This window comes from Cnephaeus nilssonii (genome assembly GCF_951640355.1).
Source record: "Cnephaeus nilssonii genome assembly, chromosome: 9".
NCBI lineage: Eukaryota > Metazoa > Chordata > Mammalia > Chiroptera > Vespertilionidae > Cnephaeus > Cnephaeus nilssonii.
Window position 1 is genome coordinate 107,425 of NC_137080.1, and position 65,594 is coordinate 173,018.

The 65,594-nt window shown below is 54.8% G+C and overlaps 1 protein-coding gene across 10 annotated transcripts; it reads right to left on the reverse strand.

Annotated features, from left to right (window-relative positions):
- Positions 1–21,115: 21,115 nt before the first annotated feature.
- FAM120B (family with sequence similarity 120 member B) lies at positions 21,116–53,450 on the reverse strand. Of its 10 annotated transcripts, XR_013813977.1 has the most exons (13): positions 53,352–53,419; positions 52,572–52,682; positions 43,559–44,919; positions 40,792–40,972; positions 36,625–36,723; positions 35,421–35,593; positions 33,145–33,237; positions 30,246–30,452; positions 28,965–29,073; positions 27,410–27,502; positions 23,594–24,709; positions 23,337–23,488; positions 21,116–21,880 (listed from the first exon to the last, which is right to left on the reverse strand). XR_013813977.1 is itself a non-coding variant. In XM_079780500.1 (12 exons), the coding sequence occupies exons 3-12, from the start codon at positions 44,897–44,899 to the stop codon at positions 21,868–21,870; spliced, it is 2,358 nt and encodes a 785-aa protein (XP_079636626.1). In that variant the 5' UTR covers positions 44,900–44,919; positions 52,572–52,682; positions 53,352–53,419; the 3' UTR covers positions 21,116–21,867. The 10 variants fall into 10 exon arrangements, 2 of the variants coding, with proteins under 2 accessions (XP_079636626.1, XP_079636627.1); XR_013813976.1 differs by lacking the exon at positions 23,337–23,488; XR_013813978.1 differs by having other exon boundaries at positions 23,337–24,709.
- Positions 53,451–65,594: the final 12,144 nt, after the last annotated feature.

The following is a 65,594-nucleotide window of genomic DNA, read 5'->3' on the forward strand; positions in this document are numbered from 1 at the left end:
CCTTTTGCACCTCAGGAAGGTGGGTCCCCTGTATTCCGCAGAGCACTTGTCCTAAACTGATTCTGGGCCACCCCAGGTGTACCACCTTCCCCTCAGGGCCGGGACCTGAACGCTTGCATGGTAAACCATCCAATGCCCGGATGGTGGTCACACACTTGGAAACTCTACCAGCTCCTCTGCAGACAAGTTCCCTCAGAAACAGCCCTGAGAGAGGGTGAGGGGTGATTATAGGGCTCTTGGCACAGGTAAGGGGCTGGTTGGGCAGGAGCCTGGCATCCATACAGTGCCTGTCTCTGGGGCCACACCAGCCTCAGAACCTCCCACTGGCGGGGAGGGGGAGGGGGGACGTGCACTCAAGGGACCCTGCCTCTGGAGAGAAGCTATAGGGTCTGCAGAGCCAGAGACAGCCCTGCCACTCGCCTGCCAGCTGCCGGCCACTAGGCAGTGTGGTCAGGAGCTCCGTGGAGGAGGCATCCCCTGTGTCCATGGACAACTGGGGGAGCCAGAAGGCTGGGAGCACTGGGGGTCCAGAACCTCACCCTCGGTTCTGCTGGGCGGCCCTGAAGGGTTTGTCTGCCAACACTCTGGGGCGAGTTTTCTCTCTGGGACGGGGAACTCACGCATGTGTGCATTTTGGAGGTGACAGAATACGTCCAACAGAGGGAAAGGCCAGTCAGCATCTCTGTGCTGAAGGCCCTTCCCAGGACGCCCACCTGGTCTTAGTGGCTCATCTTTGGAAAGTATTTTTCTGTAAATGGGAAACATCTCCATTCAGTAAAGGGCCTGGGGTGTGGCTTGCTGCCCACAGAGCTGAGCTGGAAACACACAGGCGACCTGGCGTGTGATTGCACCACGTTGCCCCGCCCCTCCCCCCCCGCAGCCCCAGGGCCTGCACCTTCTCTGCACCCAGACACTGCTGGGAGCCCCCTGCCTCGGAGTTGGCTGGGGTCGCTTGGAAACCAACTCCTTCAAGAGGGCAGGTGCGGGCCTCTCTCCTGGAGGTCACCAGGGGGCAGTGTCAGCCTGGCCGGCAGTGGGAAGGAGGCCTGTCGCTGGCCAAGGTCCTGGTGCCTTGGCTTGGCTGAGCTCCTGTGCAAACCCTGCGCCTCGCCTGGGAGGAGGGCGCCTCGCCGCTCCAGGTCTCAGCTGGTGCTGACACCAGGTGGAAGGGACAAAGTCAGTAGCAAGGTAGCAATCTACTGCAGGAGGTAAGGATGTATGTGGAGGCCCCGGGGGTGGGGCGGGGAGATGGAGAGAGAAAGGAAGCAGGAGGGGCTGGTCGTGGTTTCAGCAGACAAAAATCAAAACAGAATTTCTTAGGAAACAGGGAAAACCAAGGATTCCAGGGATCTGACCAGTGGTGAACTGAGATTAAGACAGAATTCCACTGGCCTCTCTCTCGTTTTCCTTGGTTTTCTGCTACCAGCAAGTCCTTCATTTCTTGTACTTTGGTAAATTCCCTTCCAAAGAACCTGGATATTCTGATAATCTAAGGACCTGGGTGAGGGTTTTGCATGGGTGTTGGTGGGAGGAGGACCCCCAAGGTCAGGAGCACAAGTCGGACCTGAGCTTCTTGCATTTAACTCGAAGCCTTCGGTTCTGGGGAATTTGGCCCGGCCCCTTCCACCTGCCAGGGGCAAGGGCTAAATGTGTTTTCCTCGTAGGTCACAGGTAAATTTGCCTTTTTTTCCTCTTGCACAGAAGAAAAATCCAGTAAGTCCAGGGCAGACCTGCCCTAATGAAGGTAAAAGGAAATTCTGTAGTTAGAATGACCACATTTTCTAAACCATAGGGGGAGTTCGCTGTAACGCTGAGTCTGACCAGCATTGGAGTCCGAGGCTGTCTGAAACGTTAACCCTTGTAATACACGTGTTAAGGATCTCTATTTAATTTCCTTTTAAATATTTTTCTTCAACTGTTCCCAAAGCTGTGGTTAGTGCTGACAGCCCTCGCTCCCTTTCAGAATTGATTGTTGAGAACCACCACGAGGCCTAGCAGGTGCGGACACGCTGGCCCGGCTGTGGCGAAGCTGCTGTTTTCCTTCATTTAAAACGCTGAGAACGTGTGTCTCTACACCCCCGGTGCTGGTTAGCTTTCCAGGAAGTCAGCCCTGTTCTTCCTGCTTCCTGGGATTCCCAGGACCTTCTCCAGCGCAGGGACACCGCCAGGAAGCTTTAAATGCCACGGGGCATTCCCCATTCCTGCTTTCCTGGGAGTCTTCTCAAGGAGAGCTTTTCCTGAGAGTGGTTCACAGGGACCGTCAGCTGAGGGCGACAGCACAGAAGACACAGACAGGGCGGGAGACCCGGGCGCCATGGGGTCGAGGGTTCTGACCAGGAATCAAACCATGATCTCCTGGTTCATGGGTCGATGACTAGGGCTATACCACAGCTATTTTATGCTCTCATCTACTGATGGGCACTTGGAATGCTTCCATATCTTGGCCATCATCCTATATAATAAAAGGCTAATATGCAAATCAACCGAATGGTGGAATGACAGGTCATTATGACGTGCACTGACCACCAGAGAGCAGACACTCAATGCAGGAGCTGCCCCTGATGGTCAGTGCACTCCCACAGGGGGAGCGCCGCTCAGCCAGAAGCCGGGCTCATGGCTGGCTAGGGCAGTGGTGGTGGCGGGAGCCTCTCCCACCTCCGTGGCAGCACTAAGGATGTCTGGCTCCTCTAGGGAGCGGCCCTAAGCCATCAGCCGGACACCCCCCGATGGCTCCTGGACTGTGAGGGCACAGGCCAGGATGAGGGAACCCCCCTGAGTGCACAAATTTTGTGCACCAGGCCTCTAGTATATAATAAAAGCCAAATATGCAAATTGACTGAACGGTGGAACGACTGGTCACTATGATGTGCACTGACCACCAGGGGACAGATGCTCAACATAGGAGCTGCCCCCTGGTGGTCAGTGCCCTCCCATAGGAGGAGCACTGCTCAGCCATAAGCCAGGCTCATGGCTGGCGAGCGCCACAGCAGTGACAGGAGCCTCTCCCGCCTCCGTGGCAGCGCTAAGGAGCATCAAGCCAAGTGGTAAGGAGCAGCAAGCAGGCGGGCAGTAACGAGTGAGGGGTCCCCCAGGGAGTGGGCCTAAGCCAGCAGTCAGACATCCCACAAGGACTCCCGGACTGCGAGAGTGTGCAGGCCAGGCTGAGGGACCCCACAAGTGCATGAATTTCATGCCCTGGGCCTCTAGTTGTAAATAATGCTGCAATGAACATAGAGCTGAATATATTCTTTTGAATTAGTGTTTCGGTTTTCTTCAGCTATATGCCCAGAAGTGGAATTGCTGGATCAAATGGCAGTTCCACTTTTAATATTTTGAGGTAACGCCACACTGTTTTCCACAGTGGCTGCACCAGTCTGCCTTCCCACCAGCAGTAAGCTAGGGTTCCCTTTCCTCCACATCCTCGCCAGCACTTGTTGGTTTATTGATGGCAGCCACTCTGACAGGTGTGAGGTGGTACCTCATTGTGGTTATAATTTGCGTTTCTGATGATCAGTGACGTTGAGCACCTTCTTATACGTATTGGCATCTGTATGTCCTCTTTGGAGAAGTGTCCCTTTGGTTCTTCTGACCATTTTTTAAAAATATATTTTTATTGATTTCAGAGAGGAAAGGAGAGAGAGAGAAACATCAATGATGAGAGAGAATCATTGATTGGCTGCCTCCTGCATGCGCCCTACTGGGGATCAAGCCCGAAACCCAGGCAAATGCCCTTGAACAGAATAGAACCTGTGACCCTTTAGTCCACAGGCTGACGCTCTATCCACTGAGCCAAACCAGCTAGGGCCTGACCATTTTTTAATTAGGTTGTTTTGGGGTTTGTTTTTTATGGATGTTGAATTGTATGACTTTTTAATAAATTTTGAACATTAACCTCTTATCAGATATATCATTGGCAATGAAAGGTTTTCTTTAATTTTCTCTTAATGGACTTTATCATTTATTTTTTTAATTTCAGAAATCTACATTCAATAACTCCTCTTCCATTTGTGCATGATTCCAAAAGAACCAACTAACCTTCTTAAAATCCTTTGGTTGTAGGTCCAGTCTAGTGACCAACTTAATGGAAAATATTAGCTGGTAGCGTGATTTGAGTTGGTAAAAAAAGCAGGTTGTTTGGCAGACATGTGGACATCAGTAGGTACACTTGACTGTCTCCTAATTGGTAAGTAATAATGACGTTGGGGTGGGGGGTGGGGCAGGGCAGGGCTGGGAGGAGGAGCTGGTTTGCTGACTGTGTTCAAAGATAGTCAGGTAATAGCTGGGCCAAAATAGCAGTCAGAATCACCTGTTGGTTATGAAACCGAAGCCCAGGCTTTTTTCACAGCCACGTAACAAGTCTTGGGTTTGTCCGGAGAAAACGAGAGAAAATTGTGCCACCCCCTCCCCCCAGCTTTAGTAAAACTAAAGGTTACTAGTTACCCTTTAGTAAAACATTGCAGAATTCTGATAAAGCAAATGATATTGAAGGGTCTAGATTTTCCCTCAAGAATACTGAGCTAATAAATGCCTAGAGGTCACCTGTCCTCCACACAACTGTTAAGGAAAAATCCCAGGGAAAAGGGCAATGCCTTTTCACTCCATTGGAAGCTTGGAGTAAGGTCAGGTGTCAATACTTTAATCAATAACCAAAACACATGGTTTCTTAGTTCCACAAACTGCTGAGAACAGCTGCCCGTCAAAACTTATCAGGAAGTTTGGTATAGGTTCAGGGTCATTTTTATTTTCTTTTATCTCTTTAACTAGAGGCACAGTACATGAAATTCATGCACTAGGGGGGTGTCCCTCAGCCCAGCCTACACCCTCTCCAATCCGGGACCCCTCAGGGGATGTCCAACTGCCGGTTTAGGCCCAATCCCTGTGGATATCCCTTTCACAATCTGGGACTGCTGGCTCCCAACCACTCGCCTGCCTGCCTGCCTGATCACCCCCTAACCACTCCCCTGCCAGCCTGATGGATGCCTAACTGCTCCCCTGCTGGCCCAATTGGCCCTGACTGCCCTTCCCTGCCAGCCTGGTTGCCCCCAACTGCCCTCCCCTGCAGGCCCAGTCGCCCCCAACTGCCCTCCCCTGCCAGCCATCTTATGGTGGCCATCTTTGACCACATGGGGGTGGCCATCTTGTGCAAGGGTGTGAGGGTCAATTTGCATATTACCACTTTATTATATAGGATAGATTTATAATTATCCCATGTCCCACATAATTCAATGAGAAAAATAAGTTTAACATTTTATAGTGAGAAAATCTTGAATATAAAATCTCCATTTGCTCCAAATTCACAGCCAGTTTGGGGCTGGGCCCTCCTGAAACATCAGCAGCTCTTATTCCGACCTTCCAGGTGCCATGGGTGTGAGGGTGTTGTCTGCCTGGTCAGGTGACTTACTATGGAAGGTCTTGACTCTTTTACTATCTAAAGTGCCAGCAGGCTTTGGCTTATGAAGAGGTATAACTGCTTCTCCTTGAATTCCTCCAATGCTTCATCCATTCGTGTATTTTATTATGAAACATTTCAAATGCATTCAAAAGTTGAGATGAAACCCTACGTACCCCTCGCCCACGTCCCCCCCAACCCCCAGTTTATTTTGAAGCAAGTCCCAGAAATCCTATCACTTCATCTGTAAATGTTTTCGCCTCTAACAGATAATGCCTGTATTGCAAACTATCGTCATAGCAGCATGATCACACCTTTACAGATGAACTGTGATTCCTGAGACTCCCAGCCGTGTCCAGCTTTGACTGTCTCATAAAAGAGTCCATCAGTCAGTCTCCCCAACCCGTGAGACTTAACTGGCAAGGAAGCCAGGTTGGTCCTGCAGGTCCTGCTTTTTAGATATTACTGACCATTCCTGCAGTGTCTGTAAATGTCTTTTCCTATAAATCGGTCATTAGATTTAGAGACTCGATTGGTTCCATTTTCATCAACAGGCATCTCGCTTCTGTCTTACCATTGCAAATTAGACCTGTTTCCATTCGTTAAACAATAGTCTACTGGGCCCAGCTGGCATGGCTCAGTGGTTGAGCGTCGACCTGTGAACCAGGAGGTCACGGTTCAATTCCTGGTCAGGGCACATGCCTGGGTTGTGGGCTCGGTCCCCAGTGGGTGACATGCAGGAGGCAGCCAGTCAATGATTCTCTCTCATCATTGATGTTTCTATCTCTCTCCCTTTCTGTTCCTTTCTGAAATCAGTAAAAATATATTTAAAACAAACTAAGAATAGTCTACTAGGCTAGAAATATTTCTGTGATATGACACATCTCAGAGTATCGTTGATGTTTAGTTTATACCATTATAAGATAAAGTTTAGTTTCTCCAGACACCACAGGCCTTTTGATCATAGGCCACAAACTCGGACTGGGCAGCTCCACACACAGCTCCTCCTTCAGGGGGGGCATTGTGTTCATCATACACATGGCACTTGTTGTCTCCATGGGGGACGCACGTGATTTCTATGCTGTGTTGTGTGTCCCTGCCCTCGGGGAGAGAAGCGACACGAGTCCTGTCTCGTGTCACCGCTGTGTCACCCTCCTGTTCCTGCGCAGGGAAGGTTTCCCCCTTCCCCTCCTCCACCCCTTCCCTGTGAGCCTGAATCCATTAGAAGTCGACCCGCAAATGCGAACAGGGGATAGAGCCACCCTTTGGAGGAAGGGAGAAGGCAGCTCGCAGTGGGGCCAGCACCCGGCGTCTGTGCCGATTACATCCCTCCGTGGGGCCTGGGGGAGGCGGCGTCACTGGTGGAAGACGCTCTGTGAGGTCCACGGAGGCCGGGCTGGGGCTCCAGCCTAGCAGCTGGGCAAGTAAACAAGGAAATAGGTTTCATGCCGGCGGCCGGCAGGGAGGAAGCAGAGAGGTGACTCAGAACGGCTTCTCAGGGGCTCAGCGCCTTCCTGGGGGAGCCCCCCAGGGCCCCTCGTGCTTGGAGCCTGGGAGTCACCCGTGTAAGGGCAGGAGAGGCGCGAGGCAGGGCCTGCCAGCGCCGCCCAGAGCAGGACTGTGTAACCAGACCTCTGCAGTCCCAACCAACAGCCGAACAGCCGATGGCAGAGCCGAGGAAGCGTGAACACGGAACGCGCATCAAGCCCCTCCTGTCCATTTTCTTGTTTTATTCTGGAAACAGTCCTGGAGGTGTGAGCCCGCTGTCGCCATGGACTCTGCATAACAACCCCGCCCCGAGCTCGGGGACACAGAGCCGGGGTCCTCCCTCCCGCGTGGCTGCTCAGCGGGGCTCTGCTCCCGCTGTCACCTGGGCCAGGCAGGTGCTGACTCAGACGCTCTCACTGACCAAGCCCAGCCCCTGGGGTGGACGTGAGCCCCTCCCAGGAGGAAGGGTGGGAGTGAGCAGTCGCTGAACCAACACGGCGTCGTGGTCGGCAGGTCTCCTTGGACAGAAGAGAGACGCCCAGGTGCTCGCCCACCTCTGAGACATCCCCTCTGGCAGGAGCCCGAGAACAGGCCCAGCTGTGGGCAAACACAGGCATTCGGGGGTTTCCGAGTTCGAGTGCAGAAGGCCACCCCTACTTGGGCCAGTTTAAGCAGAAAAGGGTCTAATACGGGGACGGGCACGTGGCCAGAGGAGCTGCCTCTGGGCTGAGCTCCCAGAAACCACTGGCCCTCAGCCGTCCGGAGGGTCCGAGAGTCGCCCCAGACTGTGGGCTGCTCACGGCCACTCGGCGGCCACTCCACAGACAGGGTGCCCCCACGGGGGAGTGGCGCGGGGTCAGGGGGCATTGGCTCGTGTTTGCATTTAATGACTAAATACAAACTTTTCAGAAGGACATTAGACAGTTCGGGGCATTTAGCACCCCACACGGGTGCCCTCACTCCCCAAATCTCCTGACAACAGATTATTTTTTTAAAATTGGATTTAGAGAGAGAGAGGAAGGGAGGGGGAGAGAAAATCAGCTTGTTGTTCCACTTACGTGTGCATTCATTGGCTGCTTCCTGTGCAGGCCCTGGCCGGGGACGAAACCAGCGACGTTTAGGTGCCTGGATAACACCAACCACACCAGCCAGGGCCCAAGGACATTGACACCCATTGTCACTAAAATCGTGACAAGCTTTGCAGAACCGACTTGACATTCTCTTCTTTCAGTGAGGAGACTGTGGGGGTCGGGATGTCTCTTCAAGGAACTCCATGTCTCGGGGGACAGCACATGGGGAGAAAGGGCCTCAGGAGGAGGCGGGGGGAGAACTCCGGGTGAAGGCCAGGGTCGGCCACCACTCACGGGCTCTGCTGGTCCTGCCTCCACCGCTGTCACCCCCCAGGGGGGCACCCGACTAGGTGAAGGGGACACCGAGGACCAGAAGGGGGAGGAGCTTGTCCGAGATCACACAGCTCGTGCCTGCCCGGGCCCAGACTCCCTCCATGAAGGGCCCGTGTGACGGGGTCAAAGGCCCAGCGCAGCCCAAGGCGGTCCAGTCAGAGCCCAGGGTCCTCCCTCGTCCTGTTCTCCGGCTGGTGGCATGGGGGTGGGTCCCCGAACTCCTGCCCACACCTGGGGCCTGAGTGGTCGGGAGCACCCGGTGTTTGCTCAGAGCGGGGCAGACATCACTGTGGGCAGCTGGCCACCCATCCGCCTCCTCGGCGCCTTCGGGGGCCCCGCACCTCAGGCGGGCTCCTCCGGGCTGGTCAGGGTCTCCCCGCGGGAGGAGCAGAGGTGAGGACAGGAAGGAGGAATGGCTCCCTGCTCACAGCACGGCCTCCCCGCAGGAGGGGGACCAGAGAGCCTGGGACGGGAAACGGGATCGGGGACTGTCACCTGCGGAGGCCACCTGCCGGAGTCTGGCTCGCTGGGCACAGGCACCAAAGGCCCGGCCGCCTGGCAGCTGCTGGGAGGGTGTGTGTGAGGAGGGGCTCGCTCTGGAGGGAGGACAGCTGTGCGCTGCTCACGGCCACTCGGGGCCCCTCTGCTGACAGAGTCAGCCCTGCGACCGACAGGGCCCAGGGCGGCATCGCCACGCTCATTAATCCCCCTTCATCTCTGCACCAATGGGCACTGAGCACCTACTGTGAGCCCAGCGACAGGGGCCAGTCTGCTGGACGGGCCAGTGCGTCCAGGCTCAGGGCTGGGGCTGTGGGTGGGGCCACCGGAGGTCGGCCCAGGCTCAGCCACAGGCAGGGCCTCCTCTGCACCCCATGCGCTCGGAGCAGACTGCCCACGGACCGAGGACCTGAGCCGGGAGTCAGGTCTGGAAAGCCCGCCGGAGCCAGCGAGCTTGTGCGTCTTTCTCATGGGGCAGGTTTTGAATAAAGTTGTCTGGTGTTGGAAGAATTTCCTGTTGACAACTCTCTCACTAGTTCGCGGCAAATGCCAGCGACCACTGGGCCTGTGTTCATAGACAGAAGCCACGTTGTTCCCAAAACAACTTTCACGGGGTCTGAGCCCAGGGCCCACGCAGACGCCGCCACCTGGAACCCACGTGTCCTGGGAACCAGCTGCTCCGAGATCACTAACAGGTTAACTGAGGCTGCCCTGGCCGGTGGCTAGAGCGCTGGCCCGCACACTGAAGGTCAAGGGTTCGATTCCAGTCAAGGGCATCAATGTCTCTTTTACATTGATGCCCTCTCTCTCTCTCTCCTCTCTCTCTCTCTCTCTCTCTCTCTCTCTCACCTCCTACCTCCATTCCACTCTCTCTTTAAAAATCAGTGGAAAAATATAACCTGGAGTGAGGATTGACCAAACAAACAGAAACACTAACTGAGGTTAACAGACACCACTCATCAGACGTCGTCTGAATGGACGGGGCACCTGGCGTGGAGCCATGGGGACAGAACCCCATCTACGGGCCAAGCACCCCACATGCTCCGGGGCTCCTTGAAACGTGTTTGAGGAAAAGAACTCACTTCACAGACCTGGGGCCCAGCGCCAGGCGGCAGGGGCAATTTCCAGTTATCACACAGCAGCTGAGCAGGAAAGTCCGGGACACGGGTGGGGCACGAGGCTGCGCTTGTCTGTGGGGCCCCTCCCCACGCCCTCCCGCTCCTCTTTATGCTTCAAGTTACGGCTCCTCCTGGAGAAGTGGAGCCCTGGCCTCTGAACTCCAGGACCCGCTGGCTCTGCTCTGCCTTGCTGGGGGCATTTTCCCAGGACGCATGAGTCCTGGGCCTGCAGACCTGGCCGCAGGGGGAGGACAGCAGGGTTAGAGGTCTCAAGCCAAAGACATTGAAGGAAGGACCCCCCTGGAACGCATCCCACAGCCTCTGAGTGCAGGAAGGTGTCACCTGGAGGTGGCTGGCGGCCTCCTTCTGAAAGTTCAAACTCACCCACCTTCACAGGGGGTGCCCCCTACTCAGCCATCCACACCTGGGCCCCTTGCCCCCCAGCGTGTGAATTCCTGCCCTGGGGTGATGGAGGGCAATGGGATGGGAGGGCTGGGCCCTTTGATCTCAGACTCTCTGGGGTCATTTGTGGCTGAGGGAGGAGGAAGGTGAGAAGCCCCATTTCTCAGCCAAGTGTCGATGGCTCAGCTCATTGAACCCCAGCTGCAGAGGGGCAGCTGGACCAGCCTGCAGGGCACCTGGGAGCAAGGGGAGGGCCGGACAGATGGCCTCTGGAGGCACCGCTGCCCAGCCCCAGCAGAGGGGAGGGGCCGGCAGGCCACTGGGCAGTGGGCCTCTATGGCCCTGTAGGGGAGTCGGCTGAACTAGGCCTGGGAGACAGACATGACGTGGGCCTGGGAGTCCACTTGCCTCCTAGGATTGAAAACAAATTATTCACCATTGAAAAGGGGTCCCTTCCCCTCAGAGGTGGCCCTGGAGGGGCTTCCCTGGGCACTCTCCCAGCCAGAGGGCGGACAAGCGGGGGTGGGGTGAGATGCGGTGTCTGTCCCTGTCCAGATGGTGGTCCGTCAAGGCCATTGGTCATCAGGGCCGAGTGTCTCCTTCAGCCCGAGGCTGTGAGGCAGGGAAAGCCACCCTGGTCCTGAGCAACCAGTTCCCCTGTAGCGTCCTCAGAGGACCTGGCGGCCAGCGTTCAGGCGCCTCGGTCGGCCCGGACCCACTTCCTGGCCCGGGCCCCAGGTACTGACGATCCTGCCTCAGGTCCCAGCAGTGAGGTGGCCCGTCCGCCAGCGCAGGGGGAAGAGAGCAGGTCCATGTCTGCCCCTCGGCGCCCCCTACAGCCCAGCACCGGCACTCAGCAGACGGGGCCAGGCCCACGAGGTTTTCGCACACGACTTATTTGACGCACAAACGCGTGTCCGGCAGGTCGAGTCTTGTGAGTCTGGGTGGAGAGGGGCTGTGGGAGGCTGACCACAGGCCGGGCATCGAGAAAGCCGCTGGGGGGCTGGGAGAGGTCTGCCCTGGGCCTTGTTTACAAGCTGCGTCTGCCCCGGCTGTTCTCAGCGCCAACACCAACCTCCAGTCACCGGCCTGTCCCCCGGGGGAGGGGTGCGTGTGTGTGAGTGTGCTTGTGTCTGCATGTGTCCCTGTCACACGGGTGGGGTGGGGATGTCCGGGGCCACACGCCCCAGAAATGGTGCTTGTGACTGAACTTTTGTGCTGAGCCCACCTCCCCTCCCTCGTGGCTGCCCGTGGACTTTGCTCACGTGGGTCATTATTTAAAATCCCTTCTGGTTGGGAGAGGTGGTCTGTTTGCTCACTTCGTTTTCCTATTTAGTAAAAAGCATGGCCAGCCTTCTGGGTGCTGCCTCAGAGACCGGACACAGGCAAACACACATGCAAAACCCACAGCCGCGTGGACGCCGCACCACGTAATGATGTTCTTAAAATGCAACGGAGGGACCTGGACACCAAGGCAGGGCTCTGTGTCGGCACTTTCAGGAAAGTGCCCGGTTTCTAGTTCCTTTAGACCCAGAAGTCTCACTGCTGACCGTTTTAAAAGCTGCCACCAGTCCCTGTGACGTCTGAAAGTGCCTTAATCTGGGTTTATTCTCTCTGCAGGCTTGGGGAAACCCGCCTCTGCACCTTCCGGAGACACCGCCTTCAAGGCCGGACAGGGCGCTGTCGGCGCTGCTGCCTGCATCTGAGGCTGGGGCTCTGAGTATGGGCACAGGCGTCCCTGTTGTCTGTACGTGGGGAAGTGGGGACGGGCTGAGGGCTTGGCCTGCGTCCGCAGGGAGGGACGCAGGATGGCAGTCCCTGGGCATCTGCTCCCCCAGGGCCACCGGACCTTCCAGAACAAGCTCCTCGGGCCAGGAGCTGCCGTCCCCTCCCCCCGGGAGCATTTGGCTCCCATCTCCTGCAGGGGCAGCTTCACCCAGGCTCCCCCACCGGAGGCGCGGCCCCCGTCTCCCTGTCCTCCCTCCAGGAGCCCCTCTCCCGTCACCCCGTCCACCCGAGCCTCCCTCGGGCCACCTACCCGCCCTGCACCATCACCGGCCAGGTCTCGGCCACACCTCGGAGCCTTGCTCCGTGCCTGGCACTGGGGGTCTAGGCGGGAGGCTGGGGCTCACTCAGGGAGTCGGCCGTTTGGAGACTGAGCGAGGCCATGATGTGCCGGGTCAGAGCTCCCAGCCCGAGCCTTCCGGCCCCCACACTGCCCCTGTGGCCAGTGCGTTGGTGTCCTCGTCGCAGGAGTGGGCCTGGTGGCTCAGGGAGGCCTTGGGCTCCGCGGCTCGGGCGTCACCGTGAACTGCGGGTTTCTGCGATGCAATGAGAGACGTTACACCGGGAGGCAGATGCCTGTCACTCACCCAGCCCTGTACACACGTTCATGAAGCACCGACTGTGCGCCAGGTGTAATGCATGTTGTGCCATGCACGGGTTTCCTTAGAAAATAATTAGCGTTTCTTTGGCTGTGTGGACGTCGGCCCCAGGTCCCGCACTGGCCGGACCCGGGCCTCAGCTCCAGCCCCTCCTGTCTGTGGCTCACACAGTTGGGGGCAGCCCTCCTGTTTGATGCGCTCATGCACATTTCATAGATTAAATTGTGCAGCGACCTGTCAGCTTCTCATCACTGCTCACCATTTGGTGCAAGGATTTGTATGTATTTAACAGTTTTATATGTTTAATAGCTATTTGGCTAAGAAGCTTAGCATAATAAACACGCCAGCCACCGCCTGTGAGCTGGGGATAGTGGCAGCTTCTCCCTCCTCCCACCCCCAGTGGCCTCTGGACACGCCTGTGGCTGCCACTGTCCCCCACCTCTGATTCCTGGCGGGGGGGTGGGGGGAGGAGGACCAGAAGCCGGGCAATGGGACTCCTCAGTGTTTCTATGCCAAGTCGTTCACTTTTGCAAAAGCATGAAAAGGAGGCAAGTCCACACCAGACTCACCAGTTTGTATGGGGCCCCACGAGCCGCCTGCCGATGACCCCAGGTCCCAGGGCTGCTGAGCCCCGCCCTCCGCTCAGCAGGAGACGCCTGTCCAAGAGCTCCTGTCTGTCTGTCTGTCTCTTTTTCCTTTTCATCATGTGGGACAACTGTTCTCTCTCCATTTGCATCCAGAGGCCCCGTCACCCCCAAAGGACACACATCCCGGGCTGCTCTCAGGCCCAACCTCTCGCCATTTCTCCCCCTGCCTCCTGCATGGACAGGTGCCTCCATGTGGCCTGTACAGTCCCCACTCAGAGCCCCAGCCTGGGGCCCAGCCTGAGGCCCAGAGGGAAATTCAGAGAGGCCTCCTGCAGAGGCTCCCACCAGCTGGGCATTTTCACACTCACACCCCTCCTCTGCCCTGGGGGCTTTGGGGGAGCACAGCTGGGGCTGCTGTGACCCTGAGGAGAGCGCCCCCCCCCCCCCCTGGGGTCAGTGAGCTCAAAGGATTCCTGAGATCCCTGCTCAAGCGAGACTTCTTCTGTTAGTCCTCACCCAAGGATATTTCCCCCATTGATTTTTAGAGAGAGAGAGAAGCAGAGGGAGGGAGGGTAGGAGGGAGGGAGAAAGGGAGCGGAGGAGAGAGAGGGCACAACACGGCGGCTCTGAGATCGGCTGGTTTTCGCAGTGACACAGCCAGGCTCAGTGCAGGTGAGGGGGTGAAGGCCACAGTGACCTGGGCGCTGGGGATGCAGACCCTCTGAGTTGGGGGTCCTGCCCCCACTGCCTTCTAGTGATTGGCAGTGGCTTTGCTGAGATTCCCCAAGGGGTGCCTGGAACCCCCAGTCTTTGTGTCGCTGGAGACAGTGTGGTCCCCACTCCTGGTGGCCACAGCTGACCTTTCTCAGTGGCCCAAGGCCAGCCCGGCTGCAGGACATCAGCTGTCCCAGGCGGCGAACCTCCTTCCTCTGTGTGCGCAGACCTGTGATCCCCTTCACCTCAGAGCAGGCACCCAGGGGTGCCCCAGCTCCACCCGACATTCTGGGGCCACTTCAAAGCAGGAGGCTGACCTCCCAGGCGGGGAGTCCAGGTGTGGGTGGCTTCAGTGCTGCAGGAAAACGAAACAGACCTCCCCTCTCAATGGCTTTACACAGACTGAGGTCGCCGTTTCCTGCTCCAGGGCGTTGGCAAGGCTGTGGGCCGTGAAGGGGGTGGGTCGGAAGGTGGGCATGGTCTCCTCAGCGAGAACTGATGTGTGAAAGTGATGTGATGCCGCCCGGGCTCCCAGACCCAGACCCAGACCCAGAACCAGAACCAGAGCTGCTACCTGGGGGTGCGGGGGGCCGGCTACCGGGGAACAGCCTGGTGGGCCCTCATCTGCCAGTCAGGGGAAGGTCACGGGTGACGCGTCCCAAAACAGGAACCTGCAGGACGGCTCACTTCCCTCCCGTGACCACCTGCCTTCAAGGGCCGGGAGGGGCGCAGGTGCCGACAGGAAGACGCCCATACGCTGCTCCGGAGGGTGCTACTCAGGAGGTGCCCCAGGTAGGGAGGGCAGAGAGCAAGGGCCCACCGCCCTGCGTGGATGTGGGAGGCCTCCTGGGTGGGGCGTTGGCCTCTGGGGATTTGAGGCTGGTGTGGGGCTCGGGGCTGTGCAGGGTTCAGGTCCTGGGGCCCAAAGGTGGCTGGGGCAGGAACTGGGCTTGGGCTGGGCCTCTCCTTCGCTTCTCAGCAGCAGGTGAGAACACGAGGGCAGAGACTGTGGGGCTGGGTTTGCCCGGAAGCCACCAGGCCAGGAACAGGCTCCCAGTGGCGGGGGGGGGGGGGGGGGGGCCAGGGTCAGGGGTGGGGACCTGAGGACCACAGAGCGGCTGCTGACGTTGGGCTGGGTCCCCAATGGGGGAGAAAAGTCGGGGAGTAGGCAAGGTTGGCAGGAGCAGACCTTCCGAATCAGGGCCCAGATGACCCCACACACATGTGCACACGGGTGCACCTGCACACTCTCATACATGCACATGTATACACATGTACATGCACACCCGAGTGCACGTGTGTACACAGGTACATGCACACACTCACACATGCACACACAAAGGTCGGGCAGCTGGTAACGTGCACCTTCCGCTCTCTGGGCTGTCACTGTGCTGAGGTGCCCAGCACCGTCAATGAGCCCTTGAGGTGGCAGCCGAGCGCCATCAGCGATGTGCCCTTGGTCCTCGGAACCTGGTCCCGGGCCCCAGCACCAGCAGCTTCTCAGAACCTGTTAACATGAAGGTTCTCGGGCCCAGATGGTCCTGAGGCTGGGTGGGCCCATGTCTGTGGTTCTGAGGGTCAGCACCAAGTTCAATCCTAAAAAACTGCTCAAGGACATAAGGCCAAAGGGGCTGAGCCAGCGGTCAGGGAGGCACTCGATCGACCCCACGCCTGCCCTGTCCCAGGCAAGAGACCCAGACATCTTGTTAGAGGGAAGCCAGTGGCCATGGGGCGGATCCCAGTCTCTGCCTCAGGCCAGTGGGTGAGACAGCCCCCTTCTCCCTGGAGGTTCAAGTACATCTCTGCTCCTCATTCACAAAGAGTGACCCAAGACAGGCAGTGAGGACACTGAGGAAGGGCATCAGAACTGGGGGGGCGGGGGGGGGGGCGGACCCCGGCTGAAGCAGAGGATGGGTGCCTGGCCTTGTGCCCTCCAAGTCGCATGGAATCCTGCAGTAAGGGGGTGTCACGGTGGCCCCGAGGGCTTATGCTCTGCCTGAGCTGAGGGATGTAGGATGGGGTGGTTGACCGAGCAGTGGTCCCCGTGCCTGCCTGGGGAAGGTCCAAACGGTTACTCCTGCTCGATAAACGTGTGTGAGTGGGCGAGCCCGGGCTCCTGGGAGCCGGGGAGAGGAGGTCGTCATCGGCAGCACTGGGGGAGGTAAAGTTAACATTCAAACACGCGTGCACACAGGCTCTGAGACCCAGACACCACGACACTGCAATGTCAGTGTCCACCATTTCCCAAAACAGTGCTAAATCCACTCAATTTACTCGTCACACGTTCTTACCATGTGAAGGTCGCCTCGGCCGATGGGACTCGCGTGTGCCTGTTGTCACCCTCGGGTGTCACACGGAGGACACACGGAGGACTCCCACGAAGTACAACTTTGGGTGCGGACGCGGCCCTGCCAAGTGATGGGGCTGCTGTGTGCCAGCTGTGCCCGCGAAGCGGTGCCCACCCCCACCTCCTCCCGCCCGAGCTGCCTGGCTCTCCCTGTAGCTGCGTCCTGCAAAGTCCTGCCTGTGATGCCTTGCAGACAGCCTGCTCCCATCACACAGCCTGGGGTCTGGTTCCCACAGGGCCCGGCTGCTGAGCTCCACATTCTGCTGCAGTTTCTGGCGATCCTGCAGGTGCTGCTTGAGGCTTGTCTTCCCAGCATACAAAACCATCCACAGGGATCCCGCCAGCTAATCCTTCCCCGTTGGACTCATCACATGGCCAGTGCCCCGGGGAGGTGAAGGCGTAGGCGGCCGAGACGCCGCCTGTGCCGAGCAGGGGTGTCCGCGTGCTCCCGTGAGGCTGGCCGCCAGGGGCAGAGACGTTGGAGCAGCATGACCTACGTCACCAGGAGCATCTCAAAAGCAGAGCGTGGTGTCCCACGTCGCCCGGGGCTCGTCAGACTCTACAGGGACGAGCAGATGACTTTTCTCCTGGCTCCAGGAAGTGGTGATTTATAGCCATAGCCATGTCACCTTTGCTGGAAAACATTAGTCACGGAACGTAATCCTGTGCATACACCGCTGGGCTCTGCTCTAACAGTTTCTTTACATTTGCACGTGCTCTTTATGCGTCGGATTCCTCAGAGGCTTTCTTTTCCCTGGTCTCTGCTGGCTTCCTGAGCAACCTGGCGCTTTCTGTGGGAGCGGCTGGGATCCAGTGGGAAGGAAGTGAAGTCACCTCCACCTTTCTCACAGGCAGCTGGTGGGAATTAGGAGATACATGAGATAAGAAGTTGAGATACTAAGTCTAAAAGCAGGAGTTTTGCTTTTGGTAAAATTCCACGTTTGACTTGCTCTTCAGTCCACTTTGTGCCCAGCACATGTTCCTTGGTTAATGTGGGGGCTGTTTGGAGGCCAGACTTTAATTTTACTGAAATAACAGCACTTCACGCTCCTAACGCAGGAGGCCCTCTGCCTCCTCTGGGGACAGCTGGGGTGCCCAACTCCCTTCAGGTTTTAGGGCCGGACACGGGGGCTCCTGGGGGCCTGGGAGGAAGGTGGACCCAGATCAGGGCCCAGGCCTGGCCATCATACCCAGCAGCTCCCCAAACTGCGGGGGGTAGGGGGGCAGGGATCTCCAGGCTGCAAGGCACATTCTTGCCCGGTGGGGCCTTCCTAGGGCGGAGACTCAGTCCTCAGACACCAGCCTGGGATTCTGGAAGGTTCCCCTGGAGTCCCAGGGCCAGGCAGAAACAAGCCCCCACCCTGTGCTCTGATTTGACCCCGGAACTCCTGACTGTACCTGCTCAGGGGCTGCAGGGAGGGGAGCGGGGGAGGTAGAGGAAAACTCATCCCCACACCTGCCCCAGCCCCACCTCTTCCCCAAACCCATGCCCCCGCAGCCCCACGCCCCCCCTCCCCCAGTCCCTCCCTAGCCCCACGGCCCCCCTCCCCCAGCCCATTCCAGAGCACAGATAAAAGTGAAACCTGAGTAGGGAATGTTTGTGGTGCCACCGCCAATCAAGGGCTCTGTCACCACGGTAACAGGGACACTTCATCAGCTCAGCAGCAGATGGTCAGTGAGCAACAGGCAGCATATGCTCTGTGAGCCCTGACACGGGCACAGATGGAGGGTGGGCAGCTCGCGGGGGACCTGACGTTCCCTGCGCCTCCCAGCGCTGCCCCGGCTGGAGGTTAGCGGCTGCTCAGCGCCCGCGATGGCCCAGGGCGCAGGGCTCGGCTGGACGCACGACAAAGCCAGGCTGGGCTCTGAGGGTGTTTCCCCCACCCCACCACCCAGGAGAAACAAACCCCCCAGTGGGACCAGAGTCCCATTTCCTCAGGCGTCCGGGTGGGGGTGGGGCAGAGGCGGAGGCTCGAGGTCATCTCTCAGGCTGCAGCCTCATTTGTAAATATTCTCTGAATCCCATGAGGCCCCTTGAAATGGGTTTGAACATCAGCATCCCCGAGGCCGCCCTGGGCTTAGGGAGCAAGCGGGACCAGGATCACCCCAGCGTCACAGCAGCTGCCTGTGCAGAGCACAGCCGCCAGGGCAGGGCTGAGTCCACCCCCCATGCAGGGCCTCCAGGTCACTTTCCCCTGGATAATCCAGCAAACGGGCAGTGCCCTGCAGGGTGGCCCTGGGAGCCGCTCCAGGTGAGCTGGGCCAACAGGGCTCATCCCGCCTCCTCCGTTCCCTGGGCCCCATTCCCCCAGGCTGTCCATGCTGCTGGGGCCTCAGACTGCCTCCAGGTTCCAGGTAATGAAGTCTCGGACGGCCCGCCTGCCTGAGGTGCCCGTGAGCAGAGTGAGCAGCGCTCACAGCAAGACCCAAAGTCTCGTGAGCAATGCCGCCCCACATGCCTGGGACTTGCTCCCCACCAAACCGTCCCCGCAAGTCACTGCACCCGACTCAGCGGTGACGCGGCCCTGACTCCAGCGCAGGCCTTGGTGTTCCGGATGTGCCGGGCACACGGCAGCTGCTCAATGAATGTGGACGAGCAAGGGGTGAGGGCTGGGGAAATCAAGCCTCAGGGAGGAGGGAGGAGACCGGGGAGAGCGGTGAGGCCTCACGAATGCAAAACGACATGAACGTGAAGTCGCCACCAAGAAAAGGTTTATGACGAGAGGCTGATGGGAGTGGCGTGGGCTCGGGCGGGACTGCTCTGCGCGATGCTCCAGGCCAGGGGCACGTGCCCTCTTCCCCGTGGGAAGTCCTCGCCGTCCCCAGGCTACGAGGGGTGTGGATGAATGACGTTTCTAAGCACCGGACTTCCCTGTGCACTTGGCTCGTGGGAGGAAAGGAGTGTTTGCCGAGTGCGGCTGGTCTCCATCATGTCGGACGAGCGTGGCCAGCCTGCAGGGCCGTTCCTGTCCAGCTCTGCTCAGCGCTTCACAAGGGCCCGAGTTCAGGAGCCGGAGAAGAACTGGGTCAGCCTTCCCCACGGCAGTGGACGCAGCCGGCAGGTCGCGCTCAGGCCGGTGTTCAACTGGCACCAAACAAAATCACGTGCAGCGAGGCCCGAGGGGCACCCGGCTTCCAGGGGACGCAGCGGGGGCGCAGGCTGGCGCTCCCCAAGAGCTGCAGCTTACCAAGTGCAGTGCAGGGTCCTCCTTCCAGAGGCCCCGCTTAGTGGTCAGCTCGTCCCAGGACACAGCAGGGAGGGCCCCCGACCCAGGCACATGGGACATGAAGGCCCTGCTCTTCCCACCAACAAGCTGTGTGTCTGAGCTGACATGTCACCACACACGGCACACACACAGTCACATGGCACACACAGCACACAGCTACACATGGCACATACATGGCATTCACACACACTCACATGGCACAGATATACACACACGGCACACACACACACGGCATACACAGTCTCATTCACATGGCAGATACACACACGTGGCACACACACACACACACGGCATACACAGTCTCACTCACATGGCAGAGATATACACACGCGGCACACACACTCACATGGCATATACACACACTCTCACACAGCAGACTCTCTGCCTGCACCGTCTCTTTTCCTGTGACAGTCGGGAAACGACTTGCCTTCCTTCCTGAGCTGTGGCAGGTGCTGAAAGAGCTCGAAACCTTAAACCCAAAGAGCTAAGATGAGAACCACGAGCGTGTAGCTCTCGGGCCTGAGCCAAGTGAGGCTATGAGAGGCGGTCAGCCTGACGCCGCACCTCCTCAGACACGAGCACTGGCCACCACGGTGCCTGCTCTTCATTCAGGACGCCCCCCGCCCCCGTGAGCCGTTCTGGCTGCAGAGACCCCAGCAGCCCAGACAAGGCAGCAGTCCCTCCAACCAGCCCCGCAGGAGCTGCTCCAAGTCGGCAGGCTCGGGGCGCGGGCGCCACATGGAGGCTCTGCGGGTTCAAGAACCCCGGTGGGACTCCCGTCCCCATGGGGAGACAGGGGCAGGAGGGTCCCGAGAGGGGCTGTGGCCGTGCCACCGGCAGGGTCTCCCAGCCTCCCTGTGCCCGCACCCCGCCGTGCTGGCTCCCCTCAGGCCACACGTGTCCCCTCTGCGGTGGCTGCAGCCAGTCCCGTGCGATGGCCTGGACTTGACCCCGGCCGCGGCCAGCCTGCTGGGAGCCCCTGGGGCTGCGACAGAAACACCTGTGCTAGGATCTGCCTTCGCCTCACTCACCCGACGTCTCAAGGGAACGCCGTGCCAAGGAAGCTCCAGGTGTGGGGCCTGATGCGTTTGACATTTTTAAGTAACATTAGAACAACAGTAGCAAATCGACAGAAATCGCCACCATTTTCCTCTCAAGTGTGTACACATCTGGGAAACCCCACGGAAGCAACCCCGGTAACTGGAGACGCCACCAGAGGCACAGAGCGGGGGAGGGGGCCCGTACCCAGGTGACCCTGCCGGACCTCACGCAGTCCCCGTTCTTTTTGGGTCTAGAACGTGAGTGAATGGCCCAAACGAGAAACAGAAGCACTGAAGCCGGTCACTTTCTCACTGGTACAGCTGACTGTTCACATTTGGCCACGCACCAGACCTTCCTCACAGCACAGCAGGGACGCCAGACCCAGGCGGCTGCTTGTGCCGGACAAAGCAGGGGACGCGTGGCCTCATGGGCCTTGTTGCCACGAGCAAGGTCTGAGCCAAGCGGTGGCCACAAACCAGGCACCAGTGGAAACGCAAACCTCATGACTAATGGCATTTCTTTTTATTTAAAAATATGTTTTTATTGATTTCAGAGAGAAGGGAGAGGGAGAAACATCAATGATGAAAGAGAATCATGGATCAGCTGCCTCCTGCACGTCCCACACTGGGGATCGAGCCTGCAACCCAGGCGTGTGCTCTTGACCAGAATTCGAACCCGGGATTCCTCAGTCCGCAGGCCGATGCTCTATCCACTGAGCCCAACCAGCCAGGGCGACCAATGGCATTTCTGGCAAATTTGAACAACGAATCCAGCAGAGAGCTGTGTACACCAATAAACCCGGACAAAGGCCCTTGGTCAGGGCCTGGGCCGCCTCTGGGGACGAGCTACTGTGGAGCCTCCACTCTAACCTAAGTGCGACGAGCCCGAGGCCGCTGGCGGGAGACACTCGTGTCCGTGGCCTGAGGCTGCAGGTTTCTCTCCACGCCCGGCAGCTGTAATGACTGCCCTGCAACCACCCCCGTGGTATCTCACACGTACAACCACCCTCGTCAAAGGCAGGCCGTGGGGGATGAGGCGCGGACGAGGTGCGCCAGCAAGCCGTCCTCCCGAGTACCCTCTGACCGCTGACTGCTGTCGAGGGAAGGAGACGAAACAGCTTTGTCCCCGGTGCCGAGTGCTGGCGATGCGAGAACCTCAGTGCCTTATTATGTCCTGATGGTCCGTGAACAGGATGTATCCACTTCCTGTCCCAAGTCCAAGTCTGCAGGGACTGTGTCCAGCTGAGAGGGCCTGGGGTCCGGTGGAGGGTCAGTTGGACCACCTGCAACACAGGGATTGATGGTGAGCGCCTACCCCTCAGCCAGCCTGGGACAGCGAGCCACACCTCCCCACGGCCCCCGAGGGGCAAGTCCCCAATGGGGGGGTGGGGGGCCCTGAGGAAGCGAGGGGACTGTCAGCTGCAACTCTGACTGACGTGGTCCAACCTAGGGGTGTGCGTAGGGTTCTGTGTGTGTAGGGTGGACATGTAGGGGTGTGTGTGTGTGCACACAGCAGCTGAATGTGGATCTGAACCCGAGGCTGGAGGTCTCCCGGGAGCACCTGCTGCCTGACTGGCAGGAGCTGCGGTCTCACGCCGTCAGGTCCCCTTACTAATGCCGTGCTGTGGCCGGCAGCACAGACCTACTTGCTGAACCAAAGGTCACGTGTCCAGTCGTGTTCACCTGGCCTGGCCTCACTCACCAGGTGCTCTCAGGGCTGCGGCACGTGGCCCAGTGCTCAGTGCCGGCCCTGCCCTGGGGATTCTCCGCCGTTATTTCCTGGGCTAGTCTCCCCTCCTCCCTGTGACAGCGTGCGTGTCTGCATGATGGCAGCACGCACCCCTCTGCTCCGGTCCTTCACTCGCCACTTTGTTCCTCTGGTCCAATCACTGCCCGTCTCTGAGTGGGTTCTTTCCCGCTGCTGAGACCGGCCTTTGAACCCGAGTGAGTTTTCATTCCAGCACCACCACCTCTTTTCAGTTCTATTCCTGAGAAAAATGCCATGGGATGTTGATGGGAATCTGACTCAAGCGGTGGGTTGCTCTGGGCACCATGGGCACTAACGATGCTAATTCTTCCTGCCACGACCATGACACATCTTCCCATCGACTGGTATCGTCTTCCATTTCTTTAATCACTGTTTTAGTTTTCAGCACACAGATCCCTCACCTCCTTAGTCACGTTGACTTCTAAGTATCTTACTCTTTTTGATGCTATTGTAAACAGGACTGTTTTCCTTAGTTTCTTTTTTAAGATAGCCTTCTGTCAGTGTATAGAAAGGCAATTGGTATTGGTACGTTGATTTTGTGTCCTGCAACTTTACGGAATTTATTTAGTAGTTCTCAGTTTTTGGGTCCCTAGGACTTTCTACATGTGAGGTCAGCCTTGCACTGTACATGCCTTTTACTCATTTTTATTGCCTGGCTGCTCTGGTTACAACTTCCAGAGCCATGGCGAACAGGACTGCTGAGAGCCAGCACCTTGTCTTCCTCCTTGGAGGTTTCCCACCTTTCAATGCTGCATCTGCTGCTAGCTGGGGCCTCTGCACTGAGGCTGCTTTGTTTACATCTTCAACCCTCACCTCCCCGAACAAAAGCACAGGACCAGACGGTTTCACTGGTGAACTACCCAACACTGGAAAGAGTGGCAGAGATCCCGTGCCCCCCTGCCCCCCCCCCCCCCGCCCCCGACGGCAGCTACGCTTGCTGACTGCACTGACAGCTCCCTGGCCAGCGAGACCTGAGCTGTTAGGAAGGAAGAGGATCATCCTGGGGCCGACCGACGTCTAGGGGATGAGGACGTACTTCAAAGTTGTACAAATGAGCAGCGGAAAGACAAAACTTGTAGAGGCAGCAGCGGTCCCAACTTAGCAGAAACTAAAGGAACAAAACCTGAGGATTTAGAGAGAAAACGCCCCTAAGAGGAACGAAAAGGGGAGGTTTCCAAACCTGGGAAATCAGGTCCTACCAGACGCCCTGAAGAGCAGCCAGACCTACCAACGTCCGCACAGAGGAGCGCAGGAAGCGCGGCTACTTCACACGTCAGACACACACGCACTGACCCCCTGGAGGCTGCCCACTTCCGGAAAACGCCAGGTGGGGGTTAGGACAAGACAGGGCCGGGGCTCCACGCCCTGAGCTGGCAGCAGGGCTCCTGCGGGTCAGTCAGGGAGTGGGGGAGGGGTGGTCACACACACACACACACCCGCCAGGGCTTAGGCGCCGGCTGGCTTTCAACTTCTAGTCGTTACCGACACTCCAGAGGTCTCGGGCTCAGCCAGCTCGGGGGTTTCCTGGAAATCCATCACGCGGAGAACTGCTTGGGACTTGATTCCTTTCAGTGTCTTTTAAGCTAAGAGCTCTCCGGTGCTCACAGACAAGAGCAGCAGATACCCCTCATCAGTGGACCCCGATCAGGCTCCTGACACTCACTGCGGCCTCCTCTCTGAGAGGGAACCCCTGCTGGAGGCCTGCAGTCTGGGCCGAGACCAGCCCGTCAGCACACGCCCGCAGCACACACTCCGAGCTGGAGCCGGCAAAGTCAAGTGAAGGGAGCCCACCCCAGAGGGAACCCTCCCGCCAGGAAGGGAGGAAGCGAGGACCCGAGCAGACAGTCGGGAACGTGCCCTGTGAGAACTGTGGTCAGAATCTGAAAAAGGACACGGGTCCAGGGTGCTGACACGGGAGGGAGACAGCTCTCCACACCAGCCCACGGGCTCCCCACGGGCCTGAGGGAGGAGCGGGAAGGATGCCCCCCCTCCCTCCCTGCGCAAAGCCAGGTGTGGACCCCAAGCCCTTCTCCCCCGGGCAGAACCGCCCCGGCTCCGACGGCTGAAGGAAGGTGCCACTGGGGTTTCAAGTCCAGACTTGCCATCTGTTCTCGCCACCATCTTCTAGAGAAAAAAGACTTTTCTGGAAACCAAGTTAGCTCAGCGGCCTGTCCGCTGGACCTAACATCTGGATTCCTTTCACGTTCGGCCCTTGGCGTGAGGTCTGTTGTAGCGATGTGTCTCACGTCAACGTCTGGTGAACTGGCTCACTCGGAGGAGGGAAGGGCGACTTACCCAGACGAGGAGCCCCTTCTCCACGGGTCCGGCTCCTGCTGTCTGCTTCCTGCACAGACAGGAAACCGTAAGTGAGAATGGACTTTGTCTAAAGTCCACACGGGAGGAACCACCATCTCTAAGCAGGTGCCAGACCACGCGTGGGCATCTGCGGGCTAGGCTCGTTCTCCCCCGGGCGGGCCCACCTGGCAATGCTCTTTTGCTCACACAGACTCCATGATGGTGATGGAGGCAGCCTCATGGTGGAAAGCGAGTGTCAGTGCCGCTCCCAACTCCAGGCACCCCCCTTCCCCCCCCATCCCCCCCGACTTTGGAGCTTCCTAGGCAGACGCCCACGGAAACATCCTGCCAAGTCCAGAGCTTTCTACAGCGGGGCAGGGTGCCCGTCTGGTGCGACCCCCCCTTTCCCCCCCACCCCTCCCCTCACAGGGCAGCCACAGGTGACCGGTCCCACACTCAACAGATCATGCTTTTCCCACACAATCTGCCAGGCTCCTGAGGTCATGACGCCATGGGAGGGCGGGCGAGGGGTCTTTGTTGCTCACACCTCTCCCAAGTGTGAGGCTCCGGGGGCTGTCCCGCCCTTGTTACCCGGGGGATCAGAGCAGTTTTACAGCAGCCGCTCCCTCAGAAGCACCCAGAGAGTGACAACCTGAAGAAATCAGAGCCAATTGGTAGCTGCTGACTGTGGAATTTCACACCTCGGCCCTCACACCAGCAAGGAGGTTAAAAGGTCCTGGAGCTTTCATGCCCACACCTCCCTGCCCTCCCTGCCCTCTCCGCCCTCAGAGTTTCCCAGGGGAGGAGCCCTGGGACTTCCCAACCCTGTGGCCAAAGGGAGACAAAACCCAGCAAAACCGTGCTGGCCGAGTAAAGATGTAATTCAATCAGGTGATTAAACGGGAAAACTGGATTACCTGACCTGGAAAAACATATTCCGGTCACAATACGAGACCGTGTGTGCACGCAAAACACGTTTCACATAGAAACACCTGAAGTTAAAAAACATGGGCACTGCCACACGCAGTGAGCAATGCAACCTCCCGCGTACGTGTCACCTGGGGTGTCTACTTGCACCCCGCGTGCTGCCTGTAGCCACGTCTCCCCAGGCCAGCGTCTAGCCTCACACTTGGCCAGGGAAGGACACGGGACAGTGCTGGCCCAGCTTCGCTGGAGTTGGACTCCTCGTGACCAGCAGCAGGTACCCAGGTCCTACAACACGCACACGGCACCCGCAGGGGGTTGGCACTGAGCATAGTGGGGGCTAAGGGCTGGGCTGAAGGAGTGTCGCGAGGGCAGACGGCTTTCCCAGGTGACGGTGCCGTGGCAGGCTGGGTCCTCATGCAATGCATGGCCTCTACGGGTGGGCAGTGATGGCTAGGGTGACCAGGCCAGCACCATGGTCAGGGTCTGGTTGTTTGCTTTATTGATTTTTTAAAACAGCTTCATTCTGGCTATTTTGGTACAACTGACATTGTTTGCTTTTTAACAGAAAAAACTCTGAGCCCTTGCTGGTATGTCTCAGTGGACAGAGCATCGGCCTGCAGACTGAAGGGTCTCAGGTTCGATTCCTGGTCAAGGGTACATGCCTGGGTTGCAGGCTCGATCCCCAGTAGGGGGTGTGCAGGAGGCAGCCGATCCATGATTCTCTCTCATCACTGATGTTTCTGTCTCTCTCCTTTCTCTCCCTTCTTCTCTGGAAAAAAAAAAACAAACAAAAAAAACCGAACAAAAAACCCTCTATTGAAACAGTTCAGCTTGTAACTATGAAGGGAAAACCCAGGAAACTAACAGTGAAAACACCTCGGGAAAGAGCTGGAGGACATGGTCACTGCGCTAGCGGCACTCCAGGCTCAGGAAGCCGCCCGCGCAGTGCAGGCTGAGCCCGTGTCTGTGGAAAGCCCTGGCTGCCTGGGGAGGAGATGGAATGCCTCCTGTTCTGAGAGGCTGCAAACGCAGCCTGGGCCACATGGAGGTTCACACTCTTTCAGGTTTTATTTCTCGATCACAGCTGATGTTCAAAGGGCTGTTTTCATTCCTGTTTCTTTTCCATCATGAAAGAGCAGAACCAGAGAACCACAGTGTGCCCCAGGCTGGGCACTGAGGGAAGCTGGGCGAATGCAAGGGGGCACGGATGCTGCATGAGTACACGTGGGAACCCCGTGCCCAGAGGTGGTGTCCACGCAGAACACATGGCCTGTCCACTCCGGGCCCGTCCTCGCCCGCAGCCCTCTCCACCCGGACTTGGCGTGATCTCGTCTTCCCTGACGTCCTAAGACCCAGAGGGGAGGGAGACGACAAGCCCAGGCCAGGGTCCCTGTGGCCGCCACCCCTGGCCACGTGTGGGGGACACGGAGCGCGAGACGGAAGGAGAGGTGGGTTCTAGAGGACACATGTGGCCCGTGGCTCCAGGCTGTCCCCAGGTCGGCCTGGGTCTCCCGTTGGGCGCTCAGGCTCTGCTGTCCTGGGCAAGCAGGTGCACTGAGCCTCAGCCAGAGGCCCAGGACCTGGGCTGCCCGACCCCTTCCCTGCAAGGTGCGGGGCCCTGACCAGGTGAATGACACGTGAAAAACAGTGACCAGGAGCAGACAGACCAGCTCGTGCAGGTGAGGACCTGCCCCTGCCTCACTGCGCAGTGAGCGGGGCTCTCGTGTGCCCACCTGCCCGCTCCCTGGCAAGCACACCTGTCTCTGACGCAGGCACCGACACTGGGCGGTGCTGACCGAGCCGTGCGGGCAGCGCCTCTTACCTGGGCCCTGCTCTCTCCAGTGCTGTCCTTGGTCCGAACGGCTGTTTCCGAAGCTCGTCCTATGGGCACCAGATCCCGGTCTTCCCCGCCTCCCTGTGGGGACACCGCCAGCACGTGAGCAGGCACCAATGCCCGACACCGTGACACGCCACGTGCAGGCCTGGAGCAGGGGCAGCAGCGTCCAACTTCTGTGTCTTTACAATCGAAGGGAGAGCCCGTGACAACGCAGACGGGGGCCTGTGCCAGTGCTGGGGGGACGGAGGCCTGTGGTTGGCCATGTGCCCCGGGGCCTGTGCTGGTGACGGGAGCAGATGGAGGGTCCACGCCGGTGAGGACCCGCGTCTGTGAGGACCAGTGCAGGGCCTCGGTCGCCAGACCCAATGACGTACATGTGTGTTAAAACGTGTGGTGTTTCACGAGGACCCACAGAAGGAAGGTGCCTGCTAGCATGACCAGGCTCTGCACACGCAGAGGCCTCCCTAGTGGCCACCTCAGTGGGCAGAGCCCTGCAGTCCCGCCCGGGGCTACCTGCCTGTGCTGGTAGAAGGCTCACCCGGGAGAGGAGGGGGCGGTCAGAGCCTGCCCCTGCCCCCACCGTCCTCGCTGCCCTCACTCCCTTCACTCCCCAGGCTCTGTCCTGCGTCAGATCCCACACGGCACCTGGCAGGAGCTGGACGTGCCCCGGGTGCTGTCCTGACCTCGTAACACAAAGGCTCCCGGAAAGGTGCGTGCGAGGCTATGCCAAGCAGAATGAGGACAGCCCCCTGGGAGGAAGCTGGTGGTCTCTTTTCACCGAGAAAGAAAAGGAGCTGCTCCAGCCACAGGCGTGGATGCTGACCAAACGAGGCCATGAAACCACTGAAATTCGCTGAGAACAAGAGGCCCATGCCACGGGCAGACACGGAGCAGCCAGAGGATGCTCTGCCTCCTTCACCCGTCGGTCAGTGAGGGCACGCGTGGAGCTCTCCATCGCTGCTGGCGGAGGTGGAAGTGACACGCGTTAGTGGCATTTACCCCAATTCCGATTACGTGATCTGTAATTCTGTAAAAACTGTCGTCCTCCATTCTAAGGAAATGACCAGGTGACAGTCCTACGTATAATGAGAACTGAAAGCAACCTCAGCGCTGAGGGGGAGCTAAGTGGGTGGGAGCCAGGTATCCTGCTGGCAATAGGTGCCCACGCTGCTGGTGGTGCTGCCGGGACACCAGACGCAGAGGTGCCGAGAAGAGCACAGCGATGGGAGCGCAGGCACCGCGTGACGCACAACCGTCCACAGCCAACAGCCTCGTGATTCAAGTGACTGTGTTCCCTGTTTAACCGTCTTCTCTACATCTGCTTTTGTTGCGTGCACGCTTAGTGTGAGGAAATATAAGCCCATGTCAAGCACACGCCACCGGCAGGGCCTGTGCCCCAGACCCCAGAAGGGCTCCCACCCAAAGCAGCTCTGAATCACGAATTCACCCAGGAACCCTCCGACGTGCTCTTTCCTAAGGAACCAAAGTTGAAGCCATGTTGTCAGCCCGGCCTTCCTCCCGAGACCCTGCCGCGACCCACCTGAGTGGAGTGGCTGCCAGAGCTGCCGGCTGGCGATGCGCCGGTCCTCCCGCAGGCAGGCCTTGCACACCACGGACTTCAGCTGGTGGAACTGGGTGAGCCGCGCCCTCTGCAAACAGACCAGCGTCAGACACGTGGCTGGGGACACTGCGGGGCGTCCCTCAGGCTCTGACCTGGCCACTCTCCCGAGTCCCAACAGTAACTAGCAGCGATGTCTTCTCTTCTGCAGGTCAGACACACTCTAAACACCTTCACGTCCCATTGTGATACTGGGTCACCACCAGAACCTGACCTAAAAGTCTGCCCGCCGACGCGGTACGACGGCACGTGTGCGAGCAGCCGACGGAGGGAATGAACCCCGGCCTCCCAGCCCACTTCATGAACATCTGGTCCTGCCGCCTGTTCTACCCAGAGGCTGTGTGCACTCAGCCACTCTGCACGGGGTCAAGACGCTGGAGGGAGCAGACAGACCCATGGTCCAGACTCGCAGCTCCGCCCCTCGTCCCTGCTGTGGTAACCAGCCCCGTGGCTCCCTCATGATCCGGCTCCTGTCATCTGCACTTGACGCCCTGGCGGCTTCTAAATTCTGAACTTAAGTGCCCGAGAGGCCCTGCTGTGTGTGAGACGCCCACGGGAGCTCCGAGTCGCCTCCCTGCCAGGTGCACGCGCCCTCCGCACGCGCCATGGGCAGCACGGTGAGCCTGGCCGAGTCTCACTGGAGACCTTCCAGGAATCACGTGCTTTGCACTCATGATGCCAGCCCACAGCCTGTGCCCCGGCCCACCCTCCAGCCTCGGCATCTTTCCCGTTAACAAGTGGCCACGACTCCCGCCTGGAGTCCACAGAGGCACCTCTGCAAGAAACATCTGTTCTCACTCGAAAGGGAGCGGAGGGAAGTGCCTGAGAGTTAAACACGTGGGCCCAGCTCTGCCACCTTGGGACGGGAGGGGCAGCACCAGCACCTCAGGGCACCTTTAATTCTGTTTCCCAGGATGGCTTTCTCTCGCCACTGTAACGAGGGGGGACCCAGTAGGAGCTGTGGGCGCACTGGGGTGTGCTGCTGCCCCCCCCAGACGTCTGGGGTCCTAGGCCACAGAAGCCGGACGCTCTGGCTCCTGAGCGACAGGCAGCGTGTCTGCGGCTCAGGGCCTGAGCCGGGGTCTCTGTGCCCACCATCCACATGAGGGGCGTGAGGACACAGCATTGACCTCCCTGCGCCAGGCCACGGACTTGGACTTTCACGAGCCACTGGCCCAGCCTGTGGGACAACCAGGAACTCACGTTCTGCTCCACGAGGGCCTCCACCGCGTATCCCTTCTCAGTCTGCAGGTACTTCTCATGAAATAGCTTCCCGTCAAAGACGTTCCAAGGCATGAGGTCGCTCGTGCTCCAGGGGAAGCCGCACGCGCTGTTGACCAGCAGCAGCATGGTCAGGCCGCGGACCAGGAGGGAGCCCAGCTGCACGGCTCTGGGGTCCACGTGATCGAGCTGTGGAGACCAGACCACAGAGGGGGTGAAAGGCAGCCCACCTGCGGACAGACCCAAGCCTGTGCTCACAACACAACTGTGCCACTCGGGACCGAGGCACAGAGGCAGGGGCCTGCGGGAGCTGACGCACCCATGTCGCCACCCCGCCCACCCACCCATATGCCCCATGAGCGGCCCCTTCCCCCGCAAAGCTGAAACCTCGGGCAGGCTCTGGGGTGCTCTCTGTGATGGGCTCCCTGTGACGGAGAATGAGTGAGGTCACTAAAAGGATCATTCAATACTTATCACTGAGGATACAATGGCTTACAGGGTTGATGGGCTGACAATTTTTATGAATTAAGACGACCTTTCCAACACAAAGTACTTCTTTGTTGCTGTCGAGTCTCCCTGATGGGCAACATCCTGTCTGCCCTGAGATGGGGCTAACCTGCCACGGGGGGACCTGCTGGGTGACAGCCTTCGCCTCCCAGCAGCGTGAGCGGTACTCTGGCCCGTGTGGCACACAGGTCACCGCCACCCAGCAGGCCAGGTGGGGCAGGGCCACCTCTGCCCAGGTCCGCTGGTCTTGGGAGCTCTCCACAGGCACGCACCAATAAAGGGGGAGACGTCACTGGTTTTTAAACTGGAAAGTTTGCTCTTGAGAAACAACGAACCTAAGTGACAGGCAGTGCTTGCTCTTCGAGATCTTCAGTGAACACCAAGCCTCGGCTAGTCCACAGCAAGCTTTCAGCACCGACCTGGCCAGACGGCACCCGTCAGCTCTGGGACAGGCAGCAGCGCTGGACGCCTTCAGAGCCAGCACCCTCCTCCCTGCAGCAGAGCCACAGCCCCCGCGTGCTCCCGCGGCACGCTCCGCGCTGCCCCAGGAGCCCTGAGTGGGAAAGGGATGCATGATCTGGCCTCAGGCAGCTGTCAGGGCTGCAGGGACGTGGGCCCAGCTCTGCCACCTCGGGACAGGAGGGGCAGCACCAGCACCTCAGGACGCTTTTAATTCCGATTCCTAGCACGGCTTTCTTTCATCACTGTACGTGAGGGGGGGACCTAACAGGAGCGGCGGGCACACTGTGCGTGGGGGACAGGCGGGCGCTGGGCCTGACCCTCGGCTGTCCTCCGGCTCCACACCGGCCACGCCACAGCAGCAGCAATGTGTTCACCCAGAACCACCACGTGTCCAGGGTGCTCTCTGAGCTTCCCGGTGTCTGCAGGCAGAAGATCCCACTCAAAACGGTGTGGTTATATATTCCCATTTCCCAGAATATGTTTTTCCCAGAAAAGTATTTCTCAGCCACGTTGGCCTCGTTTTGTTGTTCTAATTACGACGTCAGGTTTTGGAAAGTAAGCTCTGCTTTCCTCATCGACAAGCCGCTCAGGAAGAGAACCACACCAAATGGCTGACGACGACTGAAACCAGTGGAGAAGCAGAGCTGGTGGGAAGCTGGCTGAGCAGGACCCAGCTCCAGCTGCTTCAGACAGAAAGCTCCTCATCTAAGCCAAGTGGGGACTTTCACAGGCCACAGCGTTCAAGTCGGAGGCTCTGAGGTCACCTTTCTGGTCCGAGGTCGCAGGTCCCACACGGAGCTCCTGCGGCAGGGTCTCCGGGTGGCAGTGGGCACAGCCGTCTAAGACAGCCCTCAGGGAGACTACCCGAGCCTCGCTGGGCGAAGGCCGAGGACAGCGGTCACGGAGGACGGCAGGCCCCAAAGTCAGCGGGTGTGCGTCTGGCCCTTGTGTCCTGGGGCTGCTCCTCAGCTTCCGGGTCTGGCTGCGTTGTCTACAGTGAGCTTGTCAGGAGCGTGTGTGAGGGCAGAGGCTGCCCACCTTCTTACTGCGTCCGTCTGTCCTCTTGATTCTTTCATTCTGAAAGGAGAACTTCCGTCTGGAAGGAGGCTGGAGTCAAAGCCAGTGGTGGGTGAAGGGAGCAGGATGGTCTTGCTGCTTAAAAAGGGGGACCCTGGAAGCTACGAGTGCTCTCTAGTTAAGTTGCTTAGATGACTTTCCCTCCTAACTCTGCATATTCTACCCTAAATCCCATCTCCCTCCGTGTGTCTCCACACGGGTTGCATGAGGCACGGGGGGCCCTTATAGAACAAGGAACATGCTCCGTGCTCTGGAGCTGTCGGCTGAGCACCACGGACAGCTGCAGCTGGGCAGGAACAGCCACGTCCGGAGCACTCAGCACCCCTGCCGTACGCTCAGCTCCTCCCATGCTGTGTCAGTGAGACCAGCGCCTCCTCGCCTGTGTGGCTGCCCTTTCTGCATCACCCCAGAGAGCTGGCTTTTCTTTCTTTAAATGAGAGCACCCTCCCTCACTCACAGCTTCCCTCAGCCTGCTGTCCAGGGCATGCCTCCGAACCTCCTTACTCCTGGGCACAGGGTCTTTCTCATGGAAAGGGAAGAGGCAAGAAGCTGGCGGGACGCAAAGGCCCTGAATCCACTTCAACCCCAACAGCAGGGTGGGAGGTGACCCAGCGTCAACAGCCAAGGAAAGGCCCACTTGGCGCCTCCTGCGTCAATGTCCCCGTCATTTCATGAGAAGTTGTGTCCAGCCTCCACTCCACCTCAGTTCCCCCCTGTAAACAGCAGGAGAGGGCATGAGGCCTGAGCTCCTTCTGCTCTGCTTGGTGTTTAACGTTGCTGGGTCCCCACCACAGCCAGGCATCCTCAGCACTGAGACCGTCACCCGGGCCAGTACCTGTAAGTCTGCGAGCTGCCCAGCTGACTTCCCTGGGAGGCACAGGGCCTGAGCGATGAAAGCATGCAGGTCCTCCAGGGACAGTGTGTCCACCTGCGAGGGAAGGAGAGCTGGTGTTAGCTCTTTCAGACACGGTGGCTCCAGGCACACGGCGTTCAGATCTCAAGCAGCAGAGGAGACGCAGGTGGAAGTGAGCAGGGCCTCTCCCCCCAGGCAAGCTGGACAGAGAGCCTGAGACAGCACAGGGTCCCATGGAGGACATGGCCGCACTGGGTGGCTAGGGCTGGGATGAGAACGCACCCTCAGCAGCCCCAGGGGAAGCTTGGGCCTTCGAATCCCAATTTAAAGGAAATCAGGACCCCCAGAATATGAGTCCCTGCCAAGCCTTCATGGAATGAAAGGTCTAGGAAGAGTATGAGCGAGAAACAAGAAGGCAGAAATGCGGAGAAGAGCCAGGCAGGGAGGCAGGGAGGGGACCCAAGAGCCATGATGGACGCAGACTCCACGGGCCTCCTCAAGGGAGGGGAGGGGCCGGGACCAGCTTGGTGACCCCCTCAGAAGGACCTGGGAGCTCCTCCAAACAGGACGTGCACCCTGTGGGAAGTGCCAGCATGGGGAGACTGACGCTGCTAAGCTCTGAACATTCCGCCCCCCGCACCCCCCAACCCGTCACCTCCCTATTCCATTTTTACTCCACAGTAGTTGTTTGCCTTTGTGTAAATAACAACTTGCTCATCTCAGGGGGAAAACACCATCTACAGAGAAGTGGTACTCGTGACCAAGAAAGAACACCCCCCCCGCCCCCAGACGCGGGTCCCAGCAGAGGAAGTCGTTTTACATCCACAACCCACCTCTGCGTTAACCTGGGTTTGCTGCTACGTGGTGCCACCTCTTCCCTGAGCCACGTCTGAAGAAAGTGGTTAAAAAGGGCCCTTGGGGCACTGTTCCTGCCCTGCTTTCTCACCGCCCACATCCGGCCGCAGTTCCAGCGGACAAGCCTACACTGCAGACTCCTGGTGACACGACACTGCAGTGTCACAGGGAGAGCACGGCGCTGCTAGCGGTTAAGCGCCCTTTCTGGGATGCACGTGCCCTCACGGAGGCTCTTCCCAGACTAGTTTCTCTGCAGTTTGTACACCGAACAGAACGTACTTTTATCCCAAATCACACCCAAAAGCATCTAATTTAAGCACAGCTATATGGACGTGTGAGAATTCTACAAGTGCACCTTCTTAGCAGACTGACCTAGGGCAATAATTACCCCGTGAGTGACAGTCAGGACCTCGCTATTCTAGGGACACCACGGCAGGCACTGAGGCCAGGAAGTGGCGAGGTCCCTGAAATGCAACTCAGCTATTGTGAAGTGAATTCAGATTGAAAACAGAATCACACGACTTCCCACTCCAGGCAAATAAAACGCGTGGTTATGCCCAACAGACCCAAGATCAGACAAAGACAGATGGCCTGGAGGGGGTTATGAGACAGTTCCATGGCTAAAGACACAGGCCGTCTGCTCTTGTAGTTGGGACAACGGAGACAGAAGTGAATGTAAAGTAGGACAGTGGGGGCAGGGAGGTGGGGCTGGGGATGGACACTGCTGTGTGTGTGGAAAACTACCAAAATGGCAACTCTTTTTACTGGCTTTTGTAATTTTCATATGTAAACTAAGTGTAAAATGAATGAGGAAGGAGCTGTCCAGCCCGCTGAAGGGTCTGACAGGGACCCCCGTCCCCCTGCAGCGGGCTGAGGACTGACGGCAATGGGGACGGCGAGCGCAGCCTTCTCACAGGCGCTCCTACAAAGCACCCCCACGCCTTCTACCCCAGGATTGTCCCAGGCCACAGGAGGAAGCTGTTATCTCCTTCTCAGCTGAGAGCATGAGGGACATGCTCGACTTTTAGAGGAATGGCTGGCTGTGACTTAGGAAAGCTGAAGTCACTCTCCCAGCAGCGCAGACCTGCTGAGGAACAGCTGGGCGGTTCAGAGCTGGGCCCCCCCTGCACCCTGTGCCCAGGAAAGGACGGACCACCTAGCAGTCACACAACAGAAGGTCTCCGCGTCCTGAAGCTTTGGAAGCAGAACCAAAGGGCAGCAGGGCTCCAAGCCCGTTACCTGCGTGCTGCTCTAGTCGGGAGGCAGGCCCGGCAGAGCCGGCGCTCAAGGACCAGCCCTGGACAGTGATGCAGCCGCCGCCTGGCTGCACCGAGTGCTGCCTCTCACGTGAGATGGAAGCCAAAAGTGAGAGCAACTGAGCGGCCACAAGGAGCCCAGGTTACCTGCACAAACAGGTAGGCGAGGAGGCAGCACAGCGCTTGGAAGGGGCTCTCCACGGCCTGCAGCTCTTCGCTCGAGGAGGAGAGGTCGAAGCAGGCGAGGAGCACCTCCACACGCCGTGCTTGGGTTCCGGGCTCGTGGTTCAGCCACAGCAGTTTCAAACTAGGCGTTCCCCCTGCACAAAAAGTCCACAGAGTCCATGACATCAGCCTCCGCACCAGCGAGTTTCTCTAGGAAGAAAGTGTGAGAGCAAAGGACACGAGCCTCCCCTCCTGACACCCGGGGCTCTACAGCTTAGAGGGACCAGAGGCAAATGTCAGCAGAGGCCTGGGTTGAAGGCCAGTGCACACGCATTTCCCGGACAACACTGCGCTTCCATGTTCTGAGGGCACAGCTCTCTCCTTCCTGCGTGGTGCCCGCAGGGTTAAGAATGCTTTCTGGAAGACGCTCCCGGGCGCTGTCCTCAGGAGGCTGGGCTGAGACACCAGCTCCTCGTCCCTCTCTCCACTCTGCCCGGCAGCCTCCCAACTCCAGGGAGCAACAGGACCAGCTGCCGAGCCTGACACTGTCCAGCTGTCCACAACGTGCACTGGCTCCCGTGGGCCCCATGCTTTGGGAAGTAAATCCCTGATGTATAACTTTTAGTGCTTCATTCTTGTCAGTTACACATGTATTTACACTATCAACGTCAAAGAAAAGAAAAGCTCATTAACTTGGATCACAGCAATGCATGAGTGCCGAGGAAGACACGGCAGACAGAGGTGCTGCACTGTGTAGGAAGCAAGGATTCGCTTCGGCTCACTGTGGGTGAACGTGCTTTTCCTTCCCTCTCATTATGCTTGAAGATACCTCTCGTAAAAAAGGGAACTTATTCTTTCAGTTAAAATAACTTCCCATGCATTAAAATATGCTCTCAGTAGTGGGAAGAAGAGCTGATTTGTGCAGAGTATCAGGAACCCAGCCCTCAGTGGGTCAGGCGGGGGTCCGGCGGTAATGGGCTCTGAAGCCCTGAGCGGAGCCCAGCAGCAGCTGGCACACAGGCCCGCAGGCCGCCCTCCCTCTGCTGTGAGGAACAGAGGTCCTCCTCGGGCCCACTGAACCGGCCACTCGTGCGTGTGCAGTTCTGGAAAACGTGTCTCCAGGCGAATCCTGCTCTCTACCGCTAGGGGAACAATCAGGGACCTGCTTGACCGAGGCCGTCTGTACCTGGGAGGCTCATCTGCAGAGGCCTGACGAGGTCCGGGTGTGTCAGCGGGTTCCCAGAGTACACAAACCACTCCTGGACGGGCGGGCAGCTGGCGCCATCTGAGGAAAGACAGCGGATCAGTAGATGTGTGAGGGCCAAGTGTTCCCAAACCCAGCTCTGCCAGGGACCCTTCCAAGCGGAGGTAGTACTTCCTCCTGTCTGGAGCCTGATGCCTCCTGCGTTCCCCAGCATCAGACACTCCCTCCACTGTCCTCAGGCGGAGGCAGGGAAAGAGCACCAGGCCCCTCTGTGTATTCTTCTGTGTCACAGGCAACAGGTTAGGTGGCTACACAGACCCTGTGTGCCCCCTGCCACGAGAGGTGAGGGCAGAGGCTGCACTCACCAGGATCGTCTGGCAGTGGGCGGACTGTCCTCACCTACCCTGAACATCCAGATGGCATCATTTCCACTTTTAACCGGAACACCCCTCTTTCAGACAGCCTCAGCCCCACGCCTGATGCAAAGTGTTATCTGAGATCTTCAAGTAACAATAAACCTATTTTCCTGGAAAACCCTAGAGTTTGGCCATTCTCTGTGGCACCACTTCGTTTCAGAGGCTTTGATCTGTCATTACTTTGAAATTATAGCAGACATGTTTGCAAATAATTTGGTTTGTCTGAATTAAGATGAGATCATCCTGATGCCTATACATACAGAGAGAGAGAAGAGCAAACAGCCTGGCAGTCCTAAAGACAAGGCTGCTTCTCCCTGGAACTCGATTGGCTGGGCTCTGAGGTCCATGAGCGAAGGCAGGCCTCTCGGAAAAGCTCTTTGCTGTTTCTCTCTCCCTCCCGCAGGGACCTCGTACGGAGATGGAAGGAGGCCCGATCCTGCTCCCGTCATCCCGACACACGGTGCCGCTGTCAAACCCACGGGCAGCCAAGAGTGTCTCCCTGGGCGCAGCATGGGTGACTGTGCACCCTCCACCTCTCCCCTCAGAAACCTGCCAGGTCACGCCCCCCACCCCCCGCCAGCGCCAACTCCCTCCCAATCTGGGTCTGGGGGCACATTTGGGGCGTATGGGGCAAAAGAGAGCAAGAAGCAATGTGGACTTCAACCTCTCAATTACTGGGATTGTCAAGTTTGTAACAATCTTGTAGGTTTTTTAAAAATATATTTGTCCTATGAAGTACCACCTCACACCTGTCAGAATGGCTACCATCAATAAACCAACAAACAACAAATGCTGGTGAGAAAAGGGAATCCTCGTGCACTGCTGGTGGGAAGGCAGACTGGTGCAGCTACTGTGGAAAACAGTATGGAGTTACCTCAAAATTAAAAAATGGATCTTCTGGCCCTAACTGGTATGGCTCAGTGGATAGAGCGTCGATCTGCGGACTGAAGGGTCCCAGGTTCGATTCCAGTCAAGGGCATGTACCTTGGTTGCGGGCACATCCCCAGTAAGGGGGTGTGCAGGAGGCAGCTGATGGATGTTTCTCTCTCATCGATGTTTCTAACTCTCTATCCCTCTCCCTTCCTCTCTGTAAAAAAAATCAATAAAATCTTCTGTTTGACCAAGTGATCCCATTTCTGGAACTATATCCTAAGAGACCTGAAACACCAATCAGAAAGAATGCATGCACCCCTATGTTCACAGCAGCATTATTTACAGTAGCCAAGATCTGGAAACAGCCCAAGTGCCCATCAATAGATGAGTGGATAAAAAAGCTGTGGTACCTTTATACCATGGAATACTATGCGGCTGTAAAAAAGAATCTCTTACCCTTTGAGACAGCATGGAGGGGCCTGGAGAGGATTATGCTAAGCGAAACAAGCCAGTCAGTCAGAGAAAGACAAGTATCACATGATCTCACTTATAAGTGGATTCTAAAGGAAAAAAACCAAAAACCTGACAAACAAAACAGGTCCAGAGGGATGGATGCATGGAACGGAACAGATCTTGGAGGGAAGGTTAGAGCGGGGGGCGGGGACGGGATGGACAGGAAGAGATTAAACAAAGAACATATCTGTATAAGCCATGGACACAGACAATAGCATGGGAAAGGCCTGGCCTGGGTGGGGAGGAGCAAAAAGGGAGAAACTGGGAGATATCTGTAATACTGACAACAATAAAGTAAAATTAAAAACATATGCATATGTATGTCCTTATAGTTCTGTAACATTTTTATAATGCTGTTTAATCTACAATTGTGTGTGCTTATGGACTTTAAAGAAACAGAATAACTTCCCATTCTTTTTTGTGTATTTTTTTTTATTACCTTTTAGGTCAGTATCTAGGATTTCAAAGAGTGAATGGCCTGCAGGCACTTTGCAAAGGTGCCACGCCTGCTGGACACTGACTATGTACCACAGGGCTGAGTGCCCATCAGACTAGCAGCCCTGCCCAGCCCACTGGGCCAAGTGAGGAGGATGCCCAGCAACAGGACAGCCAACCCCGTCAGAGGCGCTGCCACCTGGGCTCTGCGCCAACACCGGGAGCCACCGGGACGCGGAGGAGCAGCTTCTCCTCCCTCCTCAAGTTTAAAAGGCTTCACAGTGACGTCATCTAAGATGGTCAGTGGGGAGACTGACTCAGAGACAGAGTTAGAATCCGGAAACACCGGCAGAAGGCCAGGGAGGGCTAAGGGGCGAGTGACTGCAGGGCTCTCCCCACATTTGGCACAGCGCTGTCTAGCCATCCAAATACCATGTATTCAACTAGAACATACATGTAGGTGTGACATCAACCAGCCACACCAGCACCATCAGATCTGGAGCGTCCAGCAGGTCATTATCCACATCGTCCCCACAACAAGGGACTCGAAGTGTCAAGGTATCGATTCGGTGCCTGTGACTCCCGGCTCAGCACACCGTGCAGAGCCTGGGCCGAGTGTTCAGTGTGTGCCCTGGAGGTAAGGCACCTGGACTCTAAACCTCTATATTTTATTTTATTTTAATATTTTTACTGATTTCAGAAAGAAGGGTGAGGAACATCAATGATGAGAAAGAACCACTGACTGGCTGCTTCCTGCACACCCCACACTGGGGATTGAGCCTGCAACTCGGGCATGTGCCCTGACAGGGAATTGAACCGTGACCTCCTAGTTCAGGGGTCAACACTCAACCACTGAACCACGCTGGCCAGGCATCTATTTTAACTTCATTTAATAAAATACAGTTGACCCCTGAACAATGAGTTTGAGCGGCGGAGGTCCACTTATATGCAGATTTTAGTAAGTGGACCCCAGGCCGTTCAAACCCCCATTTTTCAAGGAATCTGAGGATGCAGGCCAAGTGTAGTTGTAGGTGAATTTCTGACTCAGTGTGGGGTTGACACCCCTAACAGACTCCTGCATTGTTTTGGTCAAGGGCCAACTGTATTCTAAAAATAATTTGAGGCAAATATTATTCTACAATGTAAATTCTTTTCATGATGAAAATATCTTTTCAAATCATCAATGTGCAATCATTCATGTTCAGAAAGAGCCATATAAGAAAAAAATTTAACAATATTTGTCCCCAAAGCTTATTACATAGGTTCGTTTCTGTTTTTAAATCAGCTTCTTTCTCATCACCTCATGTCAGATATGACGGTGCAGTCGGCCTCTCTCAGGTGAGTGAGATGACAGATACTACCTGCATGCTCTTCTCCTCCCCTCACTCCCCGAAACCATTCCTCAGAGAGGGTTTGGGGTCTGATGAACTCCTCGGTGCTGAAGGTATCCTAGGTTACTGCCCTGGCCACTGATGTCTTCTCCCTATACTCGCTGCTACTGCACAACGGACAGAAAGATGGGGAGACACGTAAACTTATGACAAATACCCTAAAGGAAAATTTTGTTTATGTTTTAAAAGACGATGTACTAGATTTTATATGATATTTTGAGGAACAGTAAGTAGACACTGTCTCCTAATGATAAACACAGCTCCTCTCTGCAGAGGAAAAGGTTTTCACATTCAAAGAAGCACAGTCCTTTAAGGCACAACCACAAACACTTCATAGAAACAGGCTCTTTTTAATGACTGCGGGCCGAGTAGACTCAGAGGCCTGTGGCCTTCACCTCACTTTACGCGGATGTCGGGGTGTCCCACCACAGCCTTCACTGAGGAACAAACCGTTTAATGGCATCTGTGTCTTCAGCGGCCAGTCAGAAGCCGCCTGTGCCTGCACCGTCACGAGGACTCACCTTGGCCATCCGCCAGCAGGAGGGAGTAGACACGCTGCCGCACCGGGCGGTAGACGAAGGCCTGGCTGGGCAGGGCCTGGTCCAGGGCATCCTCCAAGGTGTTGCTGCACTCAATCTCCCCACTGGCCATGATGTTGTACACCAGGTAGCTCTCCGCCTGGACGTGCTGGGCTCTAGCAACCTGCTCAAAGTTGAGACACAATGGAATTCTCCTTGCAAACAAAAGGACATTCAAACAGAAAAAGTCAGCACCTTTAGGTCACACACCAGTGTTTTAAGGCACACAGCAAGGAATAACTATCCCCAAACTCAAACTGGTGTCTGTGTTTCCTGTCTTCTGGGCTTCTGGCTGAGAGCTTTCTTGCTCCCCGTTCTACAGTCCCAAGCACCTGCCAGACTTGCTGACTCGGCAGCATGGTCCTCTGTCCACCTGGGAGCAAGGATGCTGGGAAAGGCTCTGCCCAACCTATCTCAGCCAGTCTCGCTCCTCCCCGCCATCCGCAAGCAGGTCCAACCACTGCCCTCCTCCAAGCAAGTTCTTCACACTAACAGTCAAGGCCCCTTTACAGTAAAGGCCTCAATCCCTTCCCCCCACAAACTGTTTTGGCCTCAGAGAACCTGCCATTCCCAGCCCCAGTGCACACCCGCAGTGCTCCCAGGAATGCTCAACCCTTTCCCACCTGCACCTGAACTACCAGCCCCTCTCCCTTGAGGGCTCACCTCAGTGTCGACCCCTCCTCACGGGACTCGACTCACACTGACCCTGCAGAGGTGACCCTGTCTGATCTCCCCACTAAACTATAAACTCCTTGGGAGGAGATGCTGGTCACATTCATTCCTTTGCTCAATAATCTGATGGCAGGTGAAGAGTGGATGATTTAAATGATTTACTTTCTTATCAAATAAGAACTAAACTCAGAAGGGCTATAAACCTACATACAGGTTTTATTCTCCTGTGAAGAACATTCTTATTACTGCAGGAAAAAAATTCATCTACATTACTACCAAAAATTTAAGTCTAAATAGTCTATAGCTAATGGCACTTAAAACGTGGCATCAGGATAACTTGGAATATAAAAAACTCAGTGAATCGTTGTTTATACACACTAGTAATGTTGATTCATTATTGCAGACTTGAGTCAATCTTTTTATTCCTCACTTTCTTCATATATAAAATATATTTAATAAAAGTGGCAACCTCACAAAACTACTGAGGATTGAGAGAGGTAACACAGGAAACGCACCTGGCTGGCACATCCTGTGTGCTCAGTGAGTGTCAACTGTTATTATAATACTAGTGGCCTGGTGCACGAAATTCGTATCCCTCAGCCCGGCCTGCACCCTCTCCAATCTGGGACCCCTCAGGCGATGTCTGACTGCCGGTTTAGACCGGATCCCTCGGGCCTAAACCGGCAGTCAGACATCCCTCTCACAATCCGGGACCACTGGCTCCTAACTGCTCACCTGCCAGCCTGCCTGCCTGATCGCCCCTAACCACTCTGCCTGCCGACCTGCTCGCCCCCAACTGCCCCCCCCCGCTGACCTGATCGTCCCCAACTGCCCCCGTCTGCCAGCCTGATCACCCCCAACTGGCTTGCTCGCACCCAACTGCCCCTCCTGCTGGCCTGATCACCCCCAACTGCCCTCCCCTCCTGGCCTGATTGCCCCTAACCACCTCTGCCTCGGCCCCGTCACCATGGCTTTGTTCGGAAGGACGTCCGGAAGGTCTTCCGATCTAATAAGCATATTACCCTTTTATTAGTATAGATAAGGCTAGACAGACTACAAAGATGTCCATTTCGTTGCTAAAATGTCTTTTTAAAATTTTTATCTCTATTGTTCAGAGTATTACACATGTCCTCCTTTCCTCCACTTTAATCCCCTTCACCTCACGCCCGCCTCCACTAAAATGTCTTTAAATCACGACAGAGGACAAGCTAGCAGCTTTAAGGTAAGATTAAAAAAAAAAAAGTATTTTAAAGAGCTACTACTTGATACTCTAGCCAACTGAAGATCATCAGAAGTGACCTATTTCCCTATGCGCCCCTTCTGACATAAAATCTATCAGAAATGTTATTTATTTCATGATCCTGTTAAAGCAATAGCTCCCAATTTCCCCCCTTATTTCCTCTTCCACCATTTATAATTCTTTTTATTTCAAACAAATTGGTATTCTGACAAATTAATCTAGAAAGTTATAGTGACCCTACCGAGGAATCTTAAATTTTGGTAACTACACAGTCTTTCCTGCTTGAAACACATCAGCCCCATTGAGGTCTGGCTCCACTCTACCTCTTCTGGGAGCTTCTCTCTATCCCTTAGCCCAGTGGTCGACAAACTCATTAGTCAACAGAGCCAAATATCAACAGTACTAACGAGTAAAATTTCTTTTGAGAGCCAAATTTTTTAAACTTAAACTATATAGGTAGGTACATGTTATTAACTTAATTAGGGTACTCCTAAGCTGGCCTTTGCTAAAAACTCAAGGGGCCAAAGAGCTGCATGTGGCTCGCGAGCCGCAGTTTGCCGACCACTGCCTAAACCCACAGGGATCTCTCTCCTTCAGAGCCCTCTTCTGGAACAGTCATGTGACAATGTCAAATATGGTTTACAATGTGAGTTTTCAGGGCTTATGTCATACCTCCTAACTAAACTCCTGGGTCCTATTCCGCATTCCCAGAGCACCTTAACTACACAGGGGGTCAATATTCACTGACCGGTGCCTGATGGATGCGTTTCTTACATTAGGGCGGGCGTGTCTACCTACCTTTAAGATTTCCATGTCTGAAACCATGGTTACTTGTCGCTGGATTTCAGGCTCCATATTCATGGGGTCTTCCTCCTTGAATTCAGGGTCTGTATACATGGGACTTTCTTGCTTGGATTCCGGGTCTGTACACATGGGAACTTCCTGCTTAGACTCAGGGTCTGTACACATGGGACTTTCTTGCTTGGACTCAGGGTCTGTACACACAGGACTTTCTTGCTTGGATCCAGAATCTGTACTCTCAGGACTTTCTTGCTTGGATCCAGAATCTGTACTCTCAGGACTTTCTTGCTTGGATTCAGGGTCTGAACTCTCAGGACTTTCTTGCTTGGATTCAGGGTCTGAACTCACGGATTCTACCTGCTTGTCCAAAGTTGTTATAGCTTTGGCTTTTGGGGGAATCCATGGAGATTTCTGTCCTGGTAAAAGATATGATGCCATCCCCTTATAAAAAAGAGCTTTGTTTGGTCCCAAAGGTAACATCTCTTCCAGCTTTTTCTCACCCTGATATACGCGAAGGACTTTAGCTATGTGGTCTGCCACAGCTAAGACGACGCTGCCTCTCCTGTCACAGTTCTCTTTCACGGAGGTGTAGAAGGACAAGCACTTGTACCGAAAGGTTTCAAACATGCCTTCTGGGACGACATCGTTGCCCAGCAGGCAGGCCAGAAGGGGAAGGTCTGCCAGGCAGAGGCCAAGGCTTGCACAGAGCTTCTCCCTGCAGAGCATGACGGTGCTGAGGCTGTCCAGGCAGAGCTCGCTGATTGAGAAGTAGGGACAGGAATCATAAATTAAGTAGTCAGTGTCTTCTCCGAGGATCCCGAGACAGTTATTCTGGAGGCCGTAAGAAGCCACCTCATAGTCAGCCTCCTGTAAGGAGCACAGAGTTTCCTGACCCAGTGTCTTCAGAGCAAACCGCGTGAATATGGCCAGCCCCGAGGGGATGAAGAACATGCTCCTGCTGGGCTGCTCCCTGTGCGTCTTGATATAATGGAAAATCCTGGCAATCTCCCTGTTGTTCTTGAGTCTCCGTTTCACCCAAACATCTCTCTTCTCCTTCTCCACCATACCATCAAAGAAGAATACCAACTTGATGCCAACATCTGTAAAAGTTCTCACAAAATCTCGCAAAACAGAAAAGTATTCCTTCCACTGGCCGCCGCAAACCCATGATTCAGGGGTATACCAGTACCTGAGACAGCACATGGCGTCCACCACGATGGTGGGAGTGCATCCGGGATGCTTGCTTTGGTGCTGCTCGGCCAGCTCTTTGAAATTCACTACTGTACATACATGTGGGCAGCTGCTTGCCACAAACCCCTGCAAGCCTCTCACACCCATGACTGACCTCCCAGAAGGATCTGGAAAGGAAAGTAAACCAGTTATTATGGCACCTTACAAAGCCCACAGACAATGGTGAATAGCCATTCTCTATCAGGAGCCTAAAGTTTTCCATAAAAACACGTGAGGAACTTTAGCTAAGTGTAAATTACTTGAGTTGGACTTTTCAAAGACAACACAGTGTAGCTTCTTAAGATTTTAGCTAGGACTATTATTCAAGAGATTTCTCAATTGGATTCAAAACAGGCTAACCGTTTTCAAAAAAGTAATATTTTCCATCTAGGAACCCAAATAGAAGTTAACTCTGAAAACCTAAAAACAAAAATGGATATTTCTCAAAATAATTTTGATGAAAGAAGCCAGATTCAAAAAAATAAAAAAGTACACACTATGATTCCATTTGAATATAATTTTTGGTTCATTGAGAGCTGAGCTCATTTGTAGTGGCAGAGAGCATCTGGGTGGGGGCAGGTGAGAGGCGGGATTTACGAAGGGGACTTTTGGGGTGATGGTTCTATTTATTACCTTGACTGTGGTGATGATATCATGGGTGAACACGTGTTACCTATAAACTCTAAGCCTGTGCAGTTTCCTGTATGTCAACTACACCTCAATATAGGGGTTGAAAAGAGAACTAGCTGACCCTGAACAACACTGGTGTCAAGGGCACTGCCCACCTGCACAGTCAGAAATCCACATACATGTTGTCAGCCTTCTCCAACCGCAGGTAGAAAAAATATAGTAAATAAAAGTTCACTATGGCCCAGCTGGTGTGGCTCAGTAGTTGAGCATTGGCCCATGAACCAGGAGGTCACAGTTCAATTCCTAGTTAAGGCACATGCCTGGGTTGTGGGCTCAGTCCCCTGTAGGGGGCGTGCAGGAGGCAGCTGATCTATGTTTCTCTCTCATCAATGTTTCCATCCCTCTCCCTTCCTCTCTCTAAAATCAATTAAAAAATATATATTTTAAAAAGTTTATAAGGCAAATGTGTATAATATCTGAGATGGTGAATAACTCTGAATGGGAAATTGCCCTTTCTAAAATGTGAAAACACACAATGTAGTTAGTTCAGAGTTAGAATTCAAAATCTAAAAAAAACACACCAAGCAGAGCATTGTGTCCTAAGTTGCCCTTCTATATAATAAAAGTTGGAACATAAGGCATGGCTTGAGGAGGTCAGAAAAACTCCATGATGACGTCTGTATCTTAATGGCCTGTTCTTTTCACTTTGGTTTTCTTTACTTCATCAGGGCTTAGTGTCCTTTGACAAAACAAACAAAAATCCTCATTATGCAAAAGCAACACAAGGACAAGCGGGCCTCTCCGGGGCTTAGGCCTGAGCGCAGTGGCAACCAGTGTCTGCAACCCATCCGCCAGCGATGACTCCTCTCACCAGGAGCTCGCTCCCACCACACAGCTGCGCATGGCACACAAACCTCCATCTCCACAACAACCTGGCAGGTACAAGTCTGACTCCACGTCACAGATAAAGAAGCTGTAAGTAGACTATCAGGGAAAAGGCACGGGCACTGGTGATCGTTTCTGTGGATGGGCAGTGGCCCTATTAGAATCTGAAGTTACCTGTTTAATAGCCATTAAGTGAGAAATACACAACTGAATGGATATAACACACATTGATGTTGAAATGTAGAGAAGTCTTGCTCATTAAGTTATTAAATATAATGGAACACATGCATCCACACACCAAGACCACTGTAGAGCTCTTATTGACTAACAGGCATTTATCTTGGGAGCATTATCAAGTAATTCGACTTTTGATTATTATCTCAATGAGAAGGTGGCTGCAGTTTGGACCTCCAGGCATGGATCCCACATCTAGGAAGGATACACCATATTTCTGAAGCAGAGGGGTTTTTCTTATGACACTCCAGCGGTAGCGAGGTACAAGTCTAGAAAGGGTGTTAAAGGACTTGTCTAATTCCAGGCCATTATTCTATGCCTAGCTTTGAAAAGAGCAGGCTGGTCAGGTTTGTTGACAATGAGGAAGCAAAAGTAAATTACAAACTGTGTGACTAGGTTTCCATACTTTCACCAGGCTCCAGGCTGGGTGATGCCGACCACCCCCTCCCCCGCTCTCCCCCCCCCCCCCCCCCAGGCCCACAGGCAGCCAGGAGCACAGCGGACCCTTCCCTCACCCCCAGCTCCTACAGGCGGGGCCCCCATCTGTGCAGCCGCCCACCATGCTTGGGCTGGCTGCCTTCCCTCACTAACAAAAAGGATTTTTGTTTCAAGCATTTTTCTACTAAAACTGCAAGTGACAACATTGAGTTTCCAAAAACACTCTCCTCTTTATTTTACAGAGTCGGGCTCAGCTCTGCTTTGATTTCATTCAAATGTTTTTCCTCCTTTCTCACCCCAGCAATGAAAAGCTCACTATTTTAATTAAACACGCACTGTTTTTTCCTGTTTTTCACACTGCCAATCTCTCCCATTTTGAATCACAAACTACCTCAGGAATGTTACCTTACAATGTGCTCTTGTGTGGCATTTGCAAAGAAAAATTCGGATACACAAAGATCTGGGAACCTGTGACAGCAGAGGGGCCTTCCATTTTCAGCTCAATATGTTACACACCACACCACCACCTGTCAACACAGGCAGAGTGGTGGGAAATGAAATGCTTCAAGAGGTAATTTTGTGGCCCTGGCCGCCAGGTGGCTTGAGTAGTTGGAGCACAGCCCCATACATCAAAAGGTTGCAGGTGTGATTCCTGGACAGGGCACACACCCAGGTTTTGGGTTCAATCCCTGGTTGGGGCGTATAGGAGGTAACCAAAGGATATTTCTTCCTCTCTCCCTTCTTCTCTTTCTAAAATCAATAAAAAACCTATCGTCTGGTGAAAATTAAAAAATATTTTTTTAAAAGATAGTTTTGCCCTAACTGGTTTGGCTCAGTGGATAGAGCGTCAGCCTACGGACTGAAGGGTCCCGGGTTCGATTCCGGTCAAGGGCATGTGCCTTGGTTGTGGGCACGACCACAGTGGGGGGGGGGTGCAGGAGGCAGCTGATCAATGTTTCTCTCTCATCAATGTTTCTAACTCTCTATTCCTCTCCCTTCCTCTCCGTAAAAATCAATAAAATATATTTTTAAAAAATATTTAAAATAAATAAATAAATCAAAAAATAAAAAGATAATTTTGTGGCCATTACCTTTTTAAACAATTTTTTTTTGTTTTTAAGCCTTTTATTGATAAGAGTAATACTGAGGTTTTTTCATTCTCTACCATTAAAGATTATTTAAATATATATGTGTATATATAATTTATGCTGCCTGTAAACCATAAGGAAATTTTCAATGCCGAGAAAGAAAACAGAAATTATGTCTCCTTTGGTAGGAGTCTTACTGCCCAAAACACAACCTGGGAAACAGTTCTCTCACTGTGAGCCCCTCCAGGGCAGACGTCACTGTCACACCCACACCAGCAGTGTCTGCCATGCCAGGGCCAGTATTTGTGAATGAGTAAATGAAGGCATCAAAGGGCAGGTGTATAAAGAGAGGTCAGGAATCACCAAGTGTACAGACTCCAAATGTGGGCAGAGGGAGAGTAACACGTAGGCCCGTGTCCTCAAGTAGCACCAGTGCCAGACATTTCACGGAAGAGCAGCCGGCAGGCACACAGAGAGCCATCACAGAGGCAGCCTCATTGCCAGGAACGGCCTCCTTGTCCTGACAGGGTTGCAGTAAACGAAGAAATGGACAGAAGACAAGTCCAGAAGCTCCTTTAGTCACAACCTTTCAATGGACAGAGAAATGGAGAGTGGCATGCCTCAGCAAAAACATTTCCACCCGACCTGTACCGACAGGTCCGGAGCCAATCCAGACAGAGGGACAAATGGACTCACAGCCAGACAATGGACACATCCCATGTGCAGAGCAGCATCTGCAGGACATCCAGTCCCAGTGGTTGCAGCTCCTTAAGACATGGCCAGTGCCAGTGCACCCCCCCCCCCCCCCCGCCGCCCCGTGCCAGAGCCCCACTGTGCAGAGGGCATTGGAAGCGCTGGAGTTGATTAAATCAAGTCTTTCAATTTGGAGACAAAGCAGGTTCATGTCCTACAGAGCAACAAAACCATAACCTTGGACTTATCTTTATCAAATAATGTCTCCACAAGCCAAAAATCTACAAACAACCAACACCAGTGTCTGGTCTCTGGGCAGGAGTGAAGAGGAAAGCCAGAGGTACACCCTGGGAGCCGAACAGTGCCAGGTGGATGTTAATCAGTGGCCCGGGATGACTAGGACGAACCAGTCCTTTTCGTTCCACGCTTCGTTTCTGAGCTTCAATGGCCACATGCTGGCTGGGCCTTGGTCCACCTAGGGAGGCCCCTCATGGCTGATGTGGGGTATCTAAAGTCTGCTTTCTTCTCTCCTTTCCTCCCCTCTCGCCCCACCAAAATAAAAGCAAGTTATGGGGAATCCGTACACAGAAGGGTATGAACAGGGATTGAGGGTTCCAAGAGTTTGTCCCAGGACAGCTTGTGGGACAGTGTTGGCTCGATGTCTCCTGAGTATTTATGGATCCACAGACAACCAGGCGAGCAAGTAAGCAAAGGGCAGCTGCCACTCAGGTGGTCTCCACCTGTCCGAGGGCTGCCCACAGGCTCACTCGGCACTGACAGACACTCTCCTGGACCAACATCAAGCAGGCTTCCTGGGCCCTCTTCTCCACAAGGCACGCCCTTAGGCTTCCTGCTGGCCCTGCCCAGTCCAGTTTTAGCAAGAATCCTGCTGAGTCAGTGTAGAGAGAGAATCCCCTGCCTGACTCCTGCTGATCCTTCACTCTGCCCATTGGCAGATGCCTCTGCCCTATTTGAAGTTGAGCCCCACCTCTACCTCCGATGGCAGGTCTGGAATAAAGTCTTCCTTACTTTTCCACGTGTCAGAATAAGCAGCCACTCACACAATGGGAAGCCTAGCGTTACCACGATGTACTCTACTACGCCCAGGTACACATGTCCAGACTCGGGTGCCCCGGAAGACCCCCCACAAGCTGCCATGACCACTGGTGCCAAGAGTGAGACTGGTGCAAAGCGGATGCAGACACTCAGGAGCTGGTGGCAGACGCCTGTGTGCTGAATCCTGGGAAGATGGGGCAGACGCTGGGCAGTACTGAAGACAGAGGAAAAGCTCTGGAATAAAACCACACGGAGTCTAACCTCCACTTCCTTGCAATGAAACTCTGAGCAAGTTATCTTATTCTATAAGCTTCATTTTTCTTTATCTACAAAGTGAGCTCTAAAGACCAACTTCATAAATTGGTGTGATGTGATTTCATTTAGATTATAAATTTATTAATTAAACACTTCTCATTAGTTGCCTCAGGTTTAGTAAAATCTGCCCAGCCCCAAATTATTAAATTATCTTAAAGTTTAAAACAAAGCCATATAAATATTAGTGGGGGTTAATTATACTTATGATTTTTATAAGCTAGATTACTTTTTAATATTGGAAATAAATTTTTTTCTTAAAAAGTAGCCATGAGAAATAAAGTAGCCATGTTCTTTGCAGAAACTCATAGAACAAAGAAAAAAACTACTCATCTTCCAAAAATAGGGACAATAAACATATATTTCTAGCTGTTTTTAAAAATTGGGATCATACTTCTCTGTAACCTATTTTGTGTCTTAATTTATTAGGTGATACATGTTGCCAAGTCAGAAGGTTGACCTGTTATGGTGTAGTTTTTAATGGATGCACAGAGTGGTGTGAAGTGAGATATCAACCCTACTACTGAACATTTATGCCATCTCCTATATTGCATGCCATAAATAAGAACGCCAATCACATCCATGCATAAAAATCTTGGAGCACATGCTGGATCATTTCCTTGGGATGAATCTTAGATGTGAAACTGCTGAGGCGAAGTAAAAGCACATCCTGGTAATTCTTCTCCAACAGGCTGTCAGTCTGTAGTTACAACTCGTTAGCACTCTGCTCTCCTCACCATCACCAGGGCAGTTATCTGAACATAAATCTGGTTTACTCAGTCAGCGAGCAGCTTTTCAGCAAACATGACAGCAGACACGGAACAAGGAGCAAGACAGACAGCCCTGCCCTCCGGCAGCTTACACGCCAGCAGGAAAACGTCCCACAGGCAACAAGCACTTGGCCTAACTGTAGGGCCGACAAGGGCAAAGCATGTGAATGGGGGGAACACGCAGCAGGAAGACCCAGCCCAGGTCCGGGACCCACAATGGCCGTCCTGAGTGTCCTGATGGAGACAGGAGAGCAGGCGAGACCAGAAGTAAGAGTGGTAAGGGATACATTCTTTGAAGTCCTTAAGGTGTCTTTTTTATTATTAAACAGATGTTTCTAAGGTACTTAAAATATCTGTTCTATTAAATAGTTTAACCTGCAACTTTGTTTTTTCCTCAAACATGGAAAATGGGGGAAAAAATAACCCCAAAAGCTAAGTGTGGCTAGAAGCTCTGTTTAAGGGAACAGGAGTGAGCTGAGCTCAGTAGGCAGGGCCAGACAGCAAAGGGGTGCAGACCACACAGGCGCTCATACTTCATCTGAGGGGAAAGCAGATGCCAGTCAAGGCTCTCAAGCACCTGCATCTCAGAAGCACTGCCTGCCAGTGTTGTGGGGGAAGGGATGGAGGCAGGAGGACTGGAGACAAGTGAGGGGCTATTGTGGACGCTGGTGGTACTGGCTGCCCAATATCCCACACCCTATTTTGGAAGAACCCCAAGATTAGAGGGATACAGAATCCTATTTCCTACTGCAAAAGACTAGGGAGGGTAGAGAGACCGTATTCTGGTCCCCCAGATGAACCAAAGTGAGACCCCCTCCAGGCCACGTCTCGGCCTCGTCTCGACCCACATGGGACCCACATTCCCACACATGCTCAGTGTACATTCAGCTCGGGTTGACTGTGCTCTGGGCCATGTGCTAGCAGCTGCGAACAAGGCAGTGAACCAGACAGAGTCCCTGTCTCAGATCTGGATCTTTAAACAGGGAAGCAAAGGCTCAGAGTCGTTCAAGAAAGAAGAAACACGGGTGTGTGTGTACATATGTCAAGATGCATAAAATCATACACTTAAAACATTTCTTTGTTCTATGAATTTTCTGCAAAGAACATGGCTACTTTTTACAATCAGAAAGCCCCATAGCAAACACCCCATTTAGTCCCTCTGGCACTTACCAGTATTGTGCAGACTCTTGAAAAAGGCACTTCTGCCAGCAAAGGCAGGAGAGCGGGGCAGGCCAGCAGTGTGTGCTGCAGTCACCTGCCTGAGTCACAGACAGTGACGGTAAAATGGACTGGAACCCACCTGCCTCCAAAGTCTGTATTCCTTTCACTAGGGCTCTAACACCTAACACTTTGCATGTCAGTCCAGAGATCTGTCCTTCCAGAAGGTTCTCCCAGTCCCTGGGGCCCTGACAGAATGATCATGAGGGCGGGACAACCCAGATTTGGGCCCCTGGGGAGACCGCCCCCCCCCCCCCCCCCCCGAGTTCCCCAATCCCCCTCAAGGGCCAATGAACCACAAACACTGTCACAGAAGAGGAAAATGTGTGCAGACCTGTAAACATGGATGCCTCGTTTATCCAGATTTCAGGATAAGAATCCAATATGAACTTTTAAATTCATGAGTTAAAGCTAAAATAATTTATTCATCAGAGACTTCCTCAGGCTCTGACTTACCATCTAAGGATGAGTTTTCAGTTCTAACAACTCGCTCCTAAGCCCACAGGGAAAGTATGGGAAGGGCACGCGAGGCAGGCACACCTGGCCGAAGGAATGGGGAGCGCTGACCTGGGAGAAGCAAAAGGATAGAAAAACATAAAAAAAAAAAAAAAAAAAGAAAGCTGACAGACATGAAATCTCCGAACACCTGCCAGGGACACAGCGGAGCGAGCCTCTAGAGCTCTGCAGTCCCGCCTCTCCCGGGGAGGGGGGGGGAGCAACTCGCCTCCTGGTTCTTCCCGGTTCTACCCCCGCGACCACCACGTCTTCCTGACAGTGTCCTCGGCCTCAACCTCCGCAAGGCGGGATGGTTTTCCCTTCCCCTCCCCCCGCAACACCGACTATCCACACTCGGCCCAAAGCCCCCTCCCGCACGACGGAGACGCCGCCCTCGTGCAAGTTCCTGGGCGGCGAGCCCGCGTCACCCTTCGGGACCCGAGGGTCCAGGGCTGGAGGGCGGAGGCCCGGGCCCAGGCAGCGCAGGTGACGGGGTGGTGCACCCAGCGGCGGCGCAGAGGGTGACGCGACAGCCGGGCCGCGAGGACACAGGCACCGGTCGCCCGAGGGGCAGGAGCGGCGGCGGGGGTAGGCGACGGACAGACGGGCCGGGAGGGGAACGGCGGGGCCGCGGGAACTTGGACCCGGCCTGGGCCCGCCACTGGGCTCACGGCAGGGACAGCCGCGACGGCGCAGAACCGCGGACGCCGCACGGCGAAGGCCTCGCAGGCCCGGCCCTACCTAGAGATGCGCCAGCTCAGCCGCAGACTGGCCAGCAAAGCCCTGGATCCCGCCGCGGCCGCTCGCGCACTTCCGCTTCCGCTCGGAGGCTTCCGCTCCAGGGACCGCCCGAGCGTGGGGCGGGGCCGAGACGCGGGGGAAGCGAGGTGCGCAGGCGCCGCTCCCGTTGCCTGGGAAACCGCGCGGTGCGGCCGAGAGCGGCGTCCGTCGTCCCGGCTTTCCGCGGGCGCTGCTGGGGCGCCGCGCCTCCCGCTCTGTCCGCAGTCCGGGCCGCCTGCGTGGGCCGCGCTATGGCAGCTCCGGGCGGGGATTGGGGGCTCAGTGACGGGCGGGCTCCGAGGTGAGCGGGACCCCTCGTCCTGCAGCGCTTTGTCTCGAGGGACGGAGTGTGGACTCCAGACCACGTCTCGGCCTCGTTTCACCTTCGGCTGAGCTCCCGGGGCTCCGAGGCCAGGCAGCCTTCGCATTGTGCACAGTTCCCCCCCTCCGCCTGAAACGCCACCCATTTCTCTACAGCCCAGAGAACTTCCTGGTAGCCAAGCGTGATGGCAGAAAAATAGCCTTGAAACCAATCTCATTTATTTTGACAAACCAGCTATCAATAACACCCAGCTAGGGTGCATCCCAAACCCACGCTCATGCACAGTGTCAGGAACGCGAGCCCCAGGGAGCAGGAACCCGTGGAATGTTGCTCCTGTGGAGTCCCAAGCACAGATCGAGCACTCAGGGAACTAGCGAATGGACATGACACCACATGCAGGCATTAAACAGTTTGGGAGGGGACCCTCCATTTGGCATACAGGCTTTCCTTTCCTGTTGATATATTTTTTCTAGGTAAAATCAACAAATCGTGCTCCACAGTTATTACTGGTTGGGTGCCTACGGTTACACCAAGAAGTGTGTGAGGTGGTCTCTAGTCCTAGGGAGCGCACAGGGTGGTTGGGGAGACAAATGTTAAGTTTAGAAAACAAGCGAAGCCTAGAATAAGGCCTATAATGTGTGATGAAGAAGGTGACAAGGAAATAATGTGTGAACTGAGCCAGGAGGAGGGATGGGATCTGAGACGGGATGAGAAGAGGACTTCTAGATAGACAGAGCAAACTTAGGAAAGAGATGGAAGTAGGGATTCCGGTGGTGTGGGGCAGGATCCAGGGACACCCGACTTCAGGAGCAGGAGGTCTGAACTCATAGGCAGTGGAGGCAAGGGAGGTAGGTACCCAAAGCCCCTCATTGCTAAGTGAGCCCTGCCCTTGGGCAGTCCTCATCTACCTTGCAGAGCTTCCAGAAAGCTTTCTGCCTCCCTCCTAAATATACACAGATGACCAAGAATCAACAGACATTCAAGGAAGACAGTGGGAAAAATTGGAAAAAAAAAACTGGAAGAAAAATGTTATAGAAAACTTAATTATCTACAGTCTCTGAAGATAATATTATATCAATAAGTAAAGATATATAAAAGCATTCAGAAAATAAGAGCTCTTGAAAATTCAGGAAGTAACTTAAATGCAAAAGTTGATAAAATTGATATTTCTTAGATAATAAAACAAAAAGAAAAGGCCACAGGAAAAGAGAAAACATAAGAAAATTAGAAGATTAAGAATTTCAACATCTGAAAATAGCAATTACAGGAAAGAGAACAGAGAAAATGAGGAAACTACTCATGAAATAATTCAAGAAAACTTGCCAGACTTAAAGACATGTTCTTATGTGGAAACGGCAAACCAAATGCTCAGCACAACAGACCTGAAAAGGTCGACCCCAGGGAACAGCATCACAAAATGTCGGTGATAAAGGCCTAGAAGTTCCCACAGGAAGAAATAGAAGGGTTGTCCTTAAGGTATTGGAAATCAGAAAGGCATGGAAATTCTCAACAGACTCTCAGGAAGCTGAAATTCAATGAAGCATTTTCTTCAAAATTCTGAAGAAATTAATTCAAACATGGAATTCTACTCTCAATGAGACTATTAGTTAAGTGGGAGGGTAGAATAAAGATGTTTTCAGACATGCAGCTCAAAAATATTACCCACCAAATACTTCATTCCAGAAACATGCTGGAGGATATTCTCCAAAATTAAGAAGTCAAGAAAGAGGACTCTCTGGGGCCTGGAGAGCAGGAACCCAGTGCAGAAGGAGCAGGAAGTCCCAGGATGCAGGCTGAGGACCATCTAGATGGGAGCAGGAGGCCCTGGAGACATAACTCCAGGAAAAGTGTGACCCAGCAAATACTTGATGTGTTTGAATATTTCAAAAGATCTGTAGAGTTTGGTGACAATAAGTAATAGACAGATAAATAGCATAGGTCTCAGTTATCAATAATGATTACACAATTTAATAAGGTAAATAGCGAATGGTAAGTTAATCAAAAGGATGCTATAACTGTTTTTTGAGAAATGGGAGGTGATTTTTATCTGCATTCATAAACGTGTGTTGAGGGGGACCAAAGTTTTGCCACGCCAAAATATGCTTTCTGGGATGTTGATTTTAAGCCTTTTATTAAAAAACAAAAGACTCAGAAAGAACCTCTGGCCCTCCCCTTAGCTGCCTGGAGGAATCCAAATAGAAAAACCTGCTCAGAGCAGGAGAGCATCCCCTCAGCATCCTAATAAAGAATGTGTTTACCACATGTTTGCTCTTTCTCCTCTACCTGTGAATTACCTGCTTTCCCTTTGAAATCCCACACCCCTGCCTCCTCCTTTGTTCAAAATGGCAAATAAACCTCAACTACCCAATGCACCTGTTGGTCTCCTATTCTTATGGCACCCCCACGTCATCTATAGGAAATTCTGGACATGTTCTCTGTGCATTAATCTGCCTCATGCTAATTTGACTATTAGCTCAGCCAGAAGAACTTAGAAGGTGGAGAAAGTGATTTTCCTTTGACCTGACAGTGTCTAGGAAAAGGGGTGGGGGTTAAAACCCTCATCTGCTAGGTTAGGATGTCCACAGACAATCCCCACACTGGAAAAGAAAGACATCACATCAGAAACTTCATAGTTAAATGTAGAGGAAGGAATTTGGGTTGGAATGTGTGGTGTGGGAAGTTGCTATTTTTTCTTAGAAATCTGGAAATACAATTTGAATTTTGAAATTTGTAAGTATGTTATTCTGATAAAAGGAAAACGCTTTAAATGTTAGTTTAAAGAACTGGTTATTAACTAGTACAAGTGATTGTAAGTGGAACAATTGTTACTTTCTAAAGGCTTTTTAATTTGTTTTAATGCTATAATACACTACAGTGAAGGAAAGGAAAACCCAAAAATTGCTTGCAGATTTCTTTCCTGGGAGACTAAAAGATGCACATAGAAATCAGCGTAACAGGAGAAAAAAAATTATGTGTGATTATTCACATATTTTACGACAAACACAGACACTTCCGTGTGCCCTATTGTACACATCAGCTTTACCAGTGGGGAGAAAACCTAAAACAGGGAATTAAGAATTTGTGTAAAAGAGGAAAATAGGCGAGGCAAGAAAGGAAAGGAAAACTGTAGGTTGAAAGTAGGGAGAAGTTGGAACATGGAGAGATGAGGTGACCTGGGGAAAGGGTGGATGTAGGACAGGTTTCTCTAGGTAACAAATTGACCCTTTATTTTTATTTTTTTAAATATATTTTATTGATTTTTTACAGAGAGGAAGGGAGAAGGATAGAGAGTCAGAAACATCGATGAGAGAGAAACATCGATCAGCTGCCTCCTGCACACCCCCTACTGGGGATGTGCCCACAACCAAGGTACATGCCCTTGACCGGAATCGAACCTGGGACCTTTCAGTCCGCAGGCCGATCCACTGAGCCAAACCGGTTTCAGCAAATTGAACCTTTAAATAGCCTTCAAGGTTTATTTGGAATTAGCTTTAAATTTATTTGAATCCTGAACTGAAGTTCTTTGAATGCAGCAACCACATGGGCCCTAGATTTTATTTAAATACTAGCTCACCATCTGAAAATTGTGCGAGGAAAAAAGGCACATAAAAACATACTGACTTCTACATGGTTGATTCATGTCAAATATGACAAGTGTTTTACTGCTGATAAAAAGTGTCATATAGAGCACTAACCGGTTTGGCTCAATGGATAGAGCATTGGCCTTCGGACTGGAGGGTCCCAGGTTTGATTCCGGTCAAGGGCATGTACCTTGGTTGCAAGCACATCCCCAGTAGGGGGTGTGCAGGAGGCAGCTGATGGATGCTTCTCTCTCATCAATGTTTCTAACTCTCTATCCCTCTCCCTCTCTGTAAAAAATCAATAATATATATAAAGTGTCATATAGAGAGAACATGTCCTCTTCCTCTGAGAGCCATCCTCTGTCTGGCTGTGGCTCTAGGCCCCGCAGGCATGGTGGGCGGGAGTGGGCAAAGCCTGAACCCACAACCACAAGTGCAGAGCAGGGGGTGCACCTCCTGTGCCCTGATGATGAGGTGGAACTAAAAGTTACTAAGACCATGCTACCCCTAATGCTGTAAGTTCTAGGGGACAATGTCTTTTCATCACTTGAATGCCAAACTTAACTGCTCTAATAGTTGAGAGGACTGAGTTAGGGTGTTCTGTTCCTTGCAGCTGAAAGTCTGTTTCGGCTTCTGTCCATGAAGGAATAATTCCTACAGAACTCGTTCTTCCATTCTAATCCACTAGAAAACTAGACAAAGTATATGAGTTTACTATTTTCAGATAGGAGACAACAGGGAGTGAAGGAAGCAGATTCTTGAAAGGAAGGAAACCATGGGACGAGCCCAAGGACTGCCCTGATGTTCTGCCCAGGTCAGCAGCAAACATCCAGGACACAGAAGGCTGGGCCCTTTGATACTAGCAAGAGCAGTGAAATGGATAAACCTGCTGCTGTACTGATCGAGATCAAAGCATAGATGACAGACTACCCAGGCTGATCTTGGAAGATGGTGTCGGCTTTCCTCGTCCTGAGGGTAAGGAGGAGACCATTTGAGCAACTGAAGTTGAGACTGAGAAAGTCCTTGAACCTTACCAATGACCAAACCTGACCAAAGAAGAAATAAAAAATCCAAGTAACCCTCTATTTCTTAATGCTATCCTTATTTGTTATATTAAATTTGCAAGTAAAAACTTTTCACAAAGAACACTCCAGACAGTTGGACTCACCAGTGAATTCTCTCAAGCATGTAAGGAAGACATATTAATCCTACGGACACTCTTTCCGAAAATAAAAGAGCAGGCAGACGTCTTTCTCACTTACAATTTAGATAACGATGGAAAATGTTACCCAGCAAGGCTTGCTGCTCTGTTCAGGAGGAAACAGGAGGCGAGGCTCAAATCTGTTTCCTGGATGCAGGGCTTGAGGAAAGACTGAAGGGGTTCCAGCCCTGCGTCTTCCTTGACAGTGGACCTTGGCTCTGAGAGGTGTGCAGAACCCAGGCCTTGGGTTCACGGGTGTTCCTTGTAAGGGGGTACACTTTGTTTCTGGGCTTGGTTAAACACAGGATAGAACCAGTTGGAGCTGGTCCTGCAGTTACCAAAGCAGCTCTCGTTTCTGTTTGGACCTCCAGCCCCCATGACAGTGACTGGACGAGTAACAAGGAGAACATGAAGTGGCCCTCTCGCTGCCAAGCGCAGGGTGCAGCTGGGTCTGACTCCAGCCCCTGCTTGGAAAGGTGACTGTCATTAGGGGCCTGGTTCTCCATTGGCTAGGCTGTGGATGTAGTTCTAGCCACGGAGAAACACTACTGCTGGGCCCTTAGGAACCTGAAAGCAGCCGCATTTCTTGCCTTAATTAACCTGCTACTGTTCACAGGAACAGTTCCAAGTGCCACTAAAGCAAATGGTAGTTTGTGATTGTTCCTAAAAGTCCCTGCTTCCCTAGCAGCAGCCAGATGCGCACAGGTTGAAAGCACTTCAGTCAGTTATTAGTGGTGGTGACTGAGAAACAGCCCCTGCCCCGTTCCCATTTTCCTAAAGAAAATAGCATTTTGAAAACAAATCTTGATGGTGAGCCAGTGCTGTCCACATTCTGTGTCCCCTGGGAGGAGGTGGAGGGGAGGGGTTAAGACCTAAAATTCGGAGAAGGAAGGAAACTGTGGAACTTTATGCAGCGCTAGAGTAGGTCCTGCTTTTGAGATGAAGGAAACGTGTGGATCGGAAGGTGGAAAACATTTGCCTACGTGTGCGCCCTCTTTTTCCTCCAATACTTGGGCTGTTTATTGGGGTCCCTTTCTCTCCAGCCCATTGACTGGAGCAGGGCTTTGCAAAGCCGGTCTCCTAGCAGCGAATGCAGAAGGCCCATTCATATTACAATGGCCGGAGAGGAAAGAAAGAGCGTGGTTTGTTTAAACTGCCTCTGTCTTCATTCACAGCCTGATGTCCGTCGGCTTTGTGACGCCCACAATGGCACTAAAGGACTCATTGTGGCTGAAAACAAATCAAAACAGAAGAAGGGATGCTCAGATAAGAGAGTCATGCAGCAAAATTGCTAAAAAAGTCCAAGTCTTACATCTGAGATTTATGTTACCTCTTGGCTGTGTGGCCTAGAGACCGGGGTTTATAAAAACCTCTAGAGTTTAATAAGCAAAAAGATAAATGGGAACTTGATGTACATTTTTAAAGGCATCCACACAGAAGGGATGGGTCTGCCGGTTTGCTGTGGGAGCTGTTTAATAATTATCGTTTTTTGTTTGCACAACATTTGGGGAGCCACGCTCAGCACTTGGTGTGTACTTTCCCGACAAACATACCCAGGCTCTGCCTATGTGGCCCAACAGCGTCCCCCGCCCAGTGGCCCCCAACCCCCAACGCGGCCCCACCAACATCAGATGTTGCAGGAACCCACGCCCAGTTCAGCGGCAACAGGTGGAAGGTTGAATAGCTTCACACGTTTTTCGGGAGAGGGGGTGGGGAGAGAGAGGAAGAGGGGGCGGAGGGCGGGCTTTTGGGAGCCGATTTAAGGATTAGATCAGATGTTATTGCTGGTGAAAAATTAAACAGCCCGGTGCTCTGGGAGCGCAGATTAATATATTTAGTGACCGCGCACAAAGGCCGCCCATTGTGGCCGCGTCTGAATGCCTGTGAATGGGACAGAGCATATGCAGCCTGTCACCGCAGGTGCCCACATCTGTTCTCCCCGGGCAGATGCTCGCAGGAAGGGGGTGGGGAGGCCAGGGAAGGACGGCGCTGCCGAAGCCCCGCCTCCCCCAGGCTCCCGGGTCCGGCGGGGACACTCCATGGGGAGGGCGGTCCGAGCGCCGCGCGCCGGGTTAGCGCTGGGGGCGCGCGTCTCCCTGGCGACTGCGCTTCAGAGCCCGGGGCGCCGGCGGGTGATTGACGGGCCGCCCGGGGACCGGCGACAGGTGCCCGCGACCTCCCGGGTGGGGCGCGTCCCGGAGAGCGAGGCCTGGGGCAGGCCGGCCGCGGCGCCCTTCCTCTCCCTCCTCCATTGTCTTAGTCACAGGCCTTCTGTGTCCGGGTCCAAGCCGAATGCAGGTGACCCGGCGGTGCGTCCCGGAGTCGGGGTCTGGGGGCGCACGGAGGTTCGGCCGCGCACTAATGGACCCCAAGAGCAGTGCGCACAGCAGCCCTTCGGGTCGCCGTGGGCCGCCCCCAAAGCCCGCGCTCCCCCCCCCCCCCCCCCGCCGCAGGGGTGCGCGGCGTGACACCCGCAAGAGGCCGACAGGGTCCGGGAGGAGGCCCCCACAGTCCCAGCCAACCTGGCCCCTCCCCGCCCAGCAGAGACGCCCTTTCGAGCGGGCGCTCGGTCAGGTGCGCCACCACCTCCAGGAAGCCCTCCGGCGCGCTGCAGTGCAGGGTCGGGGGTACAGCGGCTCCCCCATAATGCCCCCCGCTGGCCCGGCACGTTCTGTCTCGGGAGGGACCGAGGGCCGCGGGGGAGGGTGGGGTGGGGAGCGCGGCCGAGCAGCTGCGCGGTCATCTGATCCCGGACAAAGGCGCGCCGCGGGGCCCGGGCCAGGTAAACACGCGCTTTGTCATGGAGATGGGCGCGCGGCCCCGAGCAGATGATCCGCGGTTTCGGGGAGTGACGGCCGCGGCCGAGGGGTAGGGGACGGGGCTGTGGGGGCTGTGGGGACGCGAGGAGACAGGGCACCCGGGAGGGGAGGGGAGGGGGCCGCGGGGAGGGAGGGGGCGCGGGAGGAGGGGCCGAGCGGTCCTGCCCCGGCCGCGCGGAGCCACGCGACCGGCCCTTTCTCATGCAAATGCGCACATGCCTTTGCTGTGCTCCGCAGCCCCGCGGCCTCCACGCCCGGCTCCGCGCACCCGCTCAGGTGGCGGCGCCCCAAACGCACCGCACCCCAAACAACAAAACAAACCACGTGGGGCTGGGGCCTCCCTCCCTCCCTGGCCTCCGCCGCTGCCCCTTGAGGAAAGGAGAGGTTATGAGACACGCCGGGACCCACTCCACGGGGCAGTCGGGGCCACGGCCCCACGCGCCGGTCTCCGCGGCCCAGCCTGCGGTTATGCGAAAGGAAAAGGCTTCGGAGGAGCTGTCAGGGGATTGTTTTCCCCGGGATTCGGTCCTCCCCCGCCCCCGCCCACACTAACCTGCGCGCAGGGGTCGCCTTTCGGGGTGTGGGTGTGTGTGTGTGTGTGGGCGCCCCTCCCTGGAGGGCGTGCAGCCCGCGGGGCAGAAGGGTCGGCCCGGGTGTGCTGTGTTGTTGACCCCCGGCCAGAGGGAAGCCTCGGTGTCTAACAGACGCTAGATGCGCCCCTTCTCTTTCCGGCTGCGGCTGGCTGGCTGAAGTCAGCAATTTCAACCATATTCATGTCATGGCACATAAACTGATTACTCACATGCTGCAGCACACCAAAAAATATATTTTTTGCCGACCTGACCAAAAAAGATTAATTTGGATTCATTCACACCAGACAGCTATTGTGTTACCTGCTGTCATTTTTATTTTATTTTATTTTATTTGACAATCGAAGGGAAAAGAGAGGTCAGTGCCCCTGACTGAAGAGTGAGGTATTGCATGCTTTACCAATTCCTGGTTGAAAATCGCTGGCGTAGGTTGGAAGGCATCCTCAGCCAGGGCGGTCCAGGCATGATCCACGTGTAACATGCCTCCACTACACTCGGGCCGTGTGCCCCATAGCAGCGCCTGTGCTTCGGGACCTGGTCCTGGAGAAGAAGGGAGGAAGTGCCCATGACATCCACAGGCGCTGACGGGCTCTCACCGGGCTCCATCCTCTGCCGCTGGCACCGCCCGCCTGTGGCGGGAGAAGAGGCAGGGTGTGTGGTGGGATGTGGTGCTCATACTAATTAGCACACATGCTGTGGGCTCCTTCCTTTCCTCCTTCCTTTTCAAGTAAGCTGGCATGTTTGACCAACACCAGATTTGCTTCCTGGAAGTTTTTTATTTTGTTGTTCTGAACAAGGACCCTAATTCTTCTTCGGAATAAGGGAACCTCTCTGTTGGGTATACAGCGTTCACATGGCCTCTGAAAACACAAACCCCACTCCAATCTCCAGACTTGTTTACACAGAACACTGAACCGGTGGCCGGCCTAGAGTGGGAAGCCCAATCCCGGCATTGTGTACGGCAACCTGCCTGGCCGCCCACGCCCACGGCCAGCAGCACACACACCTGAGAAGAGAACCTTCCTTTGGGTGGACAGGGCTTGACCCGAGACCGGGTGGCCACAGGCGCAGGTCCCACTCACCGCTGAGGGTGGGCATGTGTCGCGTGATCACGTGGCCTATAGCACAGCTGGTAAAATAACCAGGGTGTCCAGCAAGCAGAGAGCTCGGCTGTGGTGGTGGTGCCGGGTCCTGCCCTCGCCACTGGGCCATCCGGGCTCTGAGCTGCGTGTGCCTGGTGGGAACAAACCACCCAGCGGGAAGTCCCTCTCCTCTCCTGTCTGATGTATTGGTGCCTTCTCAGCCCTAATGAGCCTCACGTTGTACAGTGAATTTGCTGAGACATCAAAAAGTATTTAAAAGAAAGTTTCCTGCTTTTTCCTAATGAGCAAGGTGAGGATTTATGGTGTGTGGGGAGGGAGACTGGGTGTGAGGGCCGACACAGAGTGAGTCTATTTAACATACGGTAGCCTAAACTCCTGGCTGCATTTGGGGGGTTCGGAGCGCTGGGTTGTGGGAGTATAGAGACATGCAGTTAGGGAGTGAAAAAACGCCATTTGGTTCGGAGCAGATGGCTGGCTAGGGGGCTGATGGCGTCTAAAGGCGTGTCATCCCCTTCAGCCCCAGTCCCCAAGGGCTCCCCTTGTCTTCCCAATCAATGAAAATTAAAGTGCAAAGAAAGGGTGAATAGTTGGACCTCGAGTCTCTCCTTTGTTCATCTCAGCTACTGGTGTGCAGGAGTTAAACTACAACAGGCTCCCATAGAAACACGAAGTTAAACAGTCTCCTCAGCTCAGCTTGGGAAGGGAGGGGGAGCCCACGTGGAGTGGGAGGAGGAGGAGGAGGAGGAGAGAGAAGGGGAAGAAGAAAGGAGGAAAGAAGAGCAGGCGAGGAGGAAGGAGAAAGACCCGTTCTGCTTGATTTCCCCGATACAGAACCGCGTGGCATAAATTAAGTGGGAAAAGAATGAACGCTTTGGGCAGGATTCTGATGGATTTTACGATGCCTTTCAGTTCCGCTTTGCTGCTGTAATCGAGAAATCTGTGCCGTGTCAATTTAACAAATACTTGTGCTGAGGGGGTTTGTTAAAGATTCGGGGCAAGTCGCCCCCCACCCCCCAAGGTTTAAGCCCTTGCGCGTGGAACTTATTTCCAGTTTTCTAAACTGCATTCAAACGGGCCTGTTTCCTATTCCATTCTCTAATTAAAAGGTTCCTGATATTTCATTTTTGACGGAGTCTACTCCCAGCCTCTGAGCACAGAGCATTCAGAGTCCACACGCCACTCTTCCTCTGTCTCTCCTGCGAGCCTCTACTTCCCCACCCCCCACACCCCCCACACACATGCACACCCCATCCCCACACACCACACACCCACACACCCACCTCCTTCCACATGCACACGCACACACCCCCCCACACCCGCACCACACCCACATGCACCTCCCCCCGCCTCCCCCCCCCCCCCAGTACACCAGTTCCCCTGCTGTGGGGCGCAGAGTTGCAGAGGGAACATGGATGTCCTGAAAAAAGGATGCTGACACTAGGTGGCAAGATTAAATTAGGATTGGCCAGCGCGCCAGGGTGGTGAGTCCTTGCAAAGTCCCCCAGGGCGGCTGGGCTGGGAGTGCCCTCTGTCCGTCTCTGGCACTTTTGAAGCTTCCATTTGTTCGGAACCAAACAGTAGGGGGTTCTGGTGGGGTCCTAGCCTGCCTTTCTCACCTCAGCCTGAAACGTGACTTCCGATGAACGCTGCTCCTCTAACAGGCAGCAGTGGGGAACCGAGTGGAAAAAGTCACAAGAGACTCTCAGGTTGCTGTGCACAGCGGTCCGACTTAGGATCCGAAACTTCGTGATCTTGACGTCGGCTGCAGTGAAAGCCCATTTGGCCAGGACGAGCGTGCGGTTCCCACCAACAAGGCGGCTGGAGCAAGGCCACCGCGGCTGCTCCTGTCCTCCAGAGCTCACACCTTGTGGCCGGAGGAAGCTGCTGTGTGTGTGTGTGTGTGTGTGTGTGTGTGTGTGTGTGTGGGATGTGAAGGCGGAGCAGCGGTGGAGAAGGGACCTCGGAGTGCGGCCCGCACAAAGCTGGGTGCCAGGGCAGGAGTGTGCGCCCCACCTTCCTTCTAGCTCACGCCCGCGAGCAGGAGAGCCATTTAGAGAATTCATTGTGTGATACGTGTGCTCTCGGCCCTCCCAATAAACTCATTTCCCTTTTAAAAAATGAAAACAAAAGTTCCAGTGTTTGATGGACATGTAAAAACCTCGTAAGGTGATGGTTGCGCAGAGGTTGCGGGTGGGGGCCGGCCGAGGTCCCCGGAGCATGTGCCGGACATTGTTGCCGCGGCCGGGCGCGCGGAGGGAGCTCTCCCGCATTGTGCGAGCAGGTGCGGCCGCATTACCATACAGCTGAGCGCACAAAGAGCCACTGATTCGGCTGCACAATAACAGGCTGCCCTAATGACAGCCACGCGAGCGACACACACCGAACTCACTTTTTACTGGGCGGAGGGAGGCCGAGGGGGAGACACCGGGAGAGAGGGCCGGAGACCCCCGGAAAGGCGGCGTGGCCCGGGAAGCGCGCGAGGAGGGTGTGCGTGAGCACCGGGGCGCAGGGGCTGTCGTTGGCGGCGTCGATATCTCTGGGCGGGGGCGGGGGGGGGGGGACGCGCTACCGGACCCCGCCCCTCCAGC

Bases quoted from the DNA above. Each gene is read 5' to 3' on its own strand.
- FAM120B (XM_079780500.1), bottom strand. From the start codon at position 44,899: ATGGGTGTGAGAGGCTTGCAGGGGTTTGTGGCAAGCAGCTGCCCACAT. The intron at 30,453-33,144 runs GTACTGGCCCGG...TGGTCTCCACAG, and splicing joins GGCAGCTCGCAGACTTACAG to CTCGATCACGTGGACCCCAG. The intron at 27,503-28,964 runs GTGGGTCGCGGC...GTGTCCCCACAG, and splicing joins CTGGCAGCCACTCCACTCAG to GGAGGCGGGGAAGACCGGGA.